The sequence below is a fragment of the Polyodon spathula genome, chromosome 15, assembly GCF_017654505.1.
Source record: "Polyodon spathula isolate WHYD16114869_AA chromosome 15, ASM1765450v1, whole genome shotgun sequence".
In the NCBI taxonomy this organism is placed as follows: domain Eukaryota; kingdom Metazoa; phylum Chordata; class Actinopteri; order Acipenseriformes; family Polyodontidae; genus Polyodon; species Polyodon spathula.
Genome location: NC_054548.1, coordinates 33,948,845 through 34,020,933, shown reverse-complemented (window position 1 = coordinate 34,020,933; position 72,089 = coordinate 33,948,845). Strand labels below are relative to the sequence as shown.

The 72,089-nt window shown below is 40.2% G+C and overlaps 1 protein-coding gene across 5 annotated transcripts; it reads left to right on the top strand.

Moving 5' to 3' along the window:
• The first annotated feature begins 30,640 nt into the window (after positions 1 to 30,640).
• On the top strand, positions 30,641 to 63,784 carry slc46a3 (solute carrier family 46 member 3). Of its 5 annotated transcripts, none has more exons than XM_041272220.1 (8): positions 30,641 to 30,817; positions 32,897 to 32,942; positions 55,959 to 55,990; positions 56,330 to 56,540; positions 56,631 to 57,501; positions 58,217 to 58,300; positions 62,141 to 62,297; positions 63,173 to 63,784. In XM_041272220.1, the coding sequence occupies exons 4-8, from the start codon at positions 56,352 to 56,354 to the stop codon at positions 63,255 to 63,257; spliced, it is 1,386 nt and encodes a 461-aa protein (XP_041128154.1). In that variant the 5' UTR covers positions 30,641 to 30,817; positions 32,897 to 32,942; positions 55,959 to 55,990; positions 56,330 to 56,351; the 3' UTR covers positions 63,258 to 63,784. The 5 variants fall into 5 exon arrangements, with proteins under 5 accessions (XP_041128154.1, XP_041128153.1, XP_041128151.1 ...); XM_041272221.1 differs by lacking the exon at positions 30,641 to 30,817 and adding an exon at positions 32,378 to 32,406; XM_041272219.1 differs by lacking the exon at positions 32,897 to 32,942.
• The last annotated feature ends 8,305 nt before the right edge of the window (positions 63,785 to 72,089 follow it).

The window sequence follows — 72,089 nt, the reverse complement described above, 5'->3', positions numbered from 1 at the left end:
AGGAGACTATACGCTGCTCCCACCTCTGCCAACAGGATATTACATGTTGCTCCTACCTCTGCCGCTAGGAGACTACACGCCGCTCCCACCTCCGTCGCCAGGAGACTACACGCCTCCACCACCTCTATCGGCAGGAGCAGAGCAGCAGGAGCTGCCTCTGCCTCCGCCACCTCCACCAGCAGAGGGTAAATGCCTGCTGGGTCGCTTTCTACCAGCAGAGGATGAATGCCTGCTGGTATCACTTCCCCCACCATCACGAGGAGAGGAGCTGGAGCTGCCTCTACCTCCATCACCATCAGGGGAGAGGAACAGGAGCTGCCTCTCCCTGCATCAGAAGGACCAGGAATAAATGCTGGCTGTCCTCAGCAGCCCTCATATAGGCTGCTGAGGGAAGCACAGGGAAGAACCGCCCACCCGCAGTGGCCGAGAAGAGGGCCAACACCCGCACCCCCGCTTGTTTTAACTCCCTGCCTCGCTTCACCCAAGAATGCCTGCCTCGCTTCGTCCAAGGATGCCTGTCTCGCTTTGCCCAAGGATGCCTGCCTCGCTTCGTCCAAGGATGCCTGTCTCGTTTTGCCCAAGGATGCCTGCCTCGCTTTGTCCAAGGATGCCTGCCTCACTTTGCCCAAGGATGCCTGCCTCGCTTCGCCCAAGGATGCCTGTCTCGCTTCGCCCAAGAATGCCTGTCTCACTTCGCCCAAAGATGCCTGCCTCGCTTCACCCAAGGATGCCTGCCTCGCTTCACCCAAGGATGCCAGCCTCGCTTCACCCAAGGATGCCTGTCTCGCTTCCCCAAGGATGCCTGTTGCTCCGCATCGCCTGGGGTTGCCAGCCGCTCCGCATGGCTTGGGGTTGCCAGCGGCTCCGCATCGCCTGGGGTTGCCAGCCGCTCCGCATCGCCTGGGGTTGCCAACTGCTCCACATCGTCTGGGGTTGCTAGACACTACGCATGGCTTGGCCGCAGGGGTCAGTGTGGCCGGAGCCCCATCAGAGTGAGCTGCCAGCTATGAAAATGGGGGGAGAGGTCAGGAGACCTCCTTTCCCTGCAGGAATTTTGCTGCAGGAGTTCTGGGGGCTGGAGTCCCCCCAGAGGGAGCTGCCGGCTATAAACGGGGACAGGTCAGGAGAACACTTTCCTCCACAGCAGTTTCGCTGCCGGAGATCTTGGGGGAGGTCTGGAGATCATCAACCCCAGCAGCTTTTCCGCTGCTGGATTTGGCCCAGCTGAAGGAGTTAGTCTGGGAGCTGTCAGCACGTCTGCTGACAGCCACACCATTGGCAGCATTTCCGCTGCCAGTGGTACAGCGGGAGGAGCGATTCGCCCCACTGTCAGAACGTCTGCTGACAGCATGGCCAGTAGCAGCCTGGTTACTGGCAACATTGCTGCCCATCAACCCCTTAAAGTCCCTATTCTTGGCCCAGAACTTTGAGCGAGACTTTTGGGATTTTAAGGGGGGAGGTGGCCATTGAGGCCATGTGTGCTTTGCACAAGGTGGGGTATTTGTGGCAAAGTGCCAGCCTCTGTGTATATTTTGTGTTATATGTTGTTGTCTGTGTAACACAAGTGTTTAAAATGTATATTTGAATTTAGGCCGGAGGTTTTCACGGCACTTCATGTGCAAGTAAAAAGTAATAATATGTGAGCAGGGGGAATTGCACTTTATTAATTCATGCGCAATTGTACCGCGACGCCAATTGAATGATTGATTAGCAATCGAGTCCCGGTACAGCTGCATAAAAGCAGCATGTTTTCAATCACTCGGGGTTGTGTGTTCGGTGAGTGGAGAACACAGTCATCCACCTCTCTCCTCTTAGAATTAAAACTCTTTTAAGTAAAAAGTAATATATATATATATATATATATATATATATATATATATATATATATATATATATATATATATATATATCCGTTGTTTTCACTCACCGTGTTTGTTTGTTAGTCCACTGCTTGTTTAAGTGTTAGTCCGTTTTGTTTGTAAGCTAATTTGGCCTCACGTTCTGTGTGCTGTTTGTTACAAACCTTTTATTTTCTGACTGTCTGTTCATTTATTAAATGCTGAGTGAGACTGCTCACTCAGCTCCACCAAACTCCACCTTTTGTGTCATTTATTTCCTGGTTCCTGTTTCTGGTCTGACGTCCCCCACATCAGTCAAACCACTTCCTCCACTAGGTCAGTTGCTCCTCTGCCACCAAAGTACTTAGGATTCGGTGAACCGAATCCTAATCCTACATCCGCCTAGACACACATCCATTTTAATACATACCTCCAATGTGTACAATTCTTCTATAAATAAAAGACACAAATCTGGTTTTGAATGTAACTGTTGTATTTATTAACAAGAACACGATTGATGAACTCTGTCGCAGCTCTCAGCTCCCTAAATTATTGGTGATGCACACACTAACCACGTCACGCAGCCATTGAATGCAAACATACCCCCATATGCAACAGCACAGTCACATCACACTTTTCATGGAGTAAAGTTATGCAATAAATCTGTAATATATAGTAATGACAGATGATACTTTCTGAGCATCCAGAGATCCTGGCAGAATTCCATGTAGGGAGGTTGGATGTGCATAAAACAAGCAACAAGTTCTCAGCAATGGCATTCGACCAGTGTCATGAACAGAATAATGCAACAGTCAAAGGATTCGGAAAAGCAGTTGTACTGATGGAAAATCCCAGGGCACTGAGGCATTAGATGGTGGCTGGTCCAGAAGTTGCAAGAATACTCAGATAAAAATTTTATTGAATTTATTTCTTCCCAAATAGCCTTTTTTTTCTGGAGACTAAGAGCACCCCAGGAATCTCCTCAGCAACTTTATGGGAAGCTTTGAAAGCTTTTTTTTTAAATAATAAATAATTGTGTACTCAGTGCAATAAAGGAAACATTACTTGAGCAGATTGTCTGAACTCACAGATCTGATTCTAAAAATAGATGAGGAATATGCAAATACCCCAACCCCTAACCTTTACAAAAAACGGTTGGCCCTTCAAACAGAGTTTGATTTACTTAAATCACATTATACATTTTATGAACATGCCAGTACAAGCCAGTAGGATTTTAGCACATCAACTCCATAAGAGGGAAGTCTAACCTTATTACAGAAATAAACACCCAATCTGGTTTAACAACTATCAACCAACAGGAAATCAATGATGAATTTAAAAAAATATTATTCAACACTTTACTCCTCAGAATCTTTGGACAATCCTGCTCAAATAAATTTTTTTTTTGATAAACTTAACATTCCCACTCTTAACCCCCAAACTAAAACTGAATTGGATGAACCCCTTATGCTATTAGAAATAAATGAATCAATAAAATCTACAGAGAGCGGAAAATTGCCAGGACCTGATGGTTTCCCCACAGAGTTCTACAAAAAATATTGCTCCACAGCTGTATCCTTTGATGTTATCTATGTTTTCTGAAGCCTTAACCACTCAATTAATCCCTAAGACCCTCCATCAGGCTTCAATATCTCTGCTCTTAAAAAAGAACAAGGATCCCCTTGACTGTGGATCATATAGGCCCATTTACCTTCTCAATGTTGACGTGAAGGTGCTTGCAAAGGCCCTTGCCCTCTATTATTTCACCGGATCAGACGGGGTTCATTAAGGATAGGCGGTCTTTCTTTAATCTATTCCGCTTTATACAGTCCACTTCACAATCTCCCGAGGTTCTTGTCTAAAAGGGCATTTGATCGAGTCGAATTGGACTGTTTGTTTGCCACCCTTCACAAATTTGATTTTGGCCCCTGTGAGGCCAGAATGTATTAAATGGAATGTCCAGACAGTAATTTATGTGTACAGAAATAAAATCATTTATTTTTATTATCTATACACAACAAAATAATTAAATAACAAAAGAAAACAAAATGGTGTGAGGGAAGGAGTGCAGGGGTGAAATCCAAAACCGATCGTGATAACTCGTCTTTAATCGTCTTCGTGGTAAACCATACATAAACAAAAAAAGACAAAAGAAATGTTAGTGTTTTTTTTTTTTAAAAATCCCGCTGAAACAAACCAGTCTCTCCCTCCACCCGTTACTCCTCCTATTTTACTTTCGGACCAACCCCGAACACAGTAGTACGTTCCCTTTAGTATGTAATGTCCTGCCTCTGTAGTCAGTGGAACACCAATCCCCAACTGACACGTGTCCTTATCCTTCACTTGACTCCAGCGGCTGGAATTTACATACTCGTACTTCCGCTCCTCACCAAGGTGCCACCCCTCAAAAGATGACTTTTGCCATGGTCACGAGATCTTGGTAAGGGAAGTCCCGAGTTGGTTTGATGCCATCTACTGTTGGGAGGATGAATCACAGACCGAAATCCCTTTGACTCATCACAGCCCCAAATTCATATCTTGGATCAAACTGTTATATTCATGCCCGGAGGCCTCATTTCGCACAAGTAGCACAAATTCTGAATACGTTACGCTCCACCGCGGTACTAGACAGGCTTGCCCTCTTTCTCCACTAATTTTTGCTATTGCTATTGAGCCACTGTCTATCTCTCTGCGGGATAGTGGGGAAACTCGGAGAAAAGATCCTCAAGCAGGTTCAGAAGCATTTAAACTAGAAAGGAAGGGGGGAGAAATCAATAAAAAAAACAAAAGGGAGACTGCATCAAAACAAGAACAACAACTCAGGTAAGACAACCATTAAATGTATTTATCTAAATGCTAGAAGTATCAGAAACAAAATTCTAGAACTTGAAGCTACTGCACTAACAGGTAACTATGATGTGATAGGTGTTACAGAAATGTGGTTGTCTGAGAGTGATGGGGACGAATATAATATTTGTGGGTTTAAACCTGGACAAAGAAAATAAAACCGAATCAATATAGGTCAGAATAACGGACAAAAATTCAAAGGGCATAATAATAGGAGCATGCTATAGACCGCCAGATTCAGACGATGAGCACAATAATCTATACAATGACATTAGAAATGCGTGTAGCAAAGGAGAAGCCATACTAATGAGGGATTTCAACTTCCCCCAAATAAAATGGGAAAACCCGCTGGGTAGCATGAAGGATGAAATAGAAATGGTGGAAATGACAAATGACTGCTTCCTAACACAATTTGTCAAGGCACTGACTAGAGGGGAGGCATGCCTTGATTTAGTCTTTTCAAATAACAAAGATAGAATAACTAAAACAGAGGTCAGAGAACCACTGGCAAACTCAGATCACAACGTGGTCTCATTTGAAGTGTTTTTTAAATCCCCAAAAGTAATGACTAAAGCTAAAGTTTACAATTTTAGAAAAGCAAACTATGAAGGCATGAAACAGAGACTTACAGAAGTAGATTGGAGTAAAATAGAGAAAACACCCACAGAAGAAGGATGGTTGTTCTTCAAAAATATAGTACTAGAGGCGCAAAACAATTACATCCCTAAAGTAGACAAATCTAAATGTAAAACTAAATTGCCAAAATGGTTTAATAGATCAATTAAAAAAAATATTCAGCGAAAAAAGGCACTTTACAGAGCATTAAAAAAGGACCTAAAAGAAAGTACTCAGAAAGAGTACACAGAATTGCAAACGCAAGTCAAAAAGGAAGTTAGAAAGGCCAAGAGAGAAATAGAAATGAACATTGCTAAGGGAGCTAAAACCAATTCCAAAATGTTTTTCCAATATTACAACAGCAAGCGAACATTCAAAGAGGAGATTAAATGTTTAAGAGATACAAATGGCAAAATCGTAGATGAAAAAAAAAAAATAGCAAATATATTAAATGATTACTTTTCACAAGTTTTTACAAAGGAAGATACTGACAACATGCCCCACATGTCATCCAGTTCCTATCCAGTTTTAAATAACTTTAGCATAACTGAGGCAGAAGTGTTAAAGGGACTAGGAGCTCTTAAAATAAACAAATCCCCTGGGCCGGATGAGATCCTCCCAGTAGTACTCAAAGAAATGAAAGAAGTAATTTACAAACCGCTAACCAAGATCATGCAGCAGTCTCTTGACACAGGGGTGGTACCGACAGACTGGAAAATTGCAAACGTAATACCGATCCACAAAAAGGGAAACAAAACTGAACCAGGTAACTACAGACCAGTAAGCCTGACTTCTATTATATGCAAACTTATGGAAACTATAATAAGATCCAAAATGGAAAATTACCTATATGGTAACAGGGTCCTGGGAGACAGGCAACATGGTTTTAGGAAAGGGGAAAGCTATAAAAAAGGCTACCAAGATGCTCGGATACATTGTGAAAAGTGTTGAATTTAAATCAAGGGAAGTAATGTTAAAACTGTACAATGCACCAGTAAGACCTCATCTTGAATATTGTGTGCAGTTCTGGTCACCTCGCTATAAAAAAGATATTGCTGCTCTAGAAAGAGTGCAAAGAAGAGCGACCAGAATTATTCCGGGCTTAAAAGGCATGTCATATGCAGACAGGCTAAAAGAATTGAATCTGTTCAGTCTTGAACAAAGAAGACTACGTGGCGACCTAATTCAAGCATTCAAAATTCTAAAAGGTATTGACAGTGTCGACCCAAGGGACTTTTTCAGCCTGAAAAAAGAAACAAGGACCAGGGGTCACAAATGGAGTTTAGAAAAAGGGGCATTCAGAACAGAAAATAGGAGGCACTTTTTTACACAGAGAATTGTGAGGGTCTGGAATCAACTCCCCAGTAATGTTGTTGAAGCTGACACCCTGGGATCCTTCAAGAAGCTGCTTGATGAGATTTTGGGATCAATAAGCTACTAACAACCAAATGAGCAAGATGGACCGAATGGCCTCCTCTCGTTTGTAAACTTTCTTATGTTCTTATGTTCTTATGAAATTCTGGGAGTCATTCGAGGCGGGTTAGAGCAGAAAGTCTCATTTTACACGATGACCTTTTACTATATATTTCTAACCCTGCTTCTTCTCTTAGACATGCCCTGCTTATCATGGACAAATTCCACAAGATCTCTGGGTATAAAATAAATCTGAACAAAAGTATCATATTTCCTATTAACTCAGCCGCTCGTCAGTTCTGTTTTGATAATTGCTCCTTTACAATTGCACATAAATTCACATATATAGGAGTTCCTATTACATGTTCCTTTAAAAACCTGTTTAAACATAATTTTTCATCTCTTTTAGAATGTACCAAACAAGATTTTACTCGCTGGTCGACTCTCCTTCTGTCATTGGTCGGGCGAATTAATTCAGTTAAAATGAACAATCTCACGAAATTTCTACATCTCTCTCAGTGTATTCCCCTGTTCCTAAATAAGTCATTTTTTAACACTCTTGATCACATGATTTCTTCATTATTTGGAACAAGAAACAACCTCTAGTTAGAAAAGCATTCCTCCAAAGATTTAAATCGCCTCCTAATTTCTAGTTATACTACTGGGCGGCGAACATTCGTACTTTGACATTCTGGAACCAATCATACACAACACAGCAGCCTGCCCCTGTGTGGCTGACAATTGAAGTAGATTCCTGTGATTCCTCATCTCTTTATGTTCCTCCTTTCCTTTACCCTACTCTCGCTACAGTATTAATCTGATTGTTCAGAATTCAAAAACGACAATGGGGGGACAGTGCAGGCGTTATTTTGGCTGGCAGTCTATACTTTCACTTGCTCCATTGCAGACAAACCACTTGTTCCGTCCCTCATTGAAATATTCAGCATTCAGTACTTAGCATCATTGTGGTATTAAAAACCTTAGACTTGCATGTTAATAACACCTTTGCCTCCTTTGATCAGCTGTCCAATAAATTTGATTTGCCACATAGACATTTTTTTCAATACTTAAAAATTAGAGACATTGTATGTAGTAGATTACTTCATTTTAAATCTAAATCTTTAATTGAATCCTTAATACAGCATAATCCTACCAATAGGAGTGTAATTTCTAAAATATATAACATCCTGCTTATACAAAACAGCCCCTCCTTGGATCCTTTGAGACATCGCTGGGAACTCATCCTCAGGTTGTGCTAGACACGATTTAATACAATTCAAAATAATACATCGTATCCATCTCTCTAAACTTAAAATATCCAAAATATACCCTGGGGTGGACCCAACCTGCGACAGGTGCAAGCAAGCTCCAGCCTCTCTGTCACAAAAACGGCTTCAGTGGGTGACGTAAGACCAGAAACCAGGAACTAGGAAATAAACAACAGAGGTGGAGTTTGGTGAAGCTGAGCGAATGGTCTCGCTCAGCATTTAATAGTGCACAGACAGACAGAAAATAAAAGGTTGCAAGACAAAACACAGAACATGGCACTGGTAGCCAAAACAAAGAGATGAAACAAAATGGACTAACACTAAACAAACACGGTTTAACTATTATTATTATTATTATTATTACCGAGACTCGATTGCTAATCAATCATTCAATTGGAGTCTCGGTACAACTGCACGTAAATTAATAAAGTGCAATTCCCCGTGCTCACATATTATTACTTTTTACTTGCACATGAAGTGCTGTGCAATCCTCGTACCTAAATACAAATGTACATTTTAAACATTCGTGTTACACAGACCCATTTATATCCCGTGTACCAATGACTATACACCAACATTAACACACAACATACAACACAAAATACACACAGGGGTGGGACACTTTGCCACATATACCCCACCTTCTGCAAAGCACACATGGCCTCAATGGCCACCTCCGCCCTTAAAATCCCAAAAGTTTCACTCAAAGTCCTGGGCCAAGAACAGGGACTTTAAGGGGTTGATGGGTGGCAATGTTGCCAGTAGCCAGGCTGCTACTGGCCATGCTGTCAGCAAATGTGCTGACAGTGGGGCGAATCGCTCCTCCCGCTGTACCACTGGCAGCGGAAATGCTGCCAATGGTGCGGCTGTCAGCAAACGTGCTGACAGCTCCCAGACTGACTCCTTCAGCTGGGGCAAGTCCAGCGGCGGAAAAGCTGCTGGGGTTGGTGGTCTCCAGACCTCCCCCAAGATCTCTGGCAGCGAAACTGCTGCGGGGTAAGGTGGTCTCCTGACCTCTACCCCCTTCATGGCCGACAGCTCACTCTGGTGGGGCTCCAGCCACACTGACCCCTGCGGCCAAGCAGAGCTGACTGCGACCCCTGGTGAAGCAGTTCCAGCGACCCCAGGTGATGAGGAGCGGCTGGCAACCCCAGGTGATGCGGAACAACAGGCAACCCCAGGTGATGCGAAGCAACAGGCAACCCCAGGAGATGAGGAGCGGCAAGCAACCTCAGGCAGTGCGGAGTGGCAGGCAACCCCAGGCGATGCCAGGCAGGCATCCTTGGGCAAAGCGAGACAGGCATCCTTTGGCGAAGCGAGGCAGGCATCCTTTGTTGAAGCGAGGCAGGCATCCTTTGTTGAAGCGAGGCAGGCATCCTTTGTTGAAGCGAGGCAGGCATCCTTTGTTGAAGCAAGGCAGGCATCTGGGCTAAGCGAGACAGGCATCCTTGGACAAAGCGAGACAGGCATCCTTGGACGAAGCAAGACAGGCATCGTTGGATGAAGCGAGGCAGGCATCCTTGGGCGAAGCGAGACAGGGAGTCAGGACAAGCTGGGGTGCGGGTGTTAGCCCTCTTGTCGGCCACTGTGGTCGGGCGGTTCTTCCCCGTGCAGCCTATGCAAGGGCTGCTGAGGACCGCCAGCATCTATTCCTGGTCCTTCTGGTGAAGGGAGATGCAGCTCCTGCTCCTCTCCCCTGATGGTGATGGAGGCAGAAGCATGTCCAGCTCCTCTCCTCGTGATGGTGGGGGAAGTGATACCAGCAGGCATTCATCCTCTGCTGGTGGGGGAAGTGATACTAGCAGGTATTCATCCTCTGCTGGTGGAAAGGGACCTGCTTCTGACGATGGAGGTGGCAGAGGCAGCTCCTGCTGCTCTGCTCCTGCTGATGGAAGTGGCGGAGGCATGTAGTCTCCTGGCGACGGAGGTGGGAGTGGCATGTAGTCTACCCTTATTACAGGGGACTGGTGCGGCTCTCCCTCACTTGCAGGGGACTTTTGCGGCTTTCCCTCTCTGGTCTACGTCTAGGAGGCGCTGGTAATCCCACGATGACACCACGTGTCACAAAGATGGCTGCAGTGGGTGACGTCAGACCAGAAACCAGCAACCAGGAAATAAACAACAGAGGTGGAGTTTGGTGAAGCTGAGCGAATGGTTTCACTCAACATTTAATAGTGCACAGACAGACAGAAAATAAAAGGTTGCAAGATAAACAGAACACAGGATACGGCACTGGTAGCCGAAACAAAGAGATGAAACAAAATGAACTAACGCTATATATTTTAACTATTATTATTATTATTATTATTATTATTATTATTATTATTATTATTATTATTATTATTATTATGTCTCCAATTCCGTTCTCCACTCACTGAACACACAACTTCACGATTGAGTGAAAACATGCAGCTTTTACGCAGCTGTACCAAGACTCGATTGCTAATCAATCATTCAATTGGAGTCTCGGTACAACTGCACGTGAATTAATAAAGTGCAATTTCCTGTGCTCACATATTATTACTTTTTACTTGCACACGAAATGCTGTGCAATCTTTGTGCCTAAATACAAATATACATTTTAAACATTTGTGTTACACAGACCCGTTTATATCATGTGTACCAGTGACTATACACAAACATTAACACACAACATACAATGCACACAGAGGTGGGCACTTTGCCACACTCTATTATATATATGTGTGTGTGTGTACTGGTCCTACCCCTGGCTTGTTTCCTTCTGGACATCTGTCAAGATGTCAAATTTTGCAAAACTCATTCAACCTTCACCCACTGATTGCTTTGTTTGGGGTTGTTCCCAGTGGTGTCTCATTGTTCAATCCTCAATCTGACACCATAGCCTTTGCCACTTTATTGGCTTGTCGATTAATTTTACTTAATTGGAGACAATCTGCCCCACCCTCTCATCTACACTGGTATAGGGACCTAATGCATTTTCTGAAATTAGAAAAAATAAAATATACAATTTGTGGGTCTATGGAAACAGTCTATAAAATTGGGCAGCTTTTTTTGAATGCCATTGATCATCTTTAAACCCCGGGGCACCAATAGTGCAATCTCAGGTTTTAAGATTAGTTAATAACTCTTTTTCTTTGACCTCTTCTTTCTCCCTTTCCTATTTTTTATACATTTTTTCTTTATTATTATTATTATTATTATTTATTATTATTATTATTATTATTATTATTATTATTATATGTCTTGTTGAACATATTCGTTTTAATACATCACCTCTCTTTTTTATGTAAGAAAAACTTAATAAACAGAGTTTAAAAAAAAAAAAAAATCAAGTCCCCAAAATCATTTTAGCTCCTATTGGTAGTAGTATGGGTCCTCTTTTACCCTCCAGTTTTTTTATGCTGGGGAGCTATTTCTGGAATTAGGGATAGACAACCAAACAGGTGCCCCTTCATTCTATACACGGTCTATTAATATGGGTTTTTAGCGTTCCAAGGCTTTCTTTCTCCCCTTAAAGATTGAGTCCCCCAAATTATCTGAGCTCCTTTGGTAGTAGTATGGGTCCCCTTTTACCCTACAATAGCTTTATGCTGGGGAGCTATTTCTGGAACTGGGAATAGACACCCAAGCTGGGGTCCCCAATGTCTCCATTTGGTCTAATAATGAGAGATGTTAACGTTCCAAGTCTTTTTTCTCCACTTAAAAATCGAGTCCCCAAAATTATTTTAGCTCCTATTGGTAGTAGGAAGGGTCTCCTTTTAAAAGACTGTAGTTTTCTTCTGGGAAGCTATTTATGGAATTGGGCATAGACACTGAAACTGGTTTCCCTTATGTCCCCACATGGTCTATTAATGAGGGTTGTTAACGTTCCAAGGCTTTCCTTCTCCCCTTAATAGAAAATCATGTCAGCTGCTTTTGATAGTAGTAAAAGTCCCCTTTTAACCTAGAGTAGTTTTATGCTGGGGAGCTATTTCTGCAACTGGGAATAAACACCCAAACTAGTGTCTTGAATAGGATTGCAGGTGTTCCGAGGCTATTTTTTTATTTTGGAATACCTGCTGTTAAACTACTGCAGTTTCATCTAAACTAATGTCTGGAACTGGGAATTGTGACACAGAAGGTGTAGCCCATTTGTCAGTTTTATTTTTTGTTGTTAACTTTCAAATATCTTTTTTAAGAATTACCACGAATACACTAAATGTATTTTACATCATATGTTTTTTTTTTTTTTCTCTAATGTTCCCTCTTACTATTGTATGTTTACTTTTGATTTATTGCCCTTAGGTTTTGTATAACGTCGTAGCCCTCTGCACTTAACCTGCAATCTGTTCTGTTGTGCAACGGAATCTTGCTTTGTAGAACTCCTCTAAGATTAGGTTGTTCTATCCATTGTACTCTAAGATTGTCCCTCTTACTGTACTTTGTACATTTATTCCTACTTTGTATACAGTGTATACAAAGTTCTTAGATTTTTTGCTATGCTTTGTGTTTTGTCTTTGAGATAATATGACCACTAGGTGGAGATGTTCAAATTAAATCTTTCCAATAAAACAAGGAAATGCAATGCATTTGATGAGCTAACACTCTGAGATGTAGAAATTACTATTTTTACTCTTCTGTTTCGTGTATAGTTGGGTAAAATTGTATCTAATACACAGCGTATTTTTTGGAAACCTGATGGATTCAGGCAGTTAATTTGCTTTTGTTTATTGTTAACATATGTACCTCCACTTAACCCAAAACCCGGTGAGGTATGTGTTTACTCATATGCAGATGACAAAAGAAAAAGGAATGACTGGTGTGCAGACCAAATCACTTGTTTAAACCAAGGAACAAGCAACCTACTTCGTTCAGCACCCAAAATAAGGAAGATGTACTTTGTCATGAGAGGAGAACAAAACAAAACAAGGCGTTTTATAGACATGCTTATGACCAATCAGTCCCGTATGTTGTGATACAATACAACGGTAAAGCAGGTGCTTTTCTTCCACATGGTAATTGGAAGAAAAACATTGAAAGACAACATATAAGAACATGCCCTGGTTCACTTCAAATAATTACAGACCACAAAATGAAACCACCTATCACCATCTATCAAGACTTGATAAAAGAACCAATTACCAGTACTGTTCACTTGCTGGTGACATTGCCTCGTGATCTGGAACAGGTTCGCATCAAAAAAAAGCTATACGAGGCCAATCAAGATCTAGCCATGATGAGCTATATGCCATTTACGAAATGTCCATATACACCAGTGACTTTATAAGAGATTATGTGCTGGTGCCTGATTTAGTTGTAACAGCAGGGCTGCCACAAATGATTGAAAAGTTGCAGTCAATACTTCATGTATCATCAGAGGTCCGTCCCCTTAATGTTTTCATATGACACAACATTTAAACTAGGAGACTTTTACATCTCTGCTCTTGTCTTTTGCCATATTGCTTTCAAAGAGGCACCTGTTCTACCTGTTTGTTTTATGATGCATCAGAGGAAAACTGAATTTACACATCAGCAATTCTTCAGAAGGGTTCATCTGTTGATACCTCAGTTAAAAGATGAGCACATTGTCATATGCACAGACCGTGAAGCAAGTATAAATGCAATTCAGGCTACCACTCCAGAGCTAGTAATTGTGAACTGGTGGAATCACATCCTTAATGATGTGAAGTTCTGGGTCTCAAATCATGCTGGTAAAAGCAATGACGTTATTTATCAGAATAACATACTGAGGCTTTTGGATAGCAAATCACAAGATCAGTATAAAAGCAGTTCAAGGATTTTTCTGCAAAATGGAACTAGGCATTCTTTGACTACTACCAGCAGTAACTTGATGATTCAATTAGAAAAAAAAGAGTGTCATATACCTTTTGGAAGCACTGGGTGTGTACTGTCCTAGTCCAGAAATAGCTCCCCAGCATAAAACTACTGTAGGTTAAAAGGGGACCCTTCCAGCTACCAATATGAGCTAAAATGATTTTGGGGATTTGATTGTTAAGGGGAGAAAAAAGCCTCGGTACGCTAACATCTCTCACTATTAGACCAAATGGAGACAATGGGGACCCCAGCTTGTGTGTCTATTCCCAGTTCCAGAAATAACTCCCCAGCATTAAACTACTATAGGTTAAAAGGGGACTGTGGCAGAGCAGAGCTCTGCCCTTTATAAATTGGCAGTTATGGGGAAAAAAAGGTTAAATTCCCCTACCTGCCTGGGTATTATTGTGTTCAGGTGGCTGGGGTTGATTAGAGTAATTAACGATCAATCAGCACCCATCCACCAGACATAAAAGCTCAGCTTTCCATTAGGGGAGGAGGTGGCTGAGGAAGCAAGCTGGTGTTTGTGCTTACTGGTTTTTGGTTTGCTGTTTTGTGGGGAATTTTTTTTGTATTTTCTGTTCCAGTGAAGGCATTGCCCAGCCTGGAAACATTTATTTTTGTAAGCCTTGTTCTGTGTCTTTCTATTTGGCTTAAATACCGTTGTTTTGGCCCTTGTGCCCTTTTATAATAAAAATTTTTTTGAACTGCAGTCTGTCTCTGGGCCTCTATCCACTCGCCAGCCTGAGGCGAGAGTGAATGTCCAGACAGTAATTTATGTGTACAGAAATAAAATAATTTATTTTTATTATCTATACACAACAAAAAGGATTAAATAACAAACGAAAAAAAAAAAAAAAAACAAAATGGTGTGATCCGTGCCCTTTTATTTTGTGTTTATTTATAATAAACTGCAGGGTTTAGTTATTTTTTTTGAACTGCAGTCTGTCTCTATACACAACAAAAGGATTAAATAACAAACGAAAAAACAAAATGGTGTGAGGGAAGGGCCTGATGACTCGTCTTTAATTTCTGACCATACATAAATCCAGAAATGTTAGTATTTCAAAAAAACCCGCTGCACAAAACCAGTATCTCCCTTCACCCGTTACTCCTCCTTTTTACTTTCGGACCAACCCCGAACACAGTAGTACGTTCCCTTTAGTATGTAATGTCCCGCCTCTGTAGTCAGTGGAACACCAATCCCCAACCGACACGTGTCCTTATCCTTCACTTGACTCCAGTGGCTGGAATTTACATACTCGTACTTCCGCCCCTCACCAAGGTGCCGCCCCTCAAAAAGATGACTTTTGCCATGGTCAAAGATCTTGGTAATGGGAAGTCCCGAGCAGTTTGATGCCGACTACTGGCGGGAGGCTGAATCACAGACCGAAAAGAAATGTAAGCTGCTGCAACAACAGCCACCTCTGGAGGACCCGGCCAGCCTCTTCCCCTGGTGTTCCTGGTGTGGGAAGGAGGAACACCGCTGGAGGTCCTGTCCAGAAGTGCCTGGAAGTTGTGAGGAGGACAGCCACAACTGAGCAGGATGCCCCTACAACAACCAGGCCCAGGAGGAGGAGCAGTTTTCACCCCGGGCATCAGGGGCCACCCCACTACCTCCAGCTCCACCACCTTCACCATCGTCCCAGGAGATATGGAACTGGCTGATGCACCCTGAGGCGGACCTCTTCCATGGCCTCCCCATAGTTATCAACAAGCTGTGGTGTCGAGATGGGGAGAGGTGGGAAAAGTGGGAGTGTTGTGTGAAATTTAATTACTTTAAATTTAAAAGGAAGTTGATGTGTAAGTAAATAAGACAATTACTTCACAGAGTAATTTTAAAAGGTCCTTTATTATTTCACACACACACACACACACACGCAGTTACATACACAGATGCTATACTGCGAATAACGATATCCCTAACGGGACACAACCCAACAAGGTTACATACAAAGATTATATTAATCACAGATCAATACAATCCATGAGACGCAACTGAACTAATTCTTACCTTTCCAAGCGGATCGGAAGAGCCCTTCGACCCTGGTAAGAGAAAGCAGCTGTCTCCAAGAAATTACCGAGCAGGACTGCGCGCTAATCCTCACGGCTGACTCTCATCAGAGCAGGGGAGAACCCCGTCCTTTATAACTTACCAAGTTAGGCTTTTGCATGCGAGAGAGTAATTGGCCAGATCACTCCCTCGAGGCTCGGCCCTCTGAATAAACCATCCCTTTCCCTAGAACATTCTGACAAAAACAAGTTATATAAACGTGACAAAAACAAGTTATATAAGATACAGGGTTATTATAGGGCAAGGGCGAAGATGAACTCGAACGCATTTCTAGAACTTTCTAGAACACACTTTTTTTTTTTATTAGAGGGAGGAACAACATCACCCGGCGTCCTTCCCAGAGGTTGCCTTCATGGTCGTTAATTACCTGGCGGTAGACATGGGAGAGGCCCCAGTCATTCAAACAGAGGGTGGAGCCAGAGAGGGAGGATCCGCTGTCCCGAGAGCCAGAGAGGGAGGATCCGCCATCCCGAGAGCCCAGAGGGGAGGAGCTGTCATCCTGAGAGCCCAGAGGGGAGAAGCCATGGACCAAGGATGCCCGCCTTGCACCGCCCAGGGATGCCACGCCCGCTCCGCTCAGTGATGCCACATTTGGATCACCTGGGGTTGCATGCTGCTCTACGTCGCCTGGGGCTGCTGGTGTCTCCTTTTTGTCTCCTAGGGTCGCCTCCCGAGGGTCCGCTGCTGCCATCGCCTCCCGAGGGTCCACTGCCGCCGTCCCCGCCTCCGCCACCAGAGGGAGACGGGCTGCCGTCCCCGCCTCCGCCACCAGAGCTTCCCCACATTTTCTAGATGAAGACATTTCTGAGTCAACAAAAACTCCTAGGTCTTTTTCATAGATTCCTTCTCCAATTTCAGTATCTCCCATATGATATTTATAATGTACATTTTTATTTCCTGCGTGCAGTACCTTACACTTTTCTCTATTAAATGTAATTTGCCATGTGTCTGCCCAGTTCTGAATTTTGTCTAGGTCATTTTGAATGACCTTTGCTGCTGCAGCAGTGTTTGCCACTCCTCCTACTTTTGTGTCGTCTGCAAATTTAACAAGTTTGCTTACTATACCAGAATCTAAATCATTAATGTAGTTTAGGAATAGCAGAGGACCTAATACTGATCCCTGTGGTACACCACTGGTTACCACACTCCATTCTGAGGTTTTTCCTCAGTACTTTCTGTTTTCTACACGTTAACCACTCCCTAATCCATGTATATGTGTTTCCTTGAATCCCAACTGCGTTCAGTTTGAGAATTCATCTTTTGTGCGGGACTTTGTCAAAAAAATCAAGCAAGTTAGTTAGACACGCTCTCCCTTTTCTAAAACCATGTTGACTGTCTCCCAGGACCCTGTTACCATATAGATAATTTTCCATTTTGGATCTTATTATAGTTTCCATAAGTTTGCATATAATAGAAGTCAGGTTTACTGGTCTGTAGTTACCTGGTTCAGTTTTGTTTCCCTTTTTGTGGATCGGTATTACGTTTGCAATTTTCCAGTCTGTCGGTACCACCCCTGTGTCAAGAGACTGCTGCATGATCTTGGTTAGCGGTTTGTAAATTACTTCTTTCATTTCTTTGAGTACTACTGGGAGGATCTCATCCGGCCCAGGGGATTTGTTTATTTTAAGAGTTTATTTTTTTTTTTGTAATATTGGAAAAACATTTTGGAATTGGTTTTAGCTCCCTTAGCAATGTTCATTTCTATTTCTCTCTTGGCCTTTCTAACTTCCTTTTTGACTTGCGTTTGCAGTTCTGTGTACTCTTTCTGCGTACTTTCTTTTTGGTCCTTTTTTAATGCTCTGTAAAGTGCCTTTTTTCGCTGAATATTTTTTTTAATTGATCTATTAAACCATTTTGGCAATTTAGCTTTACATTTAGATTTGTCTACTTTAGGGATATAATTGTTTTGCGCCTCTAGTACTACATTTTTGAAGAACAACCATCCTTCTTCTGTGGGTGTTTTCTTTATTTTACTCCAATCTACTTCTGTTAGTCTCTGTTTCATGCCTTCATAGTTTGCTTTTCTAAAATTGTAAACCTTAGCTTTAGTCTTTACTTTTGGGGATTTAAAAAACACTTCAAATGAGACCATGTTGTGGTCTGAGTTTGCCAGTGGTTCTCTGACCTCTGTTTTAGTTATTCTATCTTCGTTATTTGAAAAGACTAAATCGAGGCATGCCTCCCCTCTAGTCGGTGCCTTGACAAATTGTGTTAGGAAGCAGTCATTTGTCATTTCCACCATTTCTATTTCATCCTTCGTGCTACCCAGCGGGTTTTCCCATTTTATTTAGGGGAAGTTGAAATCCCCCATTAGTATGGCTTCTCCTTTGCTACACGCATTTCTAATGTCATTGTATAACAGATTATTGTGCTCACTGTCTGAATCTGGCGGTCTATAGCATGCTTCTATTATTATGTCCTTTGAATTTTTGTCAGTTATTCTGACCCATATTGATTCGGTTTTATTTTCTTTGTCCAGGTTTAACTGTTTCTTATGTATAGCGCTACTCCTCCTCCTCTTCTGTCCTGCCTGTCTTTCCTATACAGTGTATACCCACAAATATTATATTCGTCCCCATCACTCTCAGACAACTACATTTCTGTAACACCTATCACATCATAGTTACCTGTTAGTGCAGTAGCTTCAAGTTCTAGAATTTTGTTTCTGATACTTCTAGCATTTAGATAAATACATTTAATGGTTGTCTTACCTGAGTTGTTGTTCTTGTTTTGATGTGGTCTCCCTTCTGTTTTTTTGTTGATTTCTCCCCCCTTCCTTTCTAGTTTAAATGCTTCTGAACCTGCTCGAGGATCTTTTCTCCAAGTAGACCTTGTTATTTAAGTGAAGTCCATCCCGTCTATACAGATAGTCCTCGTTGTAGAATGTGGTCCAATGATCAAGATAGTTGAAGCCTTCCCGTGTGCACCACGTCTTCAGCCATGCGTTTTGATTAATTATTTCCAGTTGTCCATATGGTCCTTTGCAAGGTGCCGGTAGTATACCAGAAAATACCACAGTTTTGGTTTTCTCTTTTAATTTCCTAGCTCTCTGAATTTGTTTTGCAGGTATTTTGGCCTGTCTCTTCTGATGTTGTTTTTACCAATGTGGACGACACTAATGTGTCCAGCGCTACTAAAGGGTCCGACGCCACCGGAGGGTCTGACACTGCTAGGGGGAGGTGCTGTCCAGGGGTGCTGCCTCCCTGCCAGTGCTGCATCTGCTGGAGGGTCCATGTCCCATGATAGCATCGCCATACTTCCTTGGAGATCCAGGGCCCCCTCAACCAAAGAAGGCTTGGGGGCTCACCATAACATGACCCTTGGGGGGGGGGGGGCTAGTTGGCCGATTGTGGCCTGTGTACTTTGTACATGGGGGGGGGGGGTGGCTGAGCAGAGCTCTGCCCTTTATAAATTGGCAGTTATGGGGTTAAATTCCCCTACCTGCCTGGGTTTATTGTGTTCAGGTGGCTGGGGTTGATTAGAGTAATTAACGATCAATCAGCACCCAGCCACCTGACATAAAAGGAGGCCTCAGCTTCCCATTAGGGGAGGAGGGAGCTGAGAAAGCAAGCTGGTGTTTGTGCTTGCTGTTTTTTGGTTTGCTGTTTTGTGGGGTTTTTTTTTTGTATTTTCTGTTCCAGTGAAGGCATCGCCCAGCCTGGAAACCTTTATTTTTGTAAGTCTTGTTCTGTGTCTTTCTATTTGGCTTAAATGCCGTTGTTTTGGCCCTTGTGCCCTTTTATTTTGTGTTTATTTATAATAAAAGTAGTATTTTTTTGAACTGCAGTCTGTCTCTGGGCCTCTATCCACTTGCCAGCCTGTCACAGGGACCCTTCCAATTACAACGGGAGCTAAAATTATTTGGGGGAATTGATTTTTAAGAGGACAAAGTAAGCCTAGGAACGCTAACATCTCTCACTATTACACACAATGGAGACAGTGGGGGGCCCCAGTTTGGGTGTGCATTCCCAATTCCAGAAATAGCTCCACAGCATAAAACTACTGTGGGTTAATGAAGGCGATCTAGTGACCTCGCAAATTTAATGGTTGACATTTATTTTTCAGGGAACCAGGGTTATGGTAAATAACCTAACGTTCCCTTTCAATCTCGAAATGTCAACCATTACAAGTTGGGAAATGTATACCCAAGCTGTTGCAGTGAGCCAAAGCAGCCACAAGCCTTACCCTGGCACAAGCCTAACTGAAAAATCCGTAGCACACAACTAATCACTAGGAAGAGATTACCTCCCTGCATTAAATATAAACTATTTACTAATAAAGGGAAAGGACGCATCAAGGACGCAAGATCACAAAAGATACACTACAGAAAAAAAAGGATGACCTCAAACATTTATTGGTTAAAATAATTATTACTGCAAATAAAAATAGAAGACAAAGCAGAGCAGAAAGAAAACCAAAAAGTAAACAAAACAGAAAACCTCCACTGCTAAAACAAAACAAAAACAAACAGTCCTGCAACAAATATAAAGAAAAGGAACTATCACCAGCAAACTCCTGGGTACCTGTATGCTTGCAGATCCTCTTTGGAAGACAATGAGAAAAAAACAAAACAATCCTTACAAAAAGAAAATGAACTTGAAAAAAAAAACCATCAGTAACTTGACGCATTCAAACCGGCTCCAGGCTTTAGCAATCACCTGCTACAGTGGCTGACAAACCCAGCTAAACAGCTTGGAAACAAACAACAAAGCTCTTGTTAATTAAACAAAACAAACCTCCAGCAGAACGAAAACTCAGAAGAAAAACAGTCCTGCCATGATTGACCTCTCTGGCATGAGAACTGAGGTCGGACTATACACAGGCTAAGGCCGGGGTGTCCAACTCCAGTCCTCGAGAGCAGCTCCTCCCCTCTCGGCTCTGGCAGCGGTGGCTTCTCCCCTCTGGGCTCTCAGGATGGCGGCTCCTCCCTCTCTGGCTCTCGGGACGGCGGCTCCTCCCTCTCTGGCTCTCGGGGACGGCGGCTCACGGCGGCTCCTCCCTCTCTGGCTCTCGGGACGGCGGCTCCTCCCTCTCTGGCTCTCGGGACGGCGGCTCCTCCCTCTCTGGCTCTCGGGACGGCGGCTCCTCCCTCTCTGGCTCTCGGGACGGCGGCTCCTCCCTCTCTGGCTCTCCGGACGGCTGCTCCTCCCTCTCTGGCTCTCCGGACGGCAGCTCCTCCATCTCTGGCTCTCGGGGTGGCAGCGATGGCACCTCCCCCTCGTATTGCGTGGGGCAGATAGCCACCGTGTGTCCATACGTTCCACAGCCGGGGCACAACACTGCGCGAGGCTCTTCAAAAAAAACCTCCCAGCTGTCATTCCCGACCTCCTCCTGCTGTTGTGGTGTCTGTTGCCACTTTCTGCTCTTCTTTCCCATTTCTTTCTTTTATCTTTAAAAAATTGTTCCAAAAGTTCCAAAAATAATCCCAAAAAACCCTGCAGTACTGCTCTGAGCCTCCTGGAGGTACTATATCCCACCCTGACACTAAGTGTGACAGGCTAGCGAGTGGATAGAGGCCCAGAGACAGACTGCAGTTCAAAAAAATAATACTTTTATTAACAAATAAGCACAAAATAAAAGGGCACAAGGGCCAAAACAAAGATATTCAAACACATATAACAAAGCAAAACTCACAAAATAAAGGTTTCCAGGCTGGGCAATACCTTCACTGGATCAGAAAATTTAATTAAAAAAACAGCAAGCACAACCATTAGCTTGCTTCCTCAGCTCCCTCCTCTCCCAAATGGGAAGCTGAGGCCTCCTTTTATGTCAGGTGGCTGGGTGCTGATTGATCGTTAATTACTCCAATCAACCCCAGCCACCTGAACACAATAAACCCAGACAGGTAGGGGAATTTAACCCCATCCCTGCCAGTCTATAAAGGGCAGAGCTCTGCTCTGCCACAGGGAGGTTGGAGCTGCCTAGCTCCTTTTAAAAACTGCACTGCCAAAAAATGAGCTCCGGGAGACAGAGAGTCAATTTTGATGTGGCAGCATGGTACACCTTCAACGTAGAGGGGGATTTATCCTCCTCTAGGAGGTCTTGCAGAAACTGCAAAACAACTGACATGGAGCAGGAGGACCACTCCTGGAAAATCCTCTGTTTATAAGAATACTGGGACCTCATTGACGAGGCTCTAGCATTCTGTAGTGTGGCTATAACGGAGTCCGGGGGCATTCAGACACTTCCGTTCAGGGGCCAGCTGGACTGACCTGGGGTCCTGGTACCACAGATGGCCCAGATCCTGACTGAGATGGTCCCTGCGTAGCAGGATCCGCCACGGCTGTCCCTGAATGAGCTGGCTCAGAGCGGCAAACCATAGCCTCCTGGGCCAGTGTGGCGCAACCAGGAGGACCCTCGCGTCCTCGTTCTGTACCTTCTCCAGGAAGGACGGTATCAGCGCTAGAGGGGGGAAGGCATACAGCAAGGCAATGTGTGGACTCCTATGAGATCTGTGCTAACTCTTCTGGTGTGTTCATAATGCTGCAGGAAGAGAGCAGCAGCCTTACAATATCCACCTGTCGGTCATGCCAGTGACACGGGTGGGAGAGAGGGTGTGTGGGCTCTACCTCTTTCTGAGTGGCAGGCCTTGGGGGGGTTGCTAGCCCTATAAAATAACGTTCTGTTGTTCCCTCAGCTCTTCCTCTTTAAGATGAAACAACAAGCTAGCGGAAGCTCTGGTCCAGGACCGAGAAAGGTCAGAAAAGAAAGAAACCCAAAGAGAAGAAAATAAAAATATTACTAGTGGGGAAACCTTGGGCAGACCACAAACAGGCATAGGAAGCAAGCTGAGGTAGTGAGCGTAGGACAGAGACCCGGGTCGTGCGAATAGCTATGGTCAGGGTAACTGTGCCAAGTGCAGCACCTTTATTTTGCAGTTTTATTACTGTGTTTTATTTTTTCCCTGTTTCTTTCGCCTTTTGTTTTTGATTATTCTTTTGAGCACCTGCTGGTGCGCCCGCACTTGAATTGTTTACTGAATTGTTTATTGAATTGTTTGCATTGGTATTCTGTGGACCTGTCTACCATTGCTGATAGTCAGGCCATAGACAACAGCGCCCCCTGTGGTCTAAAATAAATCATTGAACGGAAAAAAAAAAGAAATTGAATAAATAAAAATGGGCACCTGTGCGGTGTTTCAAGTACACCTTTCTGTCTCCCGTGTGTCAGTGAATTACCCACCACCCTTACACAGGCGCATATGGAGGAGACCAAGAGGGAGGACAGATGAGGTTGCAGCCAACAGACGTAGCAACCACCTGCACTGACTGTCTGAGATAAAAAAGGGACAGACAGGCTTGCAATGCTCTTTCCCTGTCCGCCGACAGGGAAACGAGCATGGAGTGGGAATCCAACCGGATCCCCAGGAAATCCGTCACTTGCATTGGCTGCAGGGTGCTCTTCTCCAGATTGAGTGTGAGCCCCAGCCAGGTAAGATGCTCAATCACTAGAGCCGTGTGAAACACGGCTTGCTCCCGCGACTTGAGGACCCTGACCCCCTGCAACCGCAGGGGTGCCAGAACTGCATCCATGAACTTGGAGAAAGTCCTGGGAGCAAGAGACACACCGAATGACAGAACACAGAACTCATACTCTCTGCTCCGAAAGGCGAAGCGGAGGCACTTTCTGTGGCTAGGACGTATTGGGACGTGAAGTTGGGTTACTGCCTGCTTGACCCAGGCCACCGGGACAGTAAGCACAATGATCTGTGGTGCAGCAACTCTGGGTCTCAATTGCTGTTGCCCCTGGTGCTGGATATGTGTGGGTCACGGAAGCAGCTGCAGCATCTCTTCCACGGCTGGCCCGAAGGTGTAGCCAGGGGAGATGGGCGCGTTGAGCAGGGACACTTTGTCCGTGTCTGGGACCCTGGCCTGGGAGAGCCAAAGCTGGCGTCGTGGAACCACAAGGGCTCCTAGGTTACCACCGTTAACTTGGTCACTGTGCCGAGCGATGTGGAGCAGCTGGTCATTCACCAGCCTCAGCTCATTAATAATATGAGGCGAAGGCTGGGCTAACAGGTCCTGCAGTAGCTGCGAATTGTACACAGTGTTTGCTAGTCTTGCTGCCAGTACCCCATGCTGTATGCCCTTTTTAAGTGTGTCTCAGTGACCCTACACTGTTTATTTGGGCAGGAGAAGTCATGGGACAACCTTGAAATAGTCTGTGTCTGCACTAAGGCAGCCATCGCAAAATCAATGGGCGGAAAATGCTGGAGCCCTAGCTTCTCCGTGTCCTGGAGGGCATACATGCTTCCACCCGTCTGGAGCAAGTGGGTGCTGATACTAGGCTGCCCCACGAAGACTGCAACTCCTCCACAAAATCTGGGAGGACTGGGAGGGGCTTACAGCGCTGTGTAGTCGACACTGAAGTTTCAAAAACCGATCGGTGAGCCTGGGTCGCCTCAGTCCAAAGGATCAGGACCGAGGCAGCAGCTGTGCTCACAAGGATTGCTAGCTTGTCAGCCAGCGAACCACTAGGAGCCATATAGGTCTCAGACGGGGAGCTCTCTAAACAGGAGGGGTCCTTCATTCCCCCTTCGAATTCGCCTTCCTCCATGGAGGTGGCCAGGGACAACAAATCTTCCTGCTCCTCCTCAATCAGCTGAGACTGAGGGAGAGGAGGGACCAGTACTGGAGCTGAGGTGATCTCTAGTACCCCAAAAGCCGGAGTGGGTGCAGGAGGAGCTGTCAAATTGACAAGATGCTCCAACAACGACTGCAACTGCGAATTTGCAACCATGCTTGTTAGCTGTGTCATTTGTGCCCGTAAGGTTGACACATCTGCATTGGTTGTTTGGTCTTGTACTCCAGAGAAAGAGACACAGACCGAGCACTGCAGCTCGCAGATGGCTCATGCGAGGGGCTCCTGAAGAGTGTCAGCAAAGGCCATGGAAAGCCAGAAGAGGTGGAACAACCTTCAGCACGGTCTACCATTTTAGCCCTCTTCTGAAAGCTGGCACACACAGCACAAAAGGTGGGATCTGCCCACGCTCGACAGACATGATCAGAGCCCCACATCTTACACAATCGTGGAACGACATTGTATGGATGGATAAATGTGCGGGGTGCTCTGCACGGGAGTGCTATGCACCAGTACCGTACACAGGGTAAGACACTGGTGCTGTGCACGGTAGTGCTAAGTACAAATGTGTACCCAGCACAGGAACACTGAGAAAGTGAATAAGGATGCATGGGAGTGCTGTGCACAGGAGTGTTATGTGTACCGGGGCTATGCACAGAGGAGCTATGCACTGGGTTAATCCAGATGAATACGTGGGGCACCGAGGATGCTATGCAAAGCAGTACAATGAATGGGGGTGCTGAGTGTACCGGGGCTATGCACGGGAGAGCTATGCACCAGGTAATGCACAAGGCATGGAGTACCGATGGATGTATGGGGTACTATGCACGGGAGTGCTATTTACCACAGAAAAAGACCCAAAATGCTATGCATGAAGTGCTATGCACTGGGTTAATGTGCTATAAGCTGCTGACCCGTAGCTACCAGGCCCGGCCCGGGGGGGGGGATCCAAAAACAAAAATACAACTTGGTTTGGCACAACGCGTGAACGCGGACCAGAAACCTAGACACAAAACAATTTGTGGAGGTCAAAATCTAGAATGAACGAGGCTGGAAACAGCAGCTGCCGCTTCTCAGCCACCAAAACCACACAGCCATGTGATTTTGACTATAAGAGAAACTACTGTTGCATCCAAAGGAAGTGGCAAGTCGGCTTCCAAGGAGGAATAGCGAGGGACTTTTATTTCAAAGACGGTCTCCGAAGAAAAAGAGATTCTCATGAAAATGGAACAATTGAAAACATGTCTGCTCAGGTTGGAGTGAGGAATCAAATGGCGAAGGTTGCTGTGTGACGTAGCATCATGTTCCAGAATGCAACAGACACGTGGTCACACCGGGCCTATCAGGTACTGTAGCTTTTTAAATATGTGCTCAGGTCATGTAACACAAGGGTCATTTCCCAACTCATAATGGTTGACATTTTGAGATTGAAAGGGAACTGTATTTTTAACCTAAGCTTACCTGCTGTTCCTGTATAGGCCAGAGGGGCGCCAAACTCTTTTTGGAGAGAACAGAAAAAAGAATGAACTACAGTTATAACCAAATCACTTGTGGATTACAAAATTACTTGTGAATGTGTTATTTACCTTGTGTGGATCTGTGTCTGGAAATTCAATTAACCCGGTGGTGACCAGGAAAACCTGGACTGGACTCAAACTGTTTATGTTTATTATTGAGTTTTTACTTGCACTTAGAGTAGCTCAAGCAAGGTCGAGCATTGGGCCCTCAAGAAATCTAGTTAGGCCCAAGTGGGCAAGTTTCTTTTGTTTATTTTCTTTTTATGAAAAGTGTTTGTTCTGTGAGAACAATTTAAAAAGAAATAATAAAAACGACCCTATTTCCAATTCATACATCTGTCTATTGTGTCACCTCTCATACTGTCAGTTTCAGTGTTCCTTACCAAAAACAGAACACATTGTTCACATCAGATACATACTGGATCGGAATGACTAAAGAATATGGAGACTTTTAAATCCAATTTATGCACACAGGGGAAAGCAAGTCAGTAACACTGACCAGAGAAGTACGAGTGGTAAGCTCACCGGGGACATACGATTTGGCTTACAAAGGCAAATTATATCTTGTTTTACTACAAGTCCCTGTTTACAAAAGATAATTTAAAGGAGTGATAAAATATCACTGACTCACCTTTTGGTGTTCAAAATATTTTGTTTTCTTTGCTGACACAGGAAGTTTAAATCCTTGTTATGTACTTATTTAAGTTAATGGCATGTTTAATACATACTACAGTATTACAGATGAATTTTGATCACAGATCAGTCCCCGTATGTTAGTTAAATAGACACAGAGACATATGTTGTTGTTATTTTATTATTTTTAAACAAGCAGATTATTTCATAAGTCACTGCTCTATTATCAACCACCTTGTTCAGTACCTTTGGAGTTTACCATGAAATATTACCATTTGTATATTTGGCAGGGTCCCACGCTCCTGTGCGTATTTCACGTTTTATGTATGTATGTATGTATGTATGTATTGGTGCACAGGATGTTCTATTATTATTTATGTATGTATATATGTATGTATGTATGTATGTACTGGTGTGTGGGGTGTGGTATTATTATGTATTTATATATTGGTACATGGAGGGTGGTATTATTATGTATGTATGTATTTGTGCACAGGGTGTGATATTATTATGATTTAAAATGTAAATGTATTTTGGCACTCGTGTTTCACAAGTAGTTCACGTGCAGACTGTGCCTGGACTCAATTAAATAATTAATAAGCAGTCAAATCTTGGCACAGCTGCTTAAAAGAGACACATATCTCTCACTCAGGGCTGGGTGTTCAGAGGAATGAACATGAGAGAGAGAGAGAGAGAGAGAGAGAGAGAGAGAGAGAGAGAGAGAGAGAGAGAGAGAGAGAGAGAGAGACGGGAGAAAGAAATGTAAAGAAAGTAAACAATTGCTACTTGTACTGGAAAGACCAGCACAATACTTGTTTTTGGCATTTGTTCAGTGTTTGTTTTGTCTGTTTCTTTAGGTCATCGTGCCCTTTATTTTGTTTTGTTTTGTTTTGTTTTGAAATGAACATACGCAGTAGTGCTTCACTTGCAGTACTGTGTCCATTGTCTTCCTGGTCTGACGTCACCACCTTTCCATCCTGGTCACCTATGGTGTCAATATGTAGCATGAAAGCACCTCCACAGACTCAGGCCAGGAAAAGTACTGCGGGTACATATATTTTTTTTTTTTGGGGGGGGTTTTCGTGTGAAGTTTGGCAAAAATAAAAGTGGGATGAGCAATGGCATGAACATCAGCGGCAGCTGAGAGCCGAAGGGGCTCCATGGTGCCTTGCATGCCTGGAGCATGGGCACCTCTAGGACGTATGCCCCTGGGAAGACCCCCTCTTTATGAAGGCCTTCGATCGGGGTGAGGTGGAGACAACGGAGGAGTGGATCCATCTGAAGGTCTTACCATCGGCGCAGACGGTCCAATACACCTCACCTGCATAAAAGGGGAGAAGTGGTGTTTCGCATGTGCTTAGCCCCGGCACTCCACCATGTGCGGCCTCGTGCACGGGCCCCATCAGCCACCTGCGCCGAAGAGGAATAGAGTGATAGAGTGAGACTACCTGCTGCTCCCACATTCGCCACCAGAGGGAAACCAACCTACCTATCCCGCCTCTGCTGCCAGGTGGAGAAAACCTGCTGCTCCCACCTCCACTGCAAGAGGGAGGCCATTTGTTGCTCCTGCCACCACCACCAGAGGAGCTGAAGCTACCTCCCAAGGGTCAACCCCTGCACTGTCCTACAAAGCCTGCAATGCCTAGGGCTGCTGAGCCTGCCATTGCCCAGGGAGGCCAGTTCGCCAAAAAAAGGGAGCTGCCGGCTACAGAGAAGGGGAGAGAGGTGAGAAGACCACCTCCACCTGCAGTAACTTCACTACCGGAGGATGCAGCGCCACTGCTGGAGTGTCCCACACTGAGGGTAGCAGTACTGCTGCCAGTGCCACCATCACTATCGGAATGCCCAGCCCCTCTGCTACTGCCGGAGCGTCCTGTGCTGAGGGCAGCATTATTGTTGCTAGTGACAGCGCCACTTCTGGAATGCGCCAGACCTGCCTTTGCTGGAGCGATGGCATGAACATCTGTGTCCATTATCTTCCTGGTCTGACGTCACCACCAAGCCATCCCGGTCACAGTATACCATTTGGATTTCAAATGGTATTTTGGAGCACTATGCATGATACCTAATGGTAATATAAATGGTACAGTACATCCTTGCTATAACAAATCTGTCAGGGTCCATGCCTGTTGTTCGTTATATCGAGGGGTATATTACAGCGGAAGGACAATAAAAATGAATGACAAACTGTTGGAGTTGAGATGATATTGTGAATAAAAGTAGAATGACATGTACCTGTTCATTTCATGTAGTATTTTGCCTTTGCTTTATCCTATTCATTAAAGAATTAAAAAGCAGTACAAAAAGCAACAAATCTGACATGAATCGTTTCAAAATGAACCAAATCTTAATCCAACATGCAAGAATCCCAAACTGAGTTTTTATTCCAGATCAACCCGGCATGAAAAGTTCATCAGATCCTCAAGTTTTTTTTTCTTTATTAATTTTGCTTTGCTTTAACAATGAAATATTGTTGACCACATCATTCTTTAAACTTCAATAACAGAACCAGTCTCAGCTGACACAAGGGGAAGATATTCAGTTTCAGTTCCTCCTCCATATTTAGTTTGATGGCTTTGCTGTAAATTAAAGTAACAATTGTTACTTTGATTGTCTTGTAAAAACCTTAACATTTCAGATTATGACATCCAGCACACACACACACACACACACACACATACTTGACCATCTATGATGACTTTGCGTGTGATAAGGTATATATATATATATATATATATATATATATATATATATATATATATATATATATATATATATATATATATATATATATATGTGCCCAATTATTATACATCAATTTTTCTGCCAGTTTGGGATGCCTAGTAATCTCCATGCACACAGCTAACTCCATACTTTCTTTGCAGTACTACAGAATAGCGTTGGCTCTGCTCTGGCTATGGAGCCGTGGAGCCTTCGTGGAGCTTGCCAGTGTTCTGAGCTGTGCTGTGGAGCTGGAGCTAGAGCTGGGGATGCTGGAGCACTCCAGAGCATGGAGCCAGAGCTGTGGTTCTGGAGCAGCTCCATTCTTGCCTGTATTTTATATTTTATATGAAGAATATTTCCTTATTTATTCAGTTTGAACAGTTGAATGAACAAAATAAATAAGTGTATAAGCCTATGGAAAAAACATTAAAATATGCAAATGTAAATTATTTAATGTAATATTTATATTGATATAATATACAAGGAGAATACAGGGTCCTAATGTAAATAAAAACATTGAATTTGTTGCATAAGTGGTTTACATTATTATTATTATTATTATTATTATTATTATTATTATTATTAATAATAATAATAATAATAATAATAATAATAATAATAATAATAATAATAATAATAATAATGCCTTGAATTATACATTTTAGGTGAAAAGGGAGCAGTGAAGAAAGAGATTCCTCCTCATCCCAAACTTTAATAAACACTCTACCTGCTGATCCCTTCAAGTCGCATCTTAAGCAGCATGAAACTATTTTGGTACTTCAAAAATGTAGCGGGGTCAGTAAATACATTACTGACACAAATGATGCAAACAGAGGTATAAAGTGAAGAGCTGGCTGTTAAAGGTACAACTACAGCTATGGCCAAAAGTTTTGCATCACCCTACATATAAAGTCGAATGAAATCTGCTGGATAATACAGGGAGACCGTCAAACAGCACGTTTTCCTAGATTAATAATAATGTACTGCCAAACATTGTGTGAAATATTCTACAGAGTTATAGAAGTATATTTTTCTAGTATACAGAAATCTATCCAAAGATATATGTTATTATTTTATTAAATTATGGAGTGCCTTTTTCACATTATACTGCTAATTAACGTAGCATTCTATTTCTCAACAAAAACATTTTGCCTGTAGTTCACCGTATTCTCGAAAACAAAGCTCTTGTTGTGACAAACTAATGTGATAACAAGCCGGTATCCAACAAAATTACTCAACAAGACCGCCTCCTTGTGATTGGCATTGTAACCAACCAATGTATGTCCAACTGTTTTTTGAATATCCGAGCAGCCCTATTAGAGAACAGAAGGGCGGGGTCCCAATGCCAAGCGTACGGTGTTTTTATGTCAGGGATCTTGGATGAATAAGAAAGGATGTGTACCACATTAAACGCACTAACGAGACTGGCGAGAATGTAAGCAAAACAACAACAAAGAAGAATCCTACACATACTTCGGCATATTTAAATTACTGCACATGAGCTGAAAAGCTAAGGTAAGTGTACGGTAGTTTGTTGCTTGCTTACTTGTTATGCAGTACACTCGCTTTGAGTGTGGATTGGAACAGTTGAACGGAATATTCCTTATTCTTTGATGTAATAAGGTAGTGCATGGTTGTTTTTTTGGGGTCACGTGTTTTATAGTCGTTTTAAGATTATGTTTTTGAAGAATATACTTGGTAAAATGTGTAAATTCACTGCAGTAAAAGAATGGGGTCCAGCGACCAATGATTCGTTTAAGTAAGTTAGGGATCAGGATAAATATATGAATTGTTTGACAAGTAGAATCATGACTGTTATATTACCAACAACGACGTTGCAGACGTTTCGTGGCGTTGTTTGACAGACTGTCACTGTGCTAGTTACAGCGTTAAGGCCTTGTCACACACATGCCTTAAAGTTGCAGTGCACCACATTCGTGTTAACTACTGTAAATTGCATATTAATAGTTAACACTTCCATGCACTCCAGTTCATTAGAAACTTGACAGTTGCCTTTCCAAATATAATCGTTTGAGCTGCAGGCACACAATACCCCCCCCCCCCCCCCCCCCCGGTCATGTTAAAAAGATACTTCCCTACTTTTTGCAGACGAAAAATTTTAGTGATAATTCTCAGGCATAAATAGAGGATATCGAATGACGTTTGTGGAATAGAGTTTTTATTCGCCGCAGGAGAATGCCCAGTAAACTAGATTGGGGCGAGTGGTTTATGTACGAAATAACCAGTTGTGTAGTGGTAAATAAAAAATAAAGTGTTTAAACCCGTTTGGTGCTCCAGGCCAGGCAGTGGCAGGGTAGGAACATACCTTGACAGTTGTTTCCGTTTTTACATCAGAGGCCAAAATGCATTTCTGGCACTCGGTTCCACAGGGACAGTAACAGTTCTCCAGCATTTATGGAACACACAGGCTCCCTTAAATAATCAACAAAAACATGAACAGATACATTGTTATTGGTCTTCAGCCATACAGTTATTTCTCCTCTCAGGTGTTGTTTAGTGAACAGTGAACCCAGTCACATGAACAGTTCTGTATGCATCCTTTCGCGGGCCTGTCCAGTGTGCTTAACAACAGAACATAAACAACCAATCACAGAACACTCAGTCCAGTTCAGCGGCGCGGGAACTAGGAGTGCTGGCAGTGGTGCTGGAACAGTTTTTATAGTGGGGGTGCTGATATTTATTGAACTAAACTGTAACCCCTGTATGCGCATGCATTCAGTTCCTATTATGTTAAACATGTTAATTGAACAAAGCCAGCATCAACACCTGCTTATCTATTTAAGTAAAACAAAAATCCTTTCAACACAAAGTTTACAACATGCTTACCATAAAACATTTAGAGCAAATCTAGCATGACTACAACACCTTTTAGTGTATTTCCACCACAATCCTGATCCCCAGTGACTGTATACAGTTCTGTGTTGCGTCGTGAACTTGGGAGAACCTGCATTTTATTATTGCATTGTTTTTATTGACACGTTTTAGTCACATCCTCACCTCTGCACCCCTCAGTCAGGTTTGCTCTCGGTTGAGTGGTGGAAGCTGATGAACTATTTTGCAGTCCTAAGAAAATCTTAAGTCGGGTAAGTGTTCTTTCGATCGGTCCAGTATTCAGTCCCTTTCGTACAGCAAGGTTGATCAAATTGAGATGTCTTTCTACTGCGTTGACGTAGTTCAGTGCATTATCAGTAGTGACAGCAATTACTGACTCGTATATTAAAATCATCCAGAATTTCTGAAATACACTCTGCAACATTTTCTGCTTTGTGACTTCCTCGACGCTCTTTGGTTTGCAGAACAAAATCTTGCCGTTCCCAAGAATCAGTAATGCAATGCGCTGTTACGGTAACATAAGCATCGGTGACTAAGGAGGTTCAACCATCTGTAGTTAAAGCAATGTCCTTACAATCATGCAGTATTTGTTTTACATTTGCACGAGTGGTATCATACAGTTTAACTATGTTCTTTGAAATTGATGTGCGACTCGGAATTTGGTATCTTGACTCCATTTCACTGCAAAATTCCCTGAAACAATCACCCTCGACAATGCTGATGGGTCTCATATCTTTGCAGATGAATTTTACAAGAGATTTCGTAATTGCTTCACTTCGTTGACTGGGTAAGTGAAGCAGCAGAAGTTTGTTGAAAAAACACTGTCGTTCGTGGCAGTTTAGGACATGAAGGCCCAGCTGTTTCTGATCCCTCCTCCTTATCGTGTATTTCGCTGCACTCAAGTGGGCGTTTGCATAATTTACATACAACATTTTTTTTATTTTCAATCTGTCCTCCAATGATCCAAAATCCAAAATGACGCCAGTATTTGCTTTTCATACTGGATGGTGTAACAATTGTATGCTCAGGAGCACTATCCATCGTGTTATCACTTTTGTCAGACATCTTTCATTTATGAAAACGAACCAGAAGAGAATTAATCAGTTTTGCGCAGAGACACTACGTTCACCTGAACATGTTGTCACAGACAAGGCCAACAGCAGTTTTAAGACTGTGAAGATACTGGGAACTACACTGAGTTGGCGTCATGGATAATTTCCTTTACAGAGGCAATATGATTTCTGTCCTTTCACTTCTTTCCACCTTTCGATTTCAGATACAAAACCATCGCATGTAACTTTAGCCTTTTAACAACTTGCCCAGCTTGTTTTTTGTACTGTTTTAATGGGAATTGTAAATCCTGCTGGGTACACAGTCTTGTTCTGTAGCAGGGGTGTCCAAAGTTTACAGAGCAGGTGGCCGCATTGCAAGGCTACTGTGGGATCATGGGCCTACAATGTGACCAAATGGCATGGTTTGCAAATTTCAAGTGCATTTATTTGCGTTCCTGTCAACACTGAGTTTTCAAAATAAGGGAGCTTTTGTAAACTGAAATCTTAGTGGCCTGAACTGAAGTGAATAACTACATAAGACAAAAGCATAAAACTATTCCACTTTATTATTTCTTAGAATGATGGACTGTGATACATTGCTCCTTCTAATTGCTTTTAAAAAGGAAAAATATCAAACAGAAAAACAACCATGACATGCTTCACAATCAAATTCTCTCTTGGCTCCTGTGGTTCTTATTGTATTGTAGTAGTAGTTGTTGTAGGTGGCTGATTTGGCAGCAGCTAAAAAGGTCCACTGTAGTTGATTTTGCACAACAGTAAAGCATACTCACTTGGCGTTGTTACTTTCAAATCACACAACAAACCTAAAAGACGAGCTATGACAGCTACTTTTATAAAAAGAAAAAAAAGCTCAAAATTCAGTAAGTCCATCATAAAAAAATAATTAAACCCAAAATACACAGCAACATGGTATTGCAACGTTATTCATTACACTGCACATGTGGCGAATCAGTAATGCCACTGTCATTGTCAACTATCTTTAATTATGCATACATTATCTCTGTATATAAACACATGTTATCAATCGATCTGCATTTCTAAAAGCAATTTTAATAGAAACGCATTTCACTATTTGAGTGACTTTTAGACTTTTCTGCAGAATACTTTGCAGTTTGTGACTCTGGGAACATGTCTACTACAGTCAGATTTGCTTAACTAGTCACAACATGTAAAGGTCTCTGCATATGTAACGATCTTGATCTCCGTTTTTCCTTGGGGAACGAAAGATGTGATTAAGTTAAGTGCTTTTTTTTTTTTTTTTTTTGTGTGGTCTCAAGGCTTACTGCAAACATCATTCTTGCTCCCATGTTCCCTCCATTAAAATCAGTCTGGCATAATTTACAGAAAATATGCCATTTTCCAATGTTGTTAGGATTATGTGAGAAAATGTTGTTGTTCAAGAAGCTTGAAATTTGCATTTATATATATATATATATATATATATATATATATATATATATATATATATATATATATATATATATATATATATATATATACACATACACACACACACACAGTGGCTTGCAAAAGTATTCAGACCCCTGACCAATTCTCTCATATTACTGAATTACAAATGGTACATTGAAATTTCGTTCTGTTCGATATTTTATTTTAAAACACTGAAACTCAGAATCAATTATTGTAAGGTGACATTGGTTTTATGTTGGGAAATATTTTTAAGAAAAATAAAAAAACTGAAATATCTTGCTTGCATAAGTATTCAACCCCCACACATTAATATTTGGTAGAGCCATCTTTCGCTGCAATAACAGCTTTAAGTCTTTTGGGGTAAGTATGTACCAGCTTTGCACACAGTGTCGGAGTGATTTTGGCCCATTCTTCTTTGCAGATTTGCTCCAGGTTGTTCAGGTTGGTTGGATGACGCTTATGGACTGCAATTTTCAAATAGTGCCACAGATTCTCAATGGGATTGAGATCAGGACTTTGACTGGGCCACTGTAGGACATTCACCTTTTTGTTCTTGAGCCACTCCAATGTTGCTTTGGCCTTGTGCTTGGGATCATTGTCCTGCTGAAAGGTGAATTTCCTCCCAAGCTTCAGTTTTTTAGCAGACTGAAGCAGATTCTCTTGCAGTATTTTCCTGTATTTTGCTCCATCCATTCTTCCTTCAATTGTAACAAGATGCCCAGTCCCTGCTGATGAGAAGCATCCCCACAGCATGATGCTGCCACCACCATACTTCACTGTAGGGATGGTGTGTCTTGAGGCGTGGGCAGTGTTAGGTTTGCGCCACACATAACGTTTTGAGTTTTGGCCAAAAAGCTCTATCTTGGTCTCATCTGACCACAAAACCTTTTCCCACATCGCAGCTGGTACACTCTCATGCTTTCTGGCTAACTCCAGACGTGCTTTCAGATGGTACTTTTTGAGTAATGGCTTCTTTCTTGCCACCCTCCCATACAGGCCAGTGTTCTGCAGAGCTCTTGATATGGTTGACTGGTGCACCATTACTCCACTCCCAACCACTGAACTCTGTAGCTCCTTCAAAGTGATTGTTGGACTCTCTGTGGCTTCTCTCACAAGTCTCCTTCTTGGTTGAGCGCTGAGTTTTGAAGGATGGCCTTTTCTTGGCAGTGCCTGGGTGGTTCACAGGTGGAGGCCAATGGTAAGGTAATTGTGTCCTCGTTTGGGCAATTTCTTTTATCTGTGCAAACTGGGAGCATCCACAGCACAGGGGTTGAATACATAAGAAGTATCAAAGCTATGTTCAAAAAAATTGATAACAGCCTCACAAACACAAGGCATTCGGTTAACAAATTTCAAAAGGAAATCACCCGACATGTCTTTCCAGCTCTTCTGCAGCAATTCCCAGAGAGGTGGGGCACTTGTGGGTAGCTTTGCTTTGACTCTTCTGTGCAGTTCGTCCCATACAAATTCTATGGGATTGAGGTCTGGAGACTGGGCAGGCTAGGTCATTAGATTGAGTTGTCCTTCACTTTCCTTCTTCGCCAGATAGTTCTTGCACAACTTTGAGGTGTGTTTCGGGTCATTATCGTGCGGAAGAGTGAAGGACTGCCCAACCAGCCATAATCCTGATGGAATGGCATGCCTCTGAAGTATGCTATGATAGCCATGCTGGTTGAGCTTGCCATGGACTTGGTAAAGATCACCAACTCTGTCACCAGCAAAGCAACCCCAGACCATGACACTGCCTCTTCCATGCTTGACAGTGGGAATCACACATGCAGAACTCATGCGCTCACCCTCTCTGCGTCTTACAAATACTTGGCAGTTGGACCCAAATATTTCAAATTTTGACTTGTCGGTCCATAAGACCGACTTCTACTCCTCAAACGTCCAGTTTCTGTGTTTTTTGGCCCAGTCAAGTCTCTTCCTCTTATTCTGTACTCTTAACAATGGTTTCTTTGCAGCAATTCTTCCAGTTAGGCCAGCTTCACGCAATCTCCTCTGAACAGTTGATGTTGAAACATCTGTACTTCTAGTAGCATTTAGCTGAGCTTGTATTTCAGGGGCAGTTAATCGCCGGTTTCGCAGACTTGTGACTCTAATGAACTTGTTCTTTTATTCTAAGATCACCCTTGGCCTGCCTGACCTTGTTCGGTCCTTATGAGTGCCAGTTTCTTCAAATTTTTTGATGGTCTTGCCACAGCAGTTACAGACACTTGCAAAATTCTTTCGATTTGTCTTAAAGATTGACCTTCATTTCTTAAAGTAATTGCAGACTGTCTTTTTTTTTTTTTTTTTTTTTGCTTAATTGAGCACACCATTTTGTGCTCCCTTACATTCAGGAATGACAAACTTGTGCCTATGCTACCTATATTTATAGTAATCATGGACCCTCACCTGTTAACAATAATTGGTGACAAAAGGTTAATTAGGTAACATGCTAGTTAACTCAGAGAACATATAACAAAGACACTTTTATACTTAGGCCAGTGTTCTAACACCATGTTATACACATTTTAGACTTTTAACTGACTTTGGCTTCAGACTGAAATGCCCTTGCTTTGGGTGACCATTTCATTGAAATTGACAAGATTTACATTTTCATTTAAAAATTTAATTTTGGAATGCAATTCACTTGTGATTATCAGCTTATATAAGTACACTTATCATATAATGAAATATTAAGTGTTTATAGATAAGTTTATACAGTTAAAAGCATAGATAATCATGAAAAACCTGATTTTCAAGCAGGTGACGTTTTTGAAATGAAAAGGGGTTTGTGGAAGGGGTGTGGGTAATTCACTGACTAGGAGACAGACAGGTGTACTTGAAAACACCACACAGGTGCCCAGTTTTATTTTAGATCGGTTCTGTTTTTCTCCGGTAGAGGGCACTGTTGACCGTGGGCTGCCTATCAACGATGATAGACAGCACCACGGAAATACCACAGCTGGTACGCAAACAGCAAATGCACTCGCAGGTGCTCAAAGAAATAATAATGAAAACAGACGGTGAAAAGAACAAGGGAAAACAAAACAGTAACAAAACTACAAATAAAAGGTGCTGCACTCGGCAGCGTTATCCCGGTCGCCGCTACCCGCACGACCCGGATCACCGTCCTACTCTATCGGCTATCTAGCCTGCTCTTTCACAATACGCCGGGGTCTGCCCAAGGATTCCCCGCTCTCTCTCTGTGTGAATCTTTATTTCTCTCCCGGCTGATTCCCGGTCCCGAATCAAAGCTTCCGCACTCTTAGCGCGTCTAAGTGGGCAGACCTGAGGAAACAACAGAGCGTTATTTTATAGGACCAACAATCACCCAAGACCCGCCTCTCAGCCATTCAGAGAGGGGGAAAGTCCACACACCCACTTTCCCACCTCCCCGTGTCACTGCCATGACTCACAGGCGGTTGTTGGGTGACTGCCGCCCTCTTCCTGCAGCCCGTGAACACGCCAGCAGAGTCAGCACAGATCTCTCCCTGTTACAGGGTTTAACAGTAGAGTTTTGAGCAAAATACGGGAGAAAATCTATCCTGGGAGTTGTCCGGGAGAAGTGTTCAAAAAAACGTCCTGGCAAATAAGGAGTTGACAGGTCTGGATTTGTGTTGCTAGTATTTCAGTTTAATAAATTACAAACTTAATAAATGTGTACATTTCTCTGTCAATAACGTGTAGAAACATTAACCAAAGGTATTAGCATGTGTTCCTGTTGCTAGTGACACTCAGTTCAATAAATGAAAAGTGTCAAACCATTTACTATATTACTATTGTTGATAAAAGTAATAATACAAAAATAATGGTAGTCTTGACATTCATTAACTATGCCAATGACAGTAACATCCAATTCAATACATTGTAAAATGAAATTATTACCATGTATTCATGTTGTCAGTGACTATAATAAGTCATTCAATAAATTGTGAAGAATATCATTGCAATCTGCTTGCACGGTATGTGGGGTGGACTGTTTTTTAGGCTCCTTTAATCTACAATCAATTACTATTGAGGCGATGGGTATTGTACATTTCCAGTCAAGTAAGTTGTCACTGGCTAGGGTTGAGTTATCACAAGTAAACACTGCTGTACCCACTGCCTCAGAAATAATCAATTGTATCTTTAAATACTTTAAAGAAGACTATTGTTATGTTATATATATTATAATATATATATATATATATATATATATATATATATATATATATATATATATATATTATATATATATATATATATATATATATATATATATATATATATATATATATATATATATATAGTATATATATATATATATATATATATATGTATATATGTATATATATATGTATGTATGTATGTACAGCTCTGGAAAAAATTAAGAGACCACTGCAAAATTATCAGTTTCTCTGGTTTTACTATTTATAGGTATGTGTTTGGGTAAAATGAACATTTTTGTTTTATTCTATAAACTACTGACAACATTTCTCCCAAATTCCAAATAAAAATATTGTCATTTAGAGCATTTATTTGCAGAAAATGACAACTGGTCAAAATAACAAAAAAAAGATGCAGTGTTGTCAGACCTCGAATAATGCAAAGAAAATAAGTTCATATTCATTTTTAAACAACACAATACTAATGTTTTAACTTAGGAAGAGTTCAGAAATCAATATTTGGTGGAATAACCCTGATTTTCAATCACAGCTTTCATGCGTCTTGGCATGCTCTCCACCAGTCTTTCACATTGATGTTGGGTGACTTTATGCCACTCCTGGCGCAAAAATTCAAGCAGCTCGGCTTTGTTTGATGGCTTGTGACCATCCATCTTCCTCTTGATCACATTCCAGAGGTTTTCAATGGGGTTCAGGTCTGGAAATTGGGGTGGCCATGACAGGGTCTTGATCTGGTGGTCCTCCATCCACACCTTAATTGACCTGGCTGCGTGGCATGGAGCATTGTCCTGCTGGAAAAAACAATCCTCAGAGTTGGGGAACATTGTCAGAGCAGAAGGAAGCAAGTTTTCTTCCAGGACAACCTTGTACTTGGCTTGATTCATGCGTCCTTCACAAAGACAAATCTGCCTGAGTCCAGCCTTGCTGAAGCACCCCCAGATCATCACCGATCCTCCACCACATTTCACAGTGGGTGCGAGACACTGTGGCTTGTAGGCCTCTCCAGGTCTCCGTCTAACCATTAGACGACCAGGTGTTGGGCAAAGCTGAAAATTGGACTCATCAGAGAAGATGACCTTACTCCAGTCCTCTACGGTCCAATCCTTATGGTCTTTTGCAAACCTCAGCCTGGCTCTTCTTTTCTTCTCATTGATGAAGGGCTTTTTTCTAACTTTGCACGACTTCAGCCCTGCCCCTAGGAGCCTGTTTTCGAACCGTCCTCGCCATGTACTTCATCCCAGCTGCCGTTTGCCATTCTTTTTGTAGGTCACTTGATGTCATCCTGCGGTTGCTGAGTGACATTCGAATGAGTTGGCGGTCATCCCGGTCAGTGGAGAGTCGTTTTCGCCCTCTGCCAGTCTGTAGCTTTGTTGTCCCCAATGTGTGCTGCTTGACCTTGTTCTTATGAACCGCCGTCTTTGAAATTTTAAGGATGGAAGCAACCTCGACTCTCACTGTATCCCTCTGCCAGTAAAGCCAGAATTGAACCCTTCTTTTCCTCACTCAAAACTTTCCTTTTCAACTCTTTGGGCATGGTCAGTAGTAATTTTCTGATTCCAATTACTTTTGAGGTACTACTAGCACTGTTTTGCCATCCAGCTGGTCCTATTGCAAGAGGATAGTGATGACCACAGGAGTGGTTTTTATACTTTTCCTCATTAAATAAGATTTGGTTCAGGTGATCCCCTAATCAGTATCTCATTCAGTAGAATGAGGTGTGCCTGTGTTGGAATTCAACAGACACTGGAATGGAATGGCTGCCAACATCGATAATGGATAATTGCAAAGCATATGACATGGTTTATTTAGATTTCCAGAAAGCTTTTGACAAAGTCCCGCACAAAAGATTAATTCTCAAACTGAACACAGTTGGGATTCAAGGAAACACATGTACATGGATTAGGGAGTGGTTAACATGTAGAAAACAGAAAGTACTGATTAGAGGAAAAACCTCAGAATGGAGTGTGGTAACCAGTGGTGTACCACAGGGATCAGTATTAGGTCCTCTGCTATTCCTAATCTACATTAATGATTTAGATTCTGGTATAGTAAGCAAAATTGCTAAATTTGCAGACGACACAAAAATAGGAGGAGTGGCAAACACTGTTGCAGCAGCAAATGTCATTCAAAATGATCTAGACAAGATTCAGAACTGGGCAGACACATGGCAAATGACATTTAATAGAGAAAAGTATAAGGTACTGCACGCAGGAAATAAAAATGTACATTATAAATATCATATGGGAGATACTGAAATTGGAGAAGGAATCTATGAAAAAGACCTAGGAGTTTTTGTTGACTCAGAAATGTCTTCATCTAGACAATGTGGGGAAGCTATAAAAAAGGCTAACAAGATGCTCGGATACATTGTGAAAAGTGTTGAATTTAAATCAAGGGAAGTAATGTTAAAACTGTACAATGCACTAGTAAGACCTCATCTTGAATATTGTGTGCAGTTCTGGTCACCTCGCTATAAAAAAGATATTGCTGCTCTAGAAAGAGTGCAAAGAAGAGCGACCAGAATTATTCCGGGCTTAAAAGGCATGTCATATGCAGACAGGCTAAAAGAATTGAATCTGTTCAGTCTTGAACAAAGAAGACTACGTGGCGACCTAATTCAAGCATTCAAAATTCTAAAAGGTATTGACAGTGTCGACCCAAGGGACTTTTTCAGCTTGAAAAAAGAAACAAGGACCAGGGGTCACAAATGGAGTTTAGACAAAGGGGCATTCAGAACAGAAAATAGGAGGCACTTTTTTACACAGAGAATTGTGAGGGTCTGGAATCAACTCCCCAGTAATGTTGTTGAAGCTGACACCCTGGGATCCTTCAAGAAGCTGCTTGATGAGATTTTGGGATCAATAAGCTACTAACAACCAAACGAGCAAGATGGGCCGAATGGCCTCCTCTCGTTTGTAAACTTTCTTATGTTCTTATGTAGAGATGCTGATTTAAGAAAAATTTGCAGTGGTCTCTTAATTTTTTCCAGAGCTGTATATATTGCTGCATTGTTGATTCCTTGCAAAGACTCTTCGCCCACCTTTTCTTCTGCTCACCCACATATTGATTGTATGCTGCGTGTTTTGTTTTGTAGTAGCGTTTAACATTTATAGTCTTTCATGACACCAATGCCCTCCGTCTCAATTACAAAATATGTTTCTGGGCTTGAAATGTTTGAAGCTCTTGCAGTTTTTTGCTGCCATTGCTTGCTATCTCACAAACTGGGTGCACATAAAAACCGTTGCGTTAGTCTGTCATTAGTGTTCATGCGTAGTACGTGTAAAAATATATTTCTATATTATTATGCAAGTTTGTACGTAATTCTGCTCTCCTGCCTGCTGCTTAATATCAACAAACTGCTTTGGGCTCCTCTTCTGTAAAGGCTGCTGTAAATCAAGTGCTTAGCAACTGCTCCATTTATTGCAGGCCACGTATAAGGTTAAATTGCAGGGGTGCTTTGTTCCGCATTAAAGGGGTTGTTGGGCTGTACTTGGGGCACCCTTGTTCTGTAGGATAGTGATCCGTTCATGATGTGTGAGCTTCACATTGTTTTTGAGTGCTTCATGATCAACTCCAGTTGCAGTATGTATTGTAAAACAACATTCTTTATGTGTTAAACTGCTGGCAGTTTGTTGTTGTTCACTGCAGCCAACAAAAACAGCAGGTGATTCTAAAGCACACTAGAGATACTGGAGTACATGAGGCACACTGTTATTTTTATCAACATTTGTTTTTGTTTTCTACTGAAAAAATTCTGTCCTGATGTTTTGCCATTGTAGTAGTCAAAGTGGAGAGAAGAGAATTGCTTAAGGTTTCAGCAGGTCCAAAAGTTTCTGTTATCCATTTAACCAAAAAAAAAAAAAAAAAAATGTTGAGACATATGAGGACTTTCAACAAAACTACACCTACAGTATATTTATATGTAGACCCATATCAGCCAGCTGCAGCCTGATCAATGAGTCTCTTATGCCTGTCATGAATACCTTTACATGAAATAAATACAGTAAAAGATCAAATAATTAGCAGTTTGTATTTTTTATATACTGAATCACTCTTTTATTTTAAACAGATGTTCACCTTTGTGTCTGTTTTGTTTGATCAGTTGTTCATTTTGTTGTGTAGTCCAATGCACAGAAGTTCATAGTATACACGAAGGAATCTTAATAAAATACAAATAAATTAAAACAGAATATTGCATTTTCACTTTAGAAAAATCCAGCTGTTTTAGTCAAGATTAATTAAACTGAATGAAACATTTTCGTGTTTAACCGTTTTCCTTCAGTGCATTATTCCAACCTTTTTATTTTAAATAAACCTTGGATTTATAAGCTTGACTGATGAAATTTAAAATTCAACTCTGCACAACAGTTTTTAATTTAGACGAAAATCTATACACAACAGGCATACTTAGGGATGTATAATGAGTATTTTTAAAATGCAATTCTTACATCAATTAATTTATGTATTGTGTGTCTTCCGTCCACACTGTAGTTTTTCTCACAGGATGACTGGTGCCTCACAGCTGCATGGCGTACAATACTTCCTTGCACTTGAACCCTGAACCCAGCACCTGCTAGTAGCAGATTTTGCACGTTTCAATAATTTTATAGACTATAAATACATTTTTACATGTACAGAAAAATGCTGACCTCATAAGCAGGCCCCATGTTTTCTTAATGTAATTACTCACAGTGAATGTGAAAATGATTTAGTTTCAACTTAGATTGACTATTTAAATAGTCTCTTTATTTCCGCATTGTACAGTAATGTGTACAATGCCTCAACATGGTTTATTTTGTGTTGCTGGAAGCCTATAGACAGTGCTGCAGTAAAAAGAAAATGTGCTACAGAAGGTATTGATTTGATTTTACCGGTGTTCTGTGTATGGCTACTGTATAGATTTATATGTACAGACAGAATAATTTATACACTTACAATAAATTGGGCACTATAAGTGTGTGGAACAAAATGACTTTTGTGCCTGGGGAGGCAGTCTGGCAGCACTTTGTAAAAAGTTGCAATCCCTGGCTACTCCCCTGCAAAAGAGGATATTTTTTCTAAACGAAAAGTAAAATCTCATGAACTGTAACAAAAATACGCGTACCAGCGCATCAACCCGCAGTCCTGTGTCAGATTCAACTTCCAGGTCTGGGTATATCACCACCAAGCCGTCCAGGTCTGGTGACCAGTAACAATAATCCCCCGGTAATACACAGCAATGTGTACTGCACGGGTTAAACAGGCTTGCAGACCCAAACAATAAATAATAAACAACACAATCCATCCCACAATAATACCAACACGGTCACCAGTCCTGGGTGTGTGCAGTAGTGCTCATGGTGGGTGATACAGTTTATTTTGTGACAGTAGTGCAGTGCTGTTCCGGCTTAGTACTGGCCTTCGACGATGGCTCCGGGATCGTGTTAGCCGTTAGGTGATTTACAAACGAGACGAATTACACACAGACAAACAAACAAAACACTCTCAATACTGTTTCACTGGTTACAGGGTCTCTCACAGTCCTTCTCAGTTTAATAACACAAAACCAATGCGAAGGAACAGATTACGATTCTCAGTCCTCTTTTATGCTGTCACACATGACCCCTTGGTAAATGAGTGCAACCGCCTCTCCAGTCTGCGGCTGCCACGTCGTTTCCCCCCAGTTTGATGCCTGGCCTCTAATTATAACTACTGGATTTTATCTTGTAACCAGTTATGAATCCATGCTGCTACTTTACCATTTATTCCTACTGATTTAATATTTAGATATAGTCTTTTGTGCAGTACTTTTTCAAGTACTTTTTGAAAATCTAAGATGATGTCATACGCACTATCCTTGTCCACTCTAATAGTCACCTCCGTAAAGAAATCTAGTAAATTAGTTAAACATGATTGACCCTTTCTAAAGCCATGTTGGCTGTCTCTTATAATGTTGTTACTATATACATATTCCTCCATTTAGGTCCATTTTATAGTTTCCATGATTTTACATCTGATTGATGTTAAACTTATAGATCTGTAGTTCCCAGGGTCAGATTGTTTTAATATAGGCACAACATTGCCAATTTTCCAGTCCAGTAGAATGGCTCTTTTATTTATAGAATTGTTGAATATATAACATATTGGTTTAAAAATCTGTTCTCTAGTTTCCCTGAGGACTCACACAATTACAAACTGGCTTTGGAGGTTGACGATAATATCTTGGTTTGAGTTTTTTAACTGTACAGTAATTATATGAATCTCTTGCTTTGTTCTGTTTTTTAACATGGTTAAACTGGGCAGGCACGTGAAGTCACAGCATGTAAAAAGTGGGACTGAATTCCCAAACGCAGTTTCTGTTTATTTATTTATATTTATTTATTTATTTATTTATTTATTTATTTTAAATCTGCAACTGAATCCATTCTGTCTTGTTACGATCTGAATTTACTATTTTAGAACCATAATCGAATGGTAGCAGCATATTTAAATTACACGTGCTAGAGGTCTGTCGGTTCATAGAAGTTATAGAGAGGTCAAAATGTGGTTGATGGGTAGGCCTAACCCTCCCCCCACCATAACGTTAACCAACCTTTTACTCAAAAGTCTGAAGAAAACAAAAGTAAGTTACTCCTTAACGTTTCTGACCTTTGACCTAGGGAACACAAAAATTTAAATCTCCAAAAATTACCAAGAAAAGGTCATTGCCTGTCCCCCCCTTTCAAAGAAACCTGAATAATCTTCAGGTAGCTAACATTTAATTTGAATCCAATGACATGATTAAATCATAGTACATCATCAGTGGGGAAAAAGTCAGCACCTTTTATTCCAGGTGAAAAACTACTTTCTTGCAACAAAGGTCACTCCAGCCAATGACCCCTTCTCTCTCTCTCTCTCTCTCCACAGTCGTTTTGAGATCTTGATTCTGAAACTTGTAGCCTGTTGAGGAAGACAAAATGATACTAGGGCATATAACACTGAATTTGCTGTGTGATTTCCAATAAAATTATACCCCCCACAAGCCGTTTTTGAGTACAGTAATCCGTCGCATATGTGACTGTAATGGGACCAGAGTAAGGGCAGATAAATGAATCCTAGTTTAAATACCATTATACGCAGCTGTAAATTACTATATTCACCAATTATAGTTTTGAGAATCAGCTTTTATTACATTTCAAACTTCACATATAATTTGTACTAAATTAGCTTTATACAGAGCTTATTTGTATCCGAATATCTAATAGGGAGCTCCAAGCAACCCACAAACACATATGAGTGAGTCGACGTGACTGACGGACCACCCTGTAATAGTATATGAACTATCCTTAATTTAAGAGTGCAGAAAATATAAGGCGTGTTCACAGCGCTGTATGGTGCATAACCGTAGAACTGTATAAGAACAATAACCGCAGAGAGATGAACACACACACACACGACGTTTCTTACATTTTTATATGGAACAAATGCAGCTCCACAATCAGGAATATATATGAAGAGTTTAGATGCAAAACTCAATATATGCTATTCGCACCAAAACTGAGCAGGATCATTCCTCTCACAGTGCTTACTTTCTGATGATCACTCTCCTTTGTTCTCTTTGTATATACTACAACTCAAATGATTGTTTCTTCCATAAGTCGATATACACCAGGCTTCTAATTTAATAAAATCCGACATATCCACTGAGCCAGTCGGCGTACAGTATCACAGTCGTGTGACCCTGTTATGGCAGCGCCCAGGAGGAGTATAGTAGCGTATTTAATCTTGTAAATTTTGATTTTATGATTAAATGATGAATAATTAAAAAAAAAAAAAATGCAGGGAAGTCCATTTTCGAACAGGGTGTAGCAATGGTGAATAAGCGTTCACAAATAATGCTTAGAAAACAGTCACTCGATCGGAACTGTGAAACCTCCCTTCATCTCCTTTGCAATGCCAACCTCACTTAATGATGTTTTACGTTTGTGTTCTCCCTCTGCGTTGGATGTGAAGTTTATCTTTTGAATTTACTGAAACGTGTTGCACCTTTAGAAGTAAGTGTAAAGTCATTGCAAAAATGTGGAGATTTATACTTGGTTACGACCTTGACTGTAGATGTGTCACAAAGACGGCCGGAGTGGGTGACGTCCGACCGGAATCGGGAAAATAAACAGAGAGAGAGGTGGAGTTTGGTGGAGCTGAGCGCTTGCTTGCGCTCAGCATTTAATAAATAAACAGACAGACAGAAAATAAACGGTTGTAACAACACAAAAACAGGACACGGCACATTCGCCAAAATAAATAGACAAACAAAACGGACTAAACAAAACACGGTGAGCAGATATTTTACCTATTATCACAATTCTTACTATTACCTCCGTCGCCAATCCCGTTCTCCACTCACTGAACACACAACCCCGAGTGAGTGAAAACATGCTGCTTTTATGCAGCTGTACCGTGACTCGATTGCTAATCGATCATTTAATTGGAGTCGTGGTACAACTGCACGTGAATTAATAAAGTGCAATTCCCCATGCTCACATATTATTACGTGTTACTTGCACGTGAAGTGCTGTGCAATCTTTGTGCCTAAATACACATATACATTTTAAACACTCGAGTTACACAGACCCGTTTATATCCCGTGTACCAATGACTATACACCAACATTTAACACACCACACGCAACATATAACATAAAATACACACAGGGGCGGGCACTTCATCACAAGATATCATTAGCAAAGGGGGCCAGTTGTACTAACGAGGTTAAACAGTAGGTCAAGTTTTACTAAACAGTTTAAAACTAATAAACAAACAATTACCATAATCAACACTATTGTAGTATGTTGCTTAAAACATAATAGCACAATATTCATAATAAAGTTGAGTTCTTGTCTATAAACAGTAACATGTTTAAACCTTGGGACTCCCTGTATGTAGCGTGGTGTTATTTACATTATTGTCAGCATATTTTAAGTGCTTGAAAGCTGAAATTACTTTTTTTTAAAAACACACTTTTCTTATACCAATACAGTTTTGGTGAGAGATAATCAGTTTGTTTGAAAACAAGGCTTTAATCACTGATAATAGGTGCATAGGTGGCAATTCCGTGAGTGCTGCGGGGCTCAAGCACCAATGGGAGAAAATAAGGTCCTGCACAGTGCAAATAAATCACCTGTTCTGTCAAATTATAGTGTAGTTGCTTCACAAGCAGAACTGTTATTTCAATTTTTAAAAATATTAAATCCATTTATACAAAGTCTCACAGCATTCTTGAAAATATCTGTGTTTCCCTTGTTTTTCTTTTGTATTTGTTTTGCTCTCATTAGTATCTATAGTAGATACGACGTCCGTCAGTTCTGGCAGATTCTACTGCACTTGCTGAAGTGGTTTTCTCCCACTGCTAATTGGAAAAAAAAAAAAAAAAAAAAAAAAGTCACCTATCAGTTTCACCCCAAGGGCTACAATGAAACGTATTGTCTTTAAATTGGGACTTTAGTGAAGACCGCATGTGTAAGTGAGTACATTCATTATTGTAGATAGTAATTCATAGCCAGCCAGCCAGCATTTTTGTAAACAGCAACACATGTAGTGCACAATAAAATAAACATTTGTCATCGATTTCATCGATTAAACATTTGTGATCAATTTCAGGCGGAGCTTCATGGTCGGCAAGGTGACACAGCTGTTTAATATTCCATGTAAAAGCAGAAAAAAATAAAAAATAAAAATGCCTAAAAATTACCTTTGTCTCCAGAATTATATTATTTTATGTCAAATTTGTGAATGTTTGCTAAATCCTTGTAACTTTGATTAATCAATTTACTTAATTGAGTGGGATGTGGATCGGTCTTGTTTTGGAAGAAAACAGCCCATGGATATATAGTCTTGTGCTGCAAAACAAAAAAATAGAATGAACAATTTTTTGAGTTTCAATAAATTTGGATTTTGTTTGATTTTAAATTCTTATTTCTTTAGTTTGTCCAATTGAAAAACATGCAATGTGGAATCAATTTATTTATTCGGAAAAGCACAATAAAAAATGATCATTTACCAAAAATAGAAAAAATGGATCTATCTGGTTTTGCATCTAAGCTCTTCAGAGAGAGAGAGAGAGATGTAAATCTCATAATCTAATAAAGTTCCAGTCAATCACATTGAATATAGAAGAAAAATAAAAGCTTTTAAAATAAAATGTAATTCTCAAGTCTGCAAAAAGTGCTTAATTGTGGTTTGAAACTGGAAAATGAATGGTTACTATGCACAGGCATGATGGAAAATACTGTAAATCACCTTTTTTGTCCAAAATTCATGGCCGAACATATATTTAAGAAAAATAAAACCATGCTCAGTTTCCTTGAGCAGACACAGCTCCACCGCTCCATATACAATTGGCTCGCTCCACTCCACTGATACTCTGGGTGTTCCTGCGTCTGAGACTGACAGCTGAGACCTCAGTCAGAACTGTGGCTCGAGCAGGGGGGCGTGGCCACTGGACAGCATGTTGTGTGTGTTCTGTGAGTGTTTGTTTATGTTCAGTTAATGTTTGTTGTTAGGCACGCAGGACCTGCATGCTGGTGCTAGCAGCCTTTATCCTAGCCCGCAAAAAGACGCTCACAGAATTGTTCCCGTAAAGCGCACCGTCGGGTCTGTGATTTTTTCATGTGAACAGATCCTGAGAGTGGAAATAATGGGGTGGCTCTTGTTGGCTGAGGGACAATAACAAAGTATCTGTTCATGTTTATCTGTTCAATCTATTTGTTCAACTCCACCAAACAGGGTCGTTTACCCACTTTTTTATTTACCTCTACATGCTGGTTTTACTTGTTTACAATAACAAATAGAAGATTAAACAGAAAAAATGAGTTGATTTACTTTTAATTTATTGATGCCAGCAGCTTTGCTCGCCTTAAATAATTCTCACCTCGCTTTGCTCACCTTAAACAAAATTCCCTGGTCGCTGCGCTCGCCAGCTACTCACTACTATTCTCTCCTAGCAGAACTTTTCATCTCTGATTCCATTACAGCACTCCATGCCTGTGCAGCGTGCTGCTCTTTCACTTTTCTATAAGGCACCTGAGACGCACTGTTATGACTGATTTTATTAATCTCTATTTAAATAGTTGCATAAGAGAAGTTATAAATCTATTTATCTAACGCCTCCACCCGCTGTTTTAACCCTTAGCGGTCCTATGTCAGACCAGGACCGACATTACAATTTTCCCTTTCCAGTCTGATATCATCAAAAAGACGTAAAGCAGAGGTCTCTAGTCGTTTTTTCTCTGGAAAAAGCAGAGAAAACCTTTCAATGGCTGAGTGAGGTAGATGGGAGCTGAATGAAGACGAGAAAAGGGGCGTATCTCATAGCCCCATGCACTACAGAGATAACAAGGACATATACAAAGGAGTAAAACGAGTGATCAGGAGAGGATTTATCAATATGCATGTCTATAAAGAGGTATGTGAAAAATACAGCGAACAAGGGGTGGGGCTTGGCTGGAGATATAATACTGAGTGTCCTTTTGCGATTCAATGCCTTTTAAACCTGTTTTATGCTGAAAAAAAAAATTTAACAGCACGTGTAAAATAAACAGTGCATGTGAAAATAAATTGGACCTGACGCCTGAAAAGTGCTGAATAAGTGGACTGCAAAGGGTTAATAGCATTTGGATCATTCCAGACACCACCTGATATGTGAGCGGAACAAACTCAGAAATGCATTATCCAGTGTTTGGTTAAAAGAATAAATGAAATGGACACAATTGTTATATAAGGTAGGCAATGTTAGATAGATGACAGATTCCTAATATTGTGAAGGTGGCTCTTTTTGTCAGAAATAAATGAATAAGTAATAGTAACAGTTGCGTAATTATTTTGAATATTAACTTTTAAATATTTATCCGTGCTGTTTTGAGAATAGGCCTATACAGTGTATATCTTAGTGGTAATACATTTGTTTTAATTAGTCATGGCCTCAAAGGAATCAGTATACTCTCATTTGGCCCCGAGAAAAATATTCTTGATAACACCATGACTGCCTGGATTGTTTTGTTGGATTTGTAAAATATTCAGAATGAAATCCGCCCATTGAGGAATACTGTCGTGCAACTGTCTATCACAAACCAGCAGAATCAGCATCACAATGAGCCACAGGCCAGACCTCAACAGGAGCAGGAACAACGTCATTGGGACCAACAGCTAAACAAACAAACTCAACAACAGGAAAATAACATGTCATTTATTCACAAACAGCAAGATCTTCAGGAAACACTGAGCAAACTGCCCCCGCCAAAACAAGCCTTGCCAGATGACTTGGAAGTCCACATCCTGGTATGCAGTGCACCAACAAAGTCCAAAACTGTTTGGGAAGACATTGTGGATGTCAAAAAAGTGTATAATGCTTTAGGGAAGTTGAAGGAAATCAATCCTTTCTATAAAGACTTGCCACAAAACTTGCTTACAAATCACAACTTGAACGCATTTCAATGTCATTCTGACAATGAAGAAGATGACAATGAAATCACTGTGGAGGAAACAACCAAAGAACAACCTCACCCCAAAGAATCTTTGCTACGTAAGGTTCAACCAGATGCCATTTACCACACATACATAGTGAAAGAACAGCTACTGATCTTTACCAAATGCTACACAGGATACAGGATAACGCTCTGGAAGACTGGGGGGAAAAAACTAGACCTACTGTGTTTCCCAGACTTGTACACTCATGGAATTCGTGGAATGCATGCCGAACGGACGCCCCGTTTGAATCCAACAGAGTTTGTCAAAGCTCGACTTCACTCATGCCACACGCAATTTAGGTTGAATCTGAAATATATCTTTCACCTGCAGCATAAGGCCAATCTTTGCCAGATTAACAGAGGACCTGGACTGACCTGGGACAATACATAAAGGAGGTGAATGGAACAAGGTTTGCAAACATGCCCATCGGTGAACTTGTCGCACGAGATCCTGTCAGTGCATCTCGGTTCATGCACAACAAGTTTCTTGCAATCCAAGTGGCCCTCTGTTAAAGTTACACATTACTTTTGGCACAGAGAGTACCAGGGTCATGGAATGTAGCACTTCCAATACTTCTTTGGGTGGAAGATACACCACTTAATGGAGTTTTCCCCAACTCACAGATTGCACAGTACATTAATCAACATGTCACCTGTACCATTCCTAATGACCTGATAGCACCTGTACTCAGAGACAATGTCTTGAAATGGCAGCAACATACAGTGGCTTGCGAATGTATTGACCCCCCTTGGCATTTTTCCTATTTTGTTGCCTTACAACCTGGAATTAAAATTGATTTTTGGGGGGTTTGTATCATTTGATTTACACAACATGCCTACCACTTTGAAGATGCAAAGTATTTTTTTATTGTGAAACAACAAGAAATAAGACAAATAAACAGAAAACTTGAGTGTGCATAAGTATTCACCCCCCCCCCCCCCCCTCCCCCACTGGTCCGTGAGTTTTTTGGTGGGCGGCCCTCTCTTGCCAGGTTTGCTGTGGTGCCATATTCTTTCCATTTTTTAATAATGGCTTTAATGGTGCTCTGTGGGATGTTCAAAGTTTCGGATATTTTTTTATAACCCAACCCTGATCTGTACTTCTCCACAACTTTGCCCCTGACCTGTTTGGAGAGCTCCTTGGTCTTCATGGTGTTACTTGCTTGGTGGTGCCCCTTGCTTAGTGGTGTTGCAGACTCTGGGGCCTTTCAGAACAGGTGTATATATACTGAGATCATGTGACAGATCATGGTACACTTAGATTGCACACAGGTGGACTTTATTTAATTATGTGACTTCTGAAGGTAATTGGTTGCACCAGATCTTATTTAGAGGCTTAATAGCAAAGGGGGTGAATACATATGCACGCACCACTTTTCCGTTATTTATTTTTTATAATTTTTTTAAACAAGTTATTTTTTTCATTTCACTTTACCAATTTGGACTATTTTGTGTATGTCCATTACATGAAATCCAAATAAAAATCCATTTTAATTCCAGGTTGTAAGGCAACAAAATAGGAAAAATGCCAAGGGGGCTCAATACTTTCGCAAGTCACTGTAAATGCAACAAGTACTGGCTAAGATCCAAGAAAATTAAAAACAAGGTGGTGATAGTTTGTCGCTTTGGATTTCCCAGAAAAGAACAAACCATTGTGGTAATTCGATATGTGGCTGAGGCCATTGCTGGCTGGAAAGCACTCAAACCTCATGGCAGACTGTATGGTCTACCACAGGGTAGTGAAGAAGTCAGAAGCAGTGACTACAATCCAACCATTTTGCTAGCTTGGTAAGGCAATATGGATATTCACTTCTATGCTATCCTCCTACTTTTCAAGCCATGGAAAGACAGAAGAGACCGTATTCCTGAAGGGTGCCATTCCTATGTGGAAGCCTTCCATGCTTATAGGTATAGCCTTCAAAAATCTATGGCCTATCATGACTAACTACAAGAAATAGCTGCAGCTGATGAGTTAACCCAACTAGTAGAGCAGAAACAAAAGGGAATAGAGGCTGAAGAGGACAATGAGCTAGAAACAAATGGACCTTAAAATCAAGTTCACTTTGATCCTCTGCGGGCTGCAGAGGCAATGGCTGAATTCAGGGATGTGGCAGCACAACCTCTTCTACAAAATGTAGAAAACATGCTCAAATGCTTTAATAAAGATCAGCAGAGAGTGTCTGACCACATTGCCAAAACTTTGCAACAACAAACCGAAACAAATGCCCCCGTCCTCCGCATGCTTGTGAGTGGCACTGGAGGCACAGGGAAGACTTCTTATTCAAACTGTCACAGTATGGGTGAAATAAAGCCTGGAAAAAGAAGTGGCAATCACAGCACCCAGTGGAGTTACAGCTTACAATATCATGAGATGACCATTCACAGACTACTAATGCTTCCAGTGGAACATGGAAAACCGTCAGTGTATCACAACCTCTCTGATGAGGTACTGCAATGCCTTCAGACAGACATGCGAGATGTGACCCTCCTCATTATTGATGAGGTGTCCATGATTTCCAATGTCACCTTATTGTACATCCATCTTGGTCTGTGTGAGATTTTCCAGACTGCTAACACAGATAATGGCTGCTTTGGAAAAATCAACATCTCACTTCTAGGGGATTTGCTACAGCTTCCACCTGTGCATTCCTATTATCTGGAAAACACAAGTATGATCAAAATGATAACCATCTCATTTAACAATGGAGTCACCCATACCTTTGAACGTTTATGCTGAAAGTTTGAAATCATGGACAGAGTCTACGTTGTTCGAGAGCAGCTCCCAGTCATTGGTGCTCATGCAATCACTATTAACAAATGCCAGGGTATGACTCTTAAAACAGTTAGGATGGATCTTGGTAACTCCATTTCCTCCTATGGACAAAATTTCATTGCACTTTCCTTACATCCTTAAGTGGTGTCCACCTTATCAACTTTTTAACCCCACCTGCATTAAGGCAACTCAAACTGTAGGTGCAGAGTACAGTAGGCTCAAAGGGATTTATTGCCCTAAGTTGAAGGAACACCAGGTAAAAGATTGAGTGCATTTCATTCACCGAGCTATCACTAATGTTCAGGAACAGCAAAAGCCTCAATCTTCTTAGAGAACACATGCAGTTACACATCCATTCAGAGGCTTGAGCAAACCAAATTTCACCTCATGCTATGCAAATGCAACATTGCAGTGCCTTCTTCACTTGCCACCAGAGTTTCAGACCAAATTGTCTGAAATTTGTCCTGAAGTATCTCGCATGGTTTCAGTCCCAATAAGTCATGACATTCTATGTACTAGATGTAACTCCTGCTCATCAAACCGACAGGTGTTGCATGTTTACCCTCTACATGTACCTGCTGGTACAGATTCCATGTGTTTGGAAGAACTCATTTATAGAAAAGACAAATGGGCAACGATTCTTGGTAGCAAATGCAAACTTCTCCAATCATGAAATGTGAACTTATTCAGTCAACAGGAAGAATGATTGTACTCTAACTTATGCTTTGGGAAACCAAACCACAACACGACACAATGCCAAGTTTACTGCTGTGCAGAAGAGCAAAATTACTGTGGACAACAGGAATGACCAGTTGGCTTCCATTATCATACACCAAGGACAGAGTGTATCTTCAGGACACTGTGTCTCTTCTTGCTGTGGGTGCTACTGGAAAATGGCTGCATGCAAATGATGCACTCATTGAAGTCAAACCATGGCCAAGAAAGGCAAAGGACATGGATATGGCCTTTTATGAAGAGATTGAATGTTTTACAAATGCATTACATTGGCCAAAGTTCATAACACCTCTATAACAAGGAGAATAATGTTTTTTACAGCAGTAAAATATGTTAGTATACTACCCTTTAGCACTGACATGCATACTTACAACGTTGTTGTTTTGTACCTACGTAAATATCAATATATCAATACCTACCAAAGTAGACATATTGTTTTCACCACTCATGGATGTACATTTGCAACTAAAAGAATACAGTGTTTACACTTTCAATACAGTTCAAAAGTCCCTGCTAGCATTATTTTACTTTCAAATCTTTTCTCATTTCTCTTATATTACTTTACTTATTACTCTCTTGTCTTGTCTGTCTGTCTATCTATCTATTTACCATACACATTCTCGAATATCTTCCCCTCGCTTTATTCATTATTTGATGAAGTAAAAAAATAACTGATATCTATAACAAAAAACAAAGGTGCTGGGGCCCAACATTCACACAATTGTATGTATGGGCTAAATGTCTGTCTACGTATGCCCTCATCAACCCGTTCCTCACCTGCATGTTGTCCATGTGTCTTCCCAAAGCATACTTGTCTGCGCCTGTGAAGCCTGTCCCATTCCGTGTGTCTTTCTTTCTGTAGTAGTGCTTGTAAGGAGTACTTTCCTTGGCACATATGTGTCTCAGCATCTTTATTCTGGTTACAACCCAGCTGATAACGGAATGAGCATTTCAGTGTAAAGTGGAGCAATCAATAAAAAAAGCCAAGTAAGAAGCAACAGTTGTGTGAATGTTGGGCCCCAGCACCTTTCCAATTATGCCTGTTTGCTTGATGCTTGACAAGGTTCCCTCAATTGCTTCTCCCAACTTGGGCTTTTGTGTTTGATATCACGACTTTAAACGGCTGTTGCATTTTTCTAACTTGTTTTTTTACATTTATAGATACTTCTTATACATGACACCTTCTTTACATGGTAGGTTTCGCGCAGGACCAAAAACCTGTGTCAGTGATACAGCAAATTAATTTTATTTGGATAGAAATGCCAGATGTTTTCATGGTGTGTTTTTGTCTTCTGTCGATTCACATGGAAGATTTGATAATTAATTTGTTCGGTTTCATTCTTCAGTAGATTTATGACCTGTGGTGTATATAAAAAATATCTGAACAAAATTTAAAAATATATTTTAAAAATACATACAGCACAGGAGAAAGCAATTGTAAGTCTCATTTATTGTAAACACTAAAAGGTGTTCGGTAACTCTTTAAGTAGAACAGTCTGAATAAGAGTTTATTGTCCTTTTTTATTACACAGTGGGTCTGACCAAAGTGGAAGAATGAAGCGTCTATTTTTTGTGGAGCCAGTTGTTGCCATTTATGCCTTTGCTAATTTCATGGCATCTCCACTGCAGCAGCAGTTTGTCTACCGCCGCCTGTGGGAGGAGTTGACTAACTCCAGTTATCTAGTCAGTGAGAATTCTTCTGACTGCACTCCCAACAAGAGCAACATAACCAGTGGGCAGGAGGTCAGTAATGTTGGAGGTCAACTTATTATGTCCAAACATGAAATATAAAAAAAATAAACATGAATACTTTTTTGTTTTTCTCTTTTACAGGTTGTGCAGAAGGCAGCTTCCATATTTTTCATGTACACTGATTTGCTTTCACTGATCCCAAGCCTCATGGTTACCTTGGTCCTGGTGGCACGCAGCGATCGTCAGGGACGGAAGATGACTATACTTCTTCCTCTCATTGGAGCTACCATCTCCTCCCTAGCAAACTTTTTTGTGTCTTTCTTTACTTTGAATCTGTACTTCCTTTTAGTAGCTCATTTCGTAAGTTCGCTCTTTGGTGGATTTGGAACATTTTTGGGAGGTTGTTTCTCATATGTGGCTGACTTGTGTGTTAATGCCAAGCAAAAAAATGTTCGGATGGCTCTGGTTGACATGGTTATTGGTCTGCTGTCTGGGATAGCTTCTCTGTCCACTGGCTACTTTTTAAGGGAAATGGGCTTTAATTGGCCATTTCTAATGACAGCTGTGCTTCACTGCCTTAATATTATATATGTTAGCTTCTTCCTGGAAGAGACTGTCAAGACACCTGCCATCAGCCACCTACAGAGGCCTGATCCAAGCCCTTTGAAAAAGCTGTTTTTTGGAGTGTATCTGCTCTTTGCAGCATCCAGTGCCAAAAGAAACACCAGTTTAATCATTTTGCTATTAGCGTTCTCATTCTATAGTTTCGCAAACATTGGTGGCCTGTCTATTTTCATTCTTTACGAATTGAATATTCCTTTATGCTGGAATGAAATCCTAATTGGCTATGGCTCTGCTCTTTCCACATTAATTTTCTTGACCAGTTTTGCTGGTGTTTCCTTGTTTTCTTTCTGCCTCGATGACATTTACATTGTGTTAATTGGACTGCTGTCGGCCATGTCAGGAATGTTTATGACCGCATTTGCCAAAACCACGCTGCTGATGTTTCTAGGTAAGTAAATGCACTTTAATTATGCCACTGCAAATTTTTGCTATTGTTTTTCCTTTGTAGACCTATATGTCACAAGACCACGCAAGTTTAGTAGCAGCAGACTGACCAGGCTTTATTTGATTTGTTTAAAACCTTTAGTCAAGCTGTGTTGTACATTTATTAGTAGTGCAGGTTTTTGGAGTTCACATTCCTCACAGGTTGGGAAGTAATTGATAATATTTAAAGGATCCTTGAGTCACAAGACCATAATTTTGAGGAAGTTTTCTTTGTCAGTTAGGGAGCATTGTTTCATAATTGGCTCTACATATATGAAAGTTGAAATGCTTCTTTTGTTTTGGTTATGCTTGATTTGACTGGTGGAGCTCTTAGATAATAAACTAATAATATAAATGAAGTATTGCTTTTTATGTATAATAAATAATACTAAGAAGAGATTCTGGTGACTTTTGATAATTATTATTCTATTAATACTTCTCTCATGTCTAATATAAGGAACCTTAAGTAAAGGTTTGAGTTATTTTTCATATACTGTGATCATGTTTAATTTGGCTTCACTTTATCCTAGTACACTATTTACTGCCTGCTCTTTGTTGCTTTCTAATAAGCGAAAACAACAGTAAATGATAAGTAAATACATTTAATTTAATGCAAACCATACATTACATCTACAAACAAAGAAAATAAATGTACAGTTTGATTTATTTGTTTTTTTCAGTGAGATTGCCTTTACTTTTTGCTGTTATGCCTGCTCCGGTGTTGCGCTCCATGATGTCGAAGATTGTTTTGGATTCTGAACAGGGTAAGTGACTTGTATTGTCCAATGACTAACACAAAACCACAAAAGCATATCCTGCTGCTGATGACCATGGAACTGTGTTGTTCAGTCAAGTTAAAAATACCAGCAGGCATATGCAGCTAGTGCTTCAACAGTCATTCAAATAGTCTGATTAATTGTGAATGTTGCAGTCTTTGATAAATATTTGTATTATTGATTCATCTAAATGCCACTTCTACATTTTGTTCAGTTGGATTGTGAATCCATCGACTTAAAACTAAAAGTGCTTGAACCCGAGTTTATATCTACAAATTTGAAACACTCTCTTATGGTTTTTATAAAATTATGGATTCTGGTTTTCTCATCCCCTTTTTTTTCCTTCTTCTTTAAGGTGATACTTATTTTAAGTATTGTACCTCCAGAAATAATTAAATTAAAAAACACGGTAATGCAGCAACAAGTTGGTCTGCCTTTTCCAAATAGAAATAAAAGTAATAATCTATATGTGTGACAGAGAGTGAATGAATCCTAGTCAGCAGTCTCCCTCCCGACCTGTGAGGGCGTGGTATAACAGGAACCGTGTGCCTCGGGCTGGATGGTTTGGCAGTTCATTCCAGGGTCACATTGGTGCGTCGAGCCAGTTATTATTATTTAAGAGTTGTGAGCATGTGACCCAGTCAAATAAAAACTCTGTTTTTCACCATGAACTGTCTAGTGTCTGTTATTCCTGAGCACTGCATCACCTCTACACCTGCGCATTGCAAACCACTTTGCCACAATATGTTAAAAACAAAATTTGTAATTGTTATTTTTTCAATTAATGTATTTTTATAATATGAATCCCTTATAAGTAGGGGTCTAATTAAATCGTGGTAAATTTATGTAATTTTCACGGGTAGGTTGCGGAATAAAATTAGGATTTTGCAGACATTTCGCGGACCTGTTTAAACATTAAATAAACCTAAGTAGACAGTATTTCAGAACACTGTGAAGCCTAAACAGTAGTACTTGCTTCCTAACTAAAACAGAGTGCTGTCATTTGTTAAAGGCAAGCATGCAGCATCCTCCTAGAGTTGACTTGCCCATACATTGAGACTGCACATCTGACTTGGTTGGCACTGTAAGGCAAAGCTTTGCCAAGTTATACAGATGTGGAAATCTATTAGAAACAGCCCCAAAACTCAGTTACCAAAGGGCATCTGGCATGGTTTAATAAAGGCAATGTATGCAGCACGTTCATTGTTATGTTATTTGTCCCATCCAATAATTCATTTTATTAGTACCGAGTCAAAACAAAGAAAACGTGGCAATTCGAGTGTAAAATTCCAACAGTGAAAAAGTAAACAACAGGTTGAAGGGAGGTGGCTGTGCTAGATCGTTTTAGTACTGATTTAACTTGCAGACAGGAATACTGTTTGTCTGGGCTGACTTTCCATGGTTTCTGAAAGCTGTTTATTTTACGTTCTGTTCAGCAGCCTCTGTAGTAGCCTTTTGTTTAATGTGTGAATCTGAAGCTAAATAATGATCGATCGTATTTTCTGCAAAGCCACATTAAGATATCCAAAACGATTACCTCAATCTGCATGTACAGTTTCTTTGGGAAATATCTTGAAACGATAATTCGCGAAATATACTTTGCCATTTTGTCGTCCATTTCTACTATTTTACCTCCAATGCTGAATTTTAGCAACCTAAATGAAAGCAAGGCAGCATCAACTTTGACCCACCCCCTACTGCACAGTACAGGTAACAGAAACTTGATTACAACTTAGTTCTCATTTGAATAGTAAGCAACAACGTTAACCGCGTTGGAGAATTTATTTTTTGTAAAGGTTATTTGTGGACGTGTTTTGTTTGTTTGTTTTTTGCTTAAGTGCAGTGCACACAGGAAGGTGAAGGAATAAAAAAGGGATTCAACAGAAGGAAGATACGTAATTGCGTCGCTTGCGTTGTGTAGTAGTTCATTTAAATTAGGTTTCTTTTTTTTCTCTGTACTTGTCCGGTATGCATTGACCCCTAAAAAAAGTGAATTTCGCGGTGACCTTTAAATTTCACGATTTCCGCGAAATCGCGATTTAGGTAGACCCTTACTTATAAGTAATCAAAAGTCTAACTCTGATATCGTTTCAGTAAAGTACACTGTATTGAACAAACACTGTAATACTAAGAAACAAACCTGATCATTATTACACCGTTTAGTTTTAATAATATGTGAAATGTTTATTTTCTTCAGAATCTCGGATTACCTGAACTACTAAAATGGTTTTGTAATACTGAAGGTAAACAAGGTTTTGTGCATTGAGAACAGTAATTGATATGCCTTTCACTTCTGGAGCCCTAGGTTTTAGTTTGGCTTGGATCACAAATTAAATATCAACTTTGTCCTCACAAAATGACTGCACAATTCATTCAACTATGCCCTTTGTAACATTGTTTAATAGTTTAATTCCTTCATTTTTACTTCATGTTTACAAACGAATCCATCAGAGATGCAATTCCCCTTATTAAGCTCCCAGGATGTTGTGTTTTTTTTAACAATAACCTCCATTCCTAGAATTTCCAAGGTCTTTAAGAGAATACTTCATTCTTTATAGGAAGGCTATTGTTAAATGGTAATGCTTCTTTAAAAAAATTATGTGGTTTGGTATTTCCTGTCACCCAGGCCAAGTGCATGAGTATCTATAGTGCTTCTGTTTTAACAGTAATAGTCTCTGACCTGCCACAGTAATTAAAAACACAAACACAAATACAAAAACTAGTACAAACGAGAAGGCTTAAAAATATTTCTTTCTGTTGCAGTTAGTGTAGTTCTCATACCTCAAAATTGTCTTGGGTTTAGTTACGTATTTCCAGATATAAATTAAGGAAACTTGATGAGAAATTTATTTTTAAAATGGTTTAATGTCCTTTTCTTCAATCAGTTGTTAGGTTTATTGAAATATACAGGGAGTCTGGTCCCAGGTACAGGACAAACAGAATACTCGTTCTTGCAATTTTTGCATGACATTAAATACCCTTCTGTATAGATGGTCCATCTCCTCTTTCTCTGACACTTAACCAATAGCAAAGGTACAACACATTATTCTGTTACCATATAGTATATGTATTTAATTGAGTGTATATGTGTGTGTGTGTGTGTGTGTGTGTGTGTGTGTGTGTAGTCTTGTGTGACAACATCTGAACACAGTGCATTCTTCAAACCCCTGGCACCCCAAAAGGTCCATACATCTAGTTTTTGTCATCTGCCTTGTCAAACCTCTGGGTTTGACAAGGCATAGCCCTGGCACCTCTTCAGCACCTCGTCATCAAATGTTTTACTTGCAAATGCATTTTATTAAAATTCTCAACACCGTCCGCTGCCAGCGACATTTAATTAGTTTACATTTCAGCTATGTGCCATAAAGATGACACTGGCTGCGAAAGATGGACTGTGACTCTATTGTCGTTTTTTATACACAAGTAAGTTTACTTGCTTTGAAAAACGTATTGAATGGCTTGATTGAATGAGTAGCACACAACAAGCTTCAATATGAAAGCTGAACATTAATTTCACTAAACAACACGTTTTTAATGAAAAAAACACTGTAGCGTACTTAACTAAAGTGTAAACTGGCTTTTGTTATTCTTAAATACCACTGCTTTGGATTAATACTACTGCTTAATAACAAGAACAACATGTTATTTAGGGTTGTTGTTGAAATTAAATGCATTCATGTCTGCCTGTACCCGTACAGCAGGAATTTTACCCTTAACTTCCCCTGTGCAAAAAAATATAGAAACAATAGCAAAGGTCTGGTTCTCTCTTGCCTTTTTTCAATTAATACAATTGAATTAATAGAGTATGTCCAATTGAATTTCTTACAGGAGCACTATTCGCCTGCATTGCCTTTGTGGAAATCCTAAGCACCTCTGTGTCATATGCTGTTTTTAACAGCATTTATGCGGCCACTGTCTCCTTGTTCTCTGGCTTCTGCTTCCTTCTGGCAGCAGGTCTGAGCCTGATTCCATTGGGCTTAATGGGGTGAGTTCAAAAGAGTAAATGGCATCAAAGTATATTTCCATTTTTATTCCTGTCCTGTTACATTTTTCTGATGTTTGCAGTCAGTTGAAAATGTAATGTGAAGCTACATACTCCCACTAGAGAGATAACAGGGTGACTCCCTGGGTGTGCAGGGAGATAAGTCTTCTGAGTGCAATGCTATGCAGTAAATAGGAGCCGTTGGGAAGTTTGTTTATTGAAACTGTACAGTGTCCCCTTATTGCATATACTATTTGTAAAATGCAGTGTTTATTATAGCTAAATGTGTTGAGAAGAGCAGTTGGTAAAGCAACATTGTTTTTATTCTTTTAATTAAAATGATTCTTGAGAAGGCAGGTATGCATGCCTAAAAAAAACTAATAACACTTCAGGCTTAAAGTTGAAAAGTTGGCAAGAGTGCTGTTTTGAGAAGAAAATGCCATTGCTTTACAATGGCTACTTTAGAAGCAATCATGTATTTTTAAATATTAGCTGTCTCAAAAAACAAAAGTCAATAAATATTACAGTTCTTCTCAGCAGGAACTAAGTTATTGTTTGTATGCACCATACTGCACGCCCCTGTCTGAAAATAAGGCACCAGTATGTAATAATCCATAACTTAAGTAGTCTTACAGAGTGGAGTACAAAAATAGACCCTTAAAGTGTTGACTTTTTTCTGGATGCCACTGCACTAGTAGCTGGTATTATCATAGATACAACATTGTCTAATAAAGAGGTATTAAACCTAATTGTTCCTTGAACCTATTGAGCCATTATGCTTCACTGCTGTTTCCAAATATACTAGATGTCTATGTGGTAACTTCATTTGCACATTGCATTTCTTGCTGACTCATAGTACACTTGTTATCATTCCCCAGCGTCATGTTGTTTTTGAGACCTCAGGTGACCCAGGAAACTCAGGGGCTTGTAACTGAAGATGAATTCGACGAAAGAAATGAATAAGCAGATCCAGTGTGTATCTAAATTTGGGAGGAGTCTTGTGATTTTGTCTGTCTTGGCAGAGCATGCTGCCAAAAATCAAGTATGTACTGAAAAGAGGAATTTAAAACAACCTACAGCAGTAAATCAAACAACAATTTTGGAGTTCTGCAACAATAGCACTTACATGTTTGTATGTTTCATACTAAATACAGGAAAAAAGATTTGCATGTTCAGTTATATCACTTTTGTCAACCTGTAGTTAAAAAAAAAAAAAAAAAAATGCAATTTACATGTCTTTGTGATCCAGGTTTGGAACTTCAGCTTGTTCTTCCTTTGGTGTTAAAAACAAATTACAATGTTGCTGTATTTAAATAAAAAGTTTATTCTTCAAAGATATGTATTTCTCAAACTGGTACAGGGAATACTCAGTTTTTTTTATAAAATAATTACAATACAGAATACCGGTAAACAGGTACGTCAAACTATCACAGTATAGGAGATACAATTTCACTTAATAAGGCAGGACAATAAACAGAACTTGGAATTTGTCTGTATAAGATGCTGTTTAATTAGTTTCTGTATTTACAACGTGTCTGCACCAAGTCCTATCAGCTTGTTATTCTCTTTTCGGATAAAGGAAACTGCAGGTGTAGAAAAAAAGTGTGGGAAAGTGTTTATCAGCAGCAGTACAGAGTTTTGAGTTAATTACTAACAAGAGCACTGAGTGACTTGGTATCAAGGTGGCTGGTTGAACACACTGAAAAGCTCTTTTAGGTGATAACACATTTTTTTGTTTGTTATATAGTGGTCGTTTTTTTTTATGTAATTTTTTGCTTTATGTAATACCTATGTCATGTTTTATTTGCTATAACTATAATATATATATATATATATATATATATTATAGTATATATATATACTATTATATATATATTATAATATATATATATTATATAAACTTTTTCTGTCTTCGTTTATTACCAGTTTCAGTGACTTTTGACTTCATTATATGGGGAAGTCATAGAAGGTACAAACATGGCATTGAAAAGTATTTTTCAACAATGCTTTTATTTTTTTAATTGATTAGTTTTATATATTGATGTGAGTTTTGTGATGAACATATTCATTTATAAAGTGGATAAAGTAGAATGTGATGTTAGTTTTGTGGATTAATACACCTGACTAGTTGAATCGACAAATCAAATGTTACCTGAAATTGCTATGTTTTAGCCCTAAAATTATAAACCAAATTTTTAGAAAATTGTTGGTTTATGAAACAAGCTGAAAATGTGTAGGAGTAATCATGAGGCAAGGAATCCACCATAGAGCAAGGTACTGATTACTGGCAGAAAGTGGGGTTACATTGTGAGGATAATATATAAAGAGTGTAAACATAGTTAAGCATGTCGTACAACATCTTAAAACATAAACACTATATTCTGCATACAATTTCACAATTATAAAACAAATGTGCAGTTTTATTACTTACTAATCGTGGTACAGTAGGTATTAAAGGCTCACGTGGTAAAAGCAGGGCCACATGGTGTGCAGGTTGAGTCATAGGGTCAGGTGAGCGCACGTTTGCATGCTGACTGGCTTGTCTTCCTTGCTGGGGATTTCACAGGCTGTTGCATGGGCTCCGACTCTCCTGCGGTTTAGGGAGGCCAAATCGGCACCGACCATTACAGTCCTACAATGGCCCCAGCTCGTAAGCTCAGGAGGACTCCTTTAGTTTAGGGGCTAGCATTTGTCCCCCTGAGGTCCACTGAGAGGAGCTGTTGAGCTCCTGTGTGTAAAGAGGTCATTGGCTTGGCAGGGAGGGTGGGTATGCCCACAGACCTCGTAAGACATTAAGGAGAGGGTTAGGGTCAGTTCTAGTTCTGTGTTGTGTATAGTAGACATTGAGTAATTATTTGTATTCCAAATTCCAAATACGAGTGTAAGGATAAACTAAGAGCACAATATGATATGTATCATGATATGAAGGTCACAGTTGTATGGTCCTGATGGGCTACTTTGTATAACAACATCAAGTGATCATTAACTATTTTAAGATAAAACTTAAATGATATGGAGAAATGTATTCATACCAAATATAAATCACATGTATTCATCATTCCAGAACCATTTGGTAGAATACAAGTTGCTATGCAGTGCTTTTTGTCATGTATAACGATAAACCCATCTTTTACCATATGTCAAGTATTCACCAGTACACAATTAATCGTTGCATCCCTATTCCACATGTAAATTAGTACATATATGCATACTGGATTCTGTGGAGATGCCAGCTGTTTTGATTATCTCTGTTGCTCTGCCCTGTCCATTAACGTTTAGGAAGAGATGGGTAACAATCCAGTGTATCAGAGATGCTTTGTCCAGAAATGCTTTGCTTGCTGTTCTCTAAGAGCTCACACCAGGCATGAATTCAAATCTACAATATACACTCGTGTCAACACTCTCTGGATCATACATTTGATTTCTGCCAAAATAGGGGAGATGGCTCAAACAAGTTATACTACAATTATGATTTACATACTGTATAAACAACATGATCAGAATTGAAGGCAAGGTCATGAGTGGTTCCTTATTCCTGGAGATTGAGTGCAGCTGGAAAACTGCTAGTGGAGCTTCGCTGGTGTAAGCTGTGTTATTGTCAACGCTGATAGCTGCACTACCAGACTTTAGACGTAGCTTTATAGTTTCATCAACTTAGACCCAAAGAACACTTGGCTTGTGTTCATTTGTAGTTAAAGTAATAATGGTCTCATAATCTTCTATATACTGCAGAAGGAAATGTAAATGTTGCAAAAATATTCAACTCGATTTTCTCTGTTGAAATACACAAAATATTTTTCAAATGTAACTGCTGTTTTTTTCTGCCAGTATTTTCTTAGTAAATGTTTCAAATGTACAACTGTATATGTGTAGTTTTCTATGTTGAAGAAAACCCTCCAAATCACCAATTAAATTGTTCAATGCCTCTGCAATAAAGATCCTTTCCAATGTGCACCTCTATTTCAAGACGTCTGCGTAATTCTTTAGGTTATACTGCCACCTTGAGGTGGATAGACAGGAACGTTCATTGAGTACTGTAGTTATTCCATGAAATAGCCAAATAACCCACGTGCCCCCAGAAGGGTCGAGCTGGGTTGTTTACAGCTATTCTCACGAGTGAAGTAACCACACACTGTGAATGTTCATGGAGTATTCTGTTTATATAACATGTACAATGTATGGAAAGGAAATCAGTGAATTACTTTCATTAAATCAAGCTCTGCATCTGCATATCAACAAAGCATAATTTGGAACACTGATTCACCAGGTCATTCATTTGTTGGATTTGAATAAATTCAACATGGATTCCAAAATGAAATCACATATTTCACTAAATATGAAAAAAAGTTATTTGATGCTAGATCTCTCAGCACTAGTTTTATAAGTATGTGTACTGCCATTTAAAAAACCTGTTTGGGTTTGTAGGCTTGTGTTTTATACTGTATAACCTAACTACTAAAACTGGTGCTGTTAACAAATATGTATAGTACAAACACATGTATTTAGTTTTTAGTGTCCTTTCATAGTTCTTGCATAAGACAGCATTACGGTTATGGATTGTTAATAAGCTCCCAAGTGGAAGGGATTTCTTTCCTTTTAGTTACAGTATCTCAATGAATTATTTATATTCCAGTATCTCCAGTATTGCTCGTCATCATGAAGAAGCAAACTTATATGCCTCTAAACTTCATGCTGATTTAACTGTTAAAATTTTAAACTTTTGGAGCAAAATGAACAGTAACCTTAACAATCTGACCTGACACCTAAGATAGCTGCTATACACTGGAGTCGTATGACTTTTTGGTTACCAGATAATAATGGGATTTTGACTTCTGACAGTTTTTTTTCAAGTTTCTTGGGTATAGAGATAATACACTGAAGAGTGGCAGATCTAAACACTGCCACTCTTAAACTCTTATGTTACTCAAGTAATCCTGCTGGCATGTTTTATTGACCCCCTTATTACCATTACTGTATACAATAAAAAATACAGAGGTTTGTGAAAAATAAATTGTGGTTGGCAATACAAGATTGCAACTGTTGCGATCATTAAATCAGACCCTTCTTTGCAGTTAGCACATAGCTGTGTTCCTTCAGTCAAGCTCCATTATTGGTGATGTTCTGTAAAAATGAACTATTCCATTGTTTTAACCTTCCACGTGTCTTTACAGTTAGAACATAACTGCAGTCTATGATTCTCTCTACAGTTCCTTTAGGTGATGTTCAGTAAATATTAACTGTGCACTGCCACGTTGTTCTAAACTCTGGCCAAACCAGGGCTTCAGATTTTCAGTGCTTTACCCTGACTTTTCTACTCTCCTTTTAAGAAGTAAATTGATACCTATTAAGCTGTTTGTGTATCTCAAGCACAACTGAAAAATGTGGTAATAGTTTGAAAAACTATTTAGAAAAAAAAATGTTCTGTGAAACAACTAAATTGTCTTTTGAACTGGCCAAGGCTTCATTTTTGATTAACAAGTAGAATGTACAAACAAGATTGCAACATGTTAATAAACAACTAATCTTCATTAAAGCGATCATGAAAAATATTATAAAATAGTATTTTATGCTGGGCACTTTCTATTACAATCGTTCTGCATGAATGTATTTACATTAATAAAGAGGAGTTGCTTCTGCTTTTAAATGAAAAGGTTTGACATGATTTAAAAGCTCATTTAGTTGTTTCATAGAAAAACCCTGTAAATTAAATCAATTTTACTGTTAACAAATTTCTCAGTTGTGAGATACACGAAAATGATTACCAGGTATCAATTGAATTTTTAAAGGGGAGTAGAAAAGTTGGCGGAAAACACCTAAAATCAGAAGCCTTAGTTATAATTCAACCTAGTGCGAAATCAGTTCAACATACTAGAGGTATTATATTATCAGAATTAGTTCATTTGCCGTTAATACTTTCACTCAGATATTGTTAAACTAAAATGTTATAAAACATACGGCAGGTATCACTTTTACTCCTGCCAGGAGTTGTGGTAGTTTTTTTTTTTTTTTTTTTTTTTTGGTGTAGCCCCATGCTGCAAGGTTTAGGCCATTGTTAAATTCTAATTCCACCAGCAGAATATTTGTCGTCAGTGACCATTTGATTAGTTGCACTTATACATGAAAAATTGACTCTCTGATGATTGGTAGTTGTGATGGGGAACTCCCCGTCTATATGAATATGTTTGGAACTGGCAGGGAGGGGGTTAAATTTCTCCCTGCCAGGAAAACATGTGAGGCTGTGGCTGGAGCTCTAATTGAATAATTAGTAATTATTGATTAATTGGTCTCCAGCCACAGGGGATAAAAGCCAGGGGAGAGGGCCTGGCTGGGGGTGTTCTTTTGTTTGGGAGTTTGCTTTGTGTTGGAGAGTTTTTGTGTTTGGGAAGAAAGAAGGCCTTTTTGTTTGGTGTTAAAAGCCTTGGAACCTGACCATTTACTTTCGTAAGTTCACTTATTTTGTTTGAACCTCTTTTCTGTTGGCCCTTGTGCCTATTTATTTGATTATTTTTGTTTAATAAAGAACTTTATTTTTTACTTTACATTGTCTCTGAGCCTCAGCCCTCTGTCATCCTACCACAGTAGTCTATTACAGGATATATAGTACAAGTAACAATTCTATATCACATACAGTATCACAGTACCAATCCCATGGAGTTAATGTGGAATTGTGATCGTCTATATTCCTTGATATTCAATAAGCCAACTGCTCTATAATTGTAAGACTACTACATCACTAAATAACTAACACTTGCATTATGAATAAAATTATTGTCAGTATCAAGTATCTAAAATAATCTGTGTTTTGGCCAGTGAAATAAAAAGGTATAGGTTGAATGGGAACACGGCACACTACAGATTATTGAACAATTAGACAAGCCAAGGTACCAATTTAACCTAAGCTGTGGAGATAAAGTAAGTCATAAATCAGTTGCTCAATACATAGTTTTTGCTGTAAAGCACTTCCTTTTGAAGTATAATTTTCTGTTAAGCTGTAAAATTTGAATTTGCTAGTGAGTTGAACATGTTACAGAGATTAAGGTTATTCCTATTGGGAGTCAGTATCCTCATTACACAGTGGTATACTTTACATCAGCATAATGGGGTCTGGAGCTATTGGAACAGACTGATACATACTAATGTCAGTTGCTTCAGTCTTGATGGACTACAGCTCAATTAAAAAGGGAAAGGTGACAGTTAATGGCTTTCTTAAATTTTAAACAAGGAACAACTTCCCAATATTATCATACCATTGTGTTATAATAAAGTAAAAAATGTTTATAGTAGAATGCTATAATATAACAGGTATATAAATCTGCTGTTTAACATAACAGAATCAAGAATTAAGCAAAACATATGTATACATTCTTAAAAGAAATCAGTCCTTAAATGGTCAATACTTCTACAATTGACAAATTGCTTCAGAAACACAGCACTTCCACCCATAGTGATTGTTAGCATGTGAATCATCACGGTCACAAGACTGTTTACTTTGTGGTGCCTGTCTGGTGTATTTCCTAATAGTATAAACCCTAGACACTAGTTTTGTATAGTCTATGGAAAACCAACACAAAGAAAATCAAACCAATGTGTTTTTGTCCAAAAACATAGTACAGCTTAATAGTAAAAAAAAATGTCCTTTCAGGATATTCCATAGTGCTAAATAGAAACTTTAATTACAGTGTGTTTCAACAAGAAGTCTTTGTCATTGTCTTTCCTGTTGCTGTATGTCCATTAGTAGGCTAGTGTGACAGCAGGTGAAAAAAGGGTGTGTGGCAGTGAGGGCTGCACGGGTGATGTCAGACCAGGGACATAAAACAATAACACAAATGGTACGGGCAAAACAGCATGGCAGCGTTCGTGTTTTAATTAGATACAAAAATAAAGATTTAAACAAAACACAAAGAAAAGGGCACATTGGCCAAAGCAAAATAAACACAAACAATAATAATGTTACTGAAACGAGCACCTTTCAGTCGGGTAGCATTCTCTCTCTCTTTCTTTAGTTATGTCTTTCTCATAGACTCTCCAAGCTCTCCTGATCATCATTCAAACAGCCAGGAGTGGGTCTTCTATATTCTGTGGCTGGATACTTAATTACCCATTAATTAATTACCTTATTAAGGCTCCAGCCACATTCCCACAAGCTTATCACTGATCTAAAATAAATAAAGACGGATGTCTCCTGTCCTCCCGCATACAAACACTTACAATAATAATAATGATACAAATGAAAAGAATAATCATAAATAAATGTACACAAGGGGTGGGCACTCCGTCACAGGGTGAAATTAAAGAAAAAGCTGAAGGAGCCAGGTGAGGGCTGCCAATATTACGTTAATAGGCTTGTTTATTCACCTACAGAAGTTTGGGCTTCCATCTTCTTTAAAGCATTGTGACAGGGTGCAGCCTGTCTTTGTGCTTTGTGGTGTTTAGAGTGGATGTGAGTCTGCTGTGTGATTTGAGTGAATGAGTTTGTGTGAGGAATGTGTGAAAGGTGCTACAGCTGATGAGGTTCGAATTGCCCAATTAGCTGCAGCACCTGTATAAAAGGGAGTGGTTGGGAGTGTTAGCTGATGGGTGTTTGTGAGAGTGAGAAGACCTGTGTGAGAGAGTGTGTATTTTGTGTTTAGAATTTTATTTTTAACAGTGTTTTGTGTTTGTTCTGTTTATTTGGCCATTGTGCCTTTCTGTTTGGTAATTATTATTTAATTTAAAGTATTTTATTTGCTGCACTTTCTCTGAGTCTCCTCACTTTGGCTATCCTGTCACAAGCATGTTTGCTGCTAGGCTGGGGCTATACAAAGTCATCTTCAGCTATGCTTAGGAAACAAGAAAAAAACCTTTCTAAACATGTCATTTCAGCAACTACATGTCCATTTTAATGTGGGAAAATGACATCTTCTCTAACCTCAAGTCTTGCCAGCCTCCCACCAGCGCAAGGTGGCAAGAAAAAGCAACCTGTGGATAAAATAATACTGTTAATATGATTGTAACCAAGAGTCACCACCAGAGGACAGTCAAGTTCTGTGAATATGATGGACATTAAATGAAGAACAGTTTCCTGACTTTTTTCAGTTATTTGACACAGCTCACATACTGTATCCCCTCATCTAGTGTCTTATCACAGTATTTAATATTAAAACTTTTTTTTGAAAAAAAAAGCAATTGCAGCAAACAATAAAATGAGTTAAGGAGTTTCACTGCATACAACTTTCTTACAATAACAACAAATGTTAACATGTAAACCATATCGATATCCATGGCCCTGATGAAAAGGTGGTTTCCTCTGGCCCTGTATAAGTTATTTTATTGAGAAAGTTGTACAGACTAACACTTTTTACTTAAGCTTTTTTGATGTCTGTTTGACTGTAGCTCTGATTTCCTGTGCTGTGAACAAATTTTTTTGTCATGTTTTTAATAATTTCCCTCAATACGTTATTTAATTTCTTGTGCTCCCAAATTGAATTTCCATCTCTTTGCTTTCACTATGTACATCACAACCCAATGGCCTTTTGGCACCATCCATTTCAGGACATTTACATGGTCTACATGAGCAATGATACACGTGGAAAACAAAATGAACCCTTAAACCCACCGACAGGCAAATGCTGGCAAACACACTAAGAGATTGACCTGGCTTCCTTAAAAATCAACACAAATATGAGATATATAAAACTATAAATGTCAAATCAAAGCCTTCATATGCATACATGTACAAATATGGTATGCGTTAAAAAGCAGATATGGTATAATGCAAAAATAATCAAGGAGTGAAGTAGGAAGAGCCTTGTAGTA

Excerpts from the sequence above, each read along its gene's own strand:
- slc46a3 (XM_041272216.1), top strand. Across the intron at positions 55,991-56,329 it reads CATGACACCTTCTTTACATG|TGGGTCTGACCAAAGTGGAA; the intron begins GTAGGTTTCGCG and ends TTTATTACACAG. Across the intron at positions 57,502-58,216 it reads CACGCTGCTGATGTTTCTAG|TGAGATTGCCTTTACTTTTT; the intron begins GTAAGTAAATGC and ends TGTTTTTTTCAG.